The sequence below is a fragment of the Hemiscyllium ocellatum genome, chromosome 35 (assembly GCF_020745735.1).
Source record: "Hemiscyllium ocellatum isolate sHemOce1 chromosome 35, sHemOce1.pat.X.cur, whole genome shotgun sequence".
NCBI lineage: Eukaryota > Metazoa > Chordata > Chondrichthyes > Orectolobiformes > Hemiscylliidae > Hemiscyllium > Hemiscyllium ocellatum.
The window spans coordinates 40209478-40281126 of NC_083435.1; the positions used below are offsets into that span (position 1 = coordinate 40209478).

Sequence of the window (71649 nt, forward strand, 5' to 3'; positions counted from 1 at the left end):
CCCAACAACAAGGATGAAAATGTTCTTTCCTCAAATCTCCTTTAAACCTGCTGCCTTTTACTTTAGGCCCCTTGTAATTGTCCCTTTGACGAGGGGGAACAGCTGCTTTCCATTCACTCTTTGATAATCTTAAACATCTTGATCACTCCCCTCGACCTTCTTTGCTCCAAACAAAGAAAAACCCAGCGTATCCAGCTTCCTTCTGTGGCTGAAATGCTCCATCCCAAGCAACATTCTGGTGGATCTCTGCTGTGTCCTCCCTTGCAAACACGGTATTTATTACAACCAGAGACTAGAATTATACAACAATATTCAAGCTGTGGCCAACCAATGTTCTATATAGCTCTAACATAAACTCCCTGCTCCTAATAAAAACAAGTGTCCCATGTGCCTTCTTAACTACCCTATTGACCTGTCCTGCCTCCTTCCAAAATGCATCACCTCACATTTATCACCGTTATGATAAATGATACAAACAATAAATTTATATGAGCTGTCCTAATTGTTTGCTGTACCTACATTCAAATCTTTTGCAGTTCATGGACTAAAGCAGCTAGATTCCTCTGCATCTCAGCATTCTGCAATCTCTCACCATTTAAATAATATGCCTGTTTATTCTTCTTGGCCAAAGTTGACCATTTCACATTTTTCCCGTGTTAATATTCCATATACCACATCTCTACGCTAATTCAGATTTGGCAACTGTATCTTCTGTCCCTTCAAGTCATTTGTACATATTGTAAACAGCAAGGTGAATTATTAGTGTACATCTGATTTTGCTAGGAATGCTCAAAATGATTTATCACCAGTACGGCCAACGTTTCAGTGATGATGCAGAATCTAATGTGGAGAGGAGGAAAGAATTTATCTATGCACATTGCAGTTGTTTCATTATCTATGTTTCATTACAGTAGAATGTTTCACAGCCAATTAAGTGCAATCATTTTGAAATGTAATAGTTGCTAAATTTCACACGGCGAGATCCTAATGAGATAACAACTGGACAATCTGTTTTGACATTGTCGATTAAAGGATAAGTGGTCTTCCAGACACCAGGAATACTCCCTGTTCTTATTTTTCAAAGATGCCAAGTGATCTTTTTTATCTACCTGAGAAGGCACAACGGTTTTAATTTAAAGTCTTGAAAGATAGCGCTTTCATTAATGCAACATTCACTCATCATAGCAGTGAAGCATTGGCCTAAATTATGTGCTAAGTCTCTGCAGCATGATTTCAAGCCAGTTTTCTGAAGCCGAAGTAGTATGTTAATGTCCAGGACAAGATTTTACTGAGAGCTTCGGGAACCTAAAACCAGGGGCAATATGACTGGGTTGGCAATTATCTGAGGGGCTGATTGGATCCTAATTGGCTGCCTCCAGCCTTGCTGTTTCATCCAGGAGATTGGATAGACTTTCATTGCTATCTGCCCCACAACAGGTTTAGAAGCTCTGAAACCTCACAGCACAACTAGGACAGCTGGGCATTGCTGAAGCACCTCAGAGAGCAAGAAGCCTCAAAAGAATTAACTAAGAATTAGCAAATCAGAGGGCAAGTTGTTAGGGTCCTTGGCAACAACATGGGGCTGAACGGATGACCTTACTTGCTGATAGCTCCCTCTTTGAGCCATGATTCCTAGTTTTCCTTAGTTCAGCCACAAGCCTTCAGTTTCCCACGTAGCAATAGTGCTGTATTCACCATCAGCAAGATTCAAGGAGAGCTTGCTCATTGCGTGCAAAATTGTCTTGATGGTAGGAGACAGAGGGTGGTAGTAAACGGTTGTGGTTCAGACTGGAGGGCTGCAAGGATTGGTGTTGGGTCCACTCTTGTTCATCATTTATATCGGCAATTTGGATGAGAATATAGGAGGCATGGTTCATAAGTTTGTGGATGACACCAACATTAGTCATGTAGTAGACATTGAAGGAAGTTATCTAAGAGTAAAACAGGAACTTGAGCATCCAGACATTCCTAGAGCAGAACTCTGCATTGAGGCAGCTGATCTGGCAATGGAGCATGGTAGCAGCTCGGCCCAACATGAGCCCAGATGGTGGCAGTGGCGGCTGGCGGTGAGGAATCCTAGTGTGCCCACGGAGGTCAGAGGTGGCAGAGGTGGCTGGCAAGCACTGGACGATCTTAGCCCAGCATGGGTGAAAGCATGCCCAATGGAGGGGAAAGCTAGCCATCTTGGGGAAAGCCCAGTTTGCAGGCTCATGACATAAGAAAGGACTGTAATATTTGACGTTTTAACTTTATTTCTTTATTTTTCCACTTTTACACTGTTTTCGCCCCTCTCCTCAAAGTACCAAAACTTGGCCCTCAGTTTGTGCAAACGATGACATCTCCAATGTCATTTTCATATCCAAAGACCTTCAGTGTCATGTCACCTCCATGTTGTGGAAAGGGACATGTGTCAGGTTGGAGGTGAGGGGCTGAGCGAAATGTCTTCCAGAGTTTGTCACCAGACAAGGTCAAAAGGATAGCGGAGACGTCAGCTTCGGCGTGAGGGGTCATTCCCAAAGTCCATCTCCTGACACAGAGTCAGTCACTGAGCGACTGTCTCCCACCAGGTACAGATGTGCCCTTGAGCATGTGCACTCTAAGTGCACCCTCCCCTAACCCTCCTTTCTGTGTCCATCTCTGCCATGTCACTCTTTGCAGCTCCCGCTCTCTGTATACATGTGATCCTAGCACTGCACATCATCACTGCCTTGGCTGCTGTGGGTCTTCACTCTGATCTGCCGTCACACACATCCGAGGCTACACATCCCACACTGATGTTATCAATTTGAAACTCTCTGAGGATGAAGGATGCTATTCCCACACTAGAAATCTCTGACAAACATTTCCCAGGGGAACTGAGACAGCAGCTGCAATAAGTGAGGTTTTATTCAGATGGGACAGTGACAAGTTTAAATCCCCACCTGATCTGCTGCTCAAAGTCACCTCCATTTCCCCGGTCAGTTTCCCAAGTTTCAGGAAACTCATGTTGCTCCAGAAATATTTGGATTGACTGTGAGAGACGTCAATCAGAGAGCCCACCCACTCTGCTCATTGTCTCCTCTTCCTCTTCCAGAGCTGGTTCACTTCCTATAGGGACTGAAAACCAAATGAGGAGATGGTGAGTGAAGGAGCAGCTTTTATACAAATTGTATCCCATAATATCCACACCAATCTTCAGGCAGTCTGACTATCCTGTGGGTAATCAGGGGTGGAAATGTCCCTTATGCTGTGTGAGAAGATCCAGCTGAGAGAGCTGTTTACTCGGTGCTTTGTGCTGAACTGTGTGACTGGAGCTGTGTGTTGGATATTGAGTGTGTTTATTGGAAGCATTTCCCTCTGATTTCCAGGCTGAGTTTTGTTGTCTCATTCCTGAAGAAGGTGAGTGTGACTATTTGGGAGGTGAAAAGTGTCTGAGGAGTTTTACCTATTTTCTATTATTTAGTCCTCTTTATCTGTTGGAAGCTGGTTATTCTCCTGTGGACTGTTAATTGTTGAATTATCTTCACTCTATGTAACCAATGCAGCTCAACCACCTAGAAGGATAAGAGCAGTAGACATGTGGAATATCATTCCCTGTCAACCCCTCTTTGAAGTCACACACCATTCTGACTTAAAACTGTCTTGGTATTTCTGCCTTGTAGTTGGCATGAAATCTCACGAACTTGCATTTTGAAATATCTGTGGATTGATTTACACCCTGTCCATACTGTGGATTCTGATAATTCAAGAAGGGATTTCACTTTCTGAAGAGCCAATGATACATGGACAACAAATGCTAGACTGGACAATGATATTTACATACATAACTAAGGAGTCAACCCCTTCAGCACAGGAGAAGAGGGAGTTGGAGGTAATCATGTTTCCTTTCCTATTTTACAGAAGAATTGCACCCAGAGAATTACGAGAAGGTAGTCACTGGAGACAGATCCCGACCACCACCCCAGGAACAGCTCCATGACATGGGAAAACATCCTGTCCCTTCACAGCTTAACACAGAGAATGTTGGGCGGTGAAACCATCTTCTGGAAATCAGTCAGATCAGGAGAGCTTTGACATATCATCAGATCTGAAACTGGTCAATAGTGTGGAAACTTCCATCTCAGCCACCCTTTCTGAATGTTCGTATGTGGGCGATTTATCAATGTGAACTAGCAAGCAAGTGTGAGCAGCTTCAAATGTGGTGGGAGCTTCAATCATTCATTGAGCTTCATGAAGTACTGACCCATTCTCACAGCTCTGTTAAAGTGTGAGCAGGTTCCACAGGCTCGTTCCAAGGTGCATCTGTTCCCCAAGCAGTTAACACAAATTTATCTTCATGGAAGAGAAGCCATTCAAGTGTGCAGTGTGTGACCAAGCTTTCACAAAATCAACAACACTTGTGAATCATCAACGTATTCACACTGGAGAACAGCCATTCAAATGTAAGGTGTGTGAGAAATCATTCTCATGGTCATCAACTCTCCGAGCTCACAAATCGGTCCACACAGGTGAGAAACCATTCACTTGTGAGGTGTGTGGCAAGTCATTCTTGTATTCATCAACCCTTCATAGACACCGACACATTCATACAGGGAAGAAACGTTTCATTTGCAAGATGTGCAACAAATCATTCTTGCAGTCATGGGCTCTCCTTGAACACGGGCGCACTCACACAGGGGAGAAACCATTCACATGCAAGGTGTGCATCAAATCCTTCTCTGATTCATCAGCCCTCCATGTTCACCAACGTATTCACAGTGGGGAGAAACCATTCAAATGTGAGGTGTGTGACAAATCATTCTCTGATTCCTCAACCCTTCGGAAACACCGACGCATTCACACAGGAGAGAAATTATTCATATGTGACATGTGTGACAAATCATTCACATATTCATCGACTCTCCAAACACACCGACGTATACACACAGGAGAAAGACCATTTGTATGTGAAGTGTGTGGGAAATCATTCTCTGATTCATCAACCCTTCGCAAACACCGCCATATTCATGCAGGGGAGAAACCATTCACATGTGACGTGTGTTTCAAATCATTCTCTGATGCATCAGCTGTCCACAAACACCGACTGATTCACACAGGAGAGAAATTATTCACGTGCGAAGACTGTGACAAATCGTTCTCACGGTTATCAATCCTCCTGTTGCATCAGAAGATTCACGCTGGACAGAAACCATTCACATGCAAGATGTGTGACAAATCATTCTTGTATTCATCAACCTTTCATAGACACCAACGAATTCACACAGGGGAGAAACCCTTTACTTGCAGGACTTGCAACAAATCATTTTTGCAGTCATGGGCCCTCCTTGAACATCAACGCATTCATACACAGGAGAAACCATTCACGTGTGAGGTGTGTATGAAATCATTCTCTGATTCATCAAACCTCCGAACACACCAACGCATTCACACAGGGGAGAAACCGTTCACGTGTGAAGTGTGTGACAAATCATTCTCTGATTCATCGACCCTTCGGAAACATCGACGCATTCATACAGGAGAAAAACCATTCACGTGTGAGATGTGTAACAAATCGTTCACGTACTCATCGAGCCTCCGCATACACCAACGTATTCATACTGGGGAGAAACCATTCACATGCGAGAAGTGTGGCAAGTCATTCTCTGATTCGTCGGCCCTCTGCAAACACCGTCGCATTCACACAGGTGAGAAACCATTCACGTGTGAAGTTTGCGGCAAATCCTTCTCCAGGTCATCAACCCTCCTGTTCCATCAGAGGATTCACACAAGGGAGTAACTCTTCAACTGTGAGGTGTGTGGTAAACCTTCATTGAGCTCATCAAATTTCTGCACTAACTGACACATTCATATAGAAGAAACCACTCCAACATAAGATGGCCACATATCACCCTCTGTGCACACCAAAGCTTTCAGACGGGACAATCCATTCATGTGTGAGCTGTGTCAGAAAACTTTCTCCTTATCATCGGAAGTCTGCAACTACCAACACAATCACACCAGAAAGAACCTGGTCAAGTGCTTGAGGAGTGATAAGTCATTCTCAAATTCATCAACTCTCCACAGACATCAATGCATACATACCAGGGACAAACCATTCATATGTGTTGTGCATCAAAAGCATTCTTGTTATCGTTGTATCACTGCACACATCAACACAACACTGGCAAGAAACCATTCAAGTGTGAGGTGAGTGCAAAATTGTACTCTCAGCCTTTGATTCTCCCAATCTATCAAAGGATCTCCATGGCTAAGAAGCCATTTAAGTCTGATGTTTGTGATGAACCTTTCTTAAATTCTTTATTATTATCAAAGGATTCTTACAAGGGAATAAAACTTTGAACTAAGGTGAAACTTTCACCCAATCACCAACTCTCCTAAACCATTAGTGAATGCACACTGGAGTGAAAATGTTCTGTGTGGCATGTGACGAGGTTTTCACCTAGTCAGCGTATCTTATGCTCCTTCAACATTTGTAAAGCAGAGAAACCCAGTTGGTATCAGATGTACAATACAATCTTCGTACAGTTGGTGGACCTGCCAGAACATCAGAGAACCTACCCAGCCATGTTCTTGCTCAGTTGTTGTTGACTGTGTGAACCTGTGCACAATCTCACTGCAGGATGTTCAGCAGGACTGAGACACAAAGCAAGAAGCAGCTTTCACTGCCATCAAACAACTAGTGATGACAAAAGCTTGCTTCTCAAGATGCTTTTACCTGTTCCAAGATATTTCTAAAGGATGATATTTTATTTCTCCCAGGAGATGCCAGTGAATACGCTTGTCCCAGGATTTAACCTTTTTGAGAGCAATATTGTTCATTGTACACTAGGATGTTTGTAGCCTTTCTCTTTCTGGGGAATACAGCAGTCTACCCCTGGTGTAGCCAGAATCTGAAACATTTCTTCACATTCCACGTCTCTCAGTGAGCTCCCTGACCGAATCACAGCATCAGTAACCAATGCTTTCTCCTCAGTGTGTACTGAAATTGTGGCATCAACCATGGAAGGAAGTGATGGACCTAGTCCCTAAGCAGCTGACCATCAGGCTACTCACCTTCCCTCAATATGAATGTGACTTCCTAACTTCACTGAGTTCACATGGAGACCATAGGTTCTCAGATGGTCATTACACACAACTTGGAGGTGAATTGCTTTCTGTTCAAGAAGTTCTCAGAGTCTCCCCACGTAACCTTCAATATCATGTGAGTGCAATCAATTAATGCCAACATCTTGGGGAAGCAACTTTTTCATAAAACATCAGTGAACTTTGCTGATGCTGAGTGTTGTCTTAAATTTAATGCAATCATTTCTACTACAGGTGAATTTATTGTCCTCATGCCTCCAGTATTATAAAGGTAAAAAATGCAGCATTTTAAGACTTTTCATTAATGTAGAAACAAAGTAGAAACTCCTTGCAGTATTATTGAGGTAACACATTCAATTATTTTTACTATTTCTCCAGTTTATGTGACACAGCCTTCTAAACCCACAACTCTTCCAGCTCGAAGAACAAGGTGGCCGGTAAATGGAAACAATGTCACCTGCAATTTCTCCTCCAAGTTACAGGGTTCTCGCTTGGAACTATATCAACATCCCTTTGGTGTCGACTCTCTAACACTGGCAATCAAGAAACCTGACATCCTCCAGGACAAAGTAACATGCTTGAGCGTGCCCTAGCCACTACTTTCAGCACTCCCTTCACCAATGACGCAAAGTGGCAGCAGTAAGTACCAACTACAAGATGCAGCTCAGTAACTCTCCAAGGCTCCTTTAACAGCACCTTCTAAACACAAAATTTCTCCAGTTAGGAGAACAAGGTCGCAGGTAAATGGGAGAAATATCACCTGCAATTTCTCCTCCAAGTTATAGAGTTCTGTCTTGGAACTAAATCACTGTCTTTTCAATGACACTGATTGAAACCCCCGGTATTTCCTCCCGAACAACATTTTGGATGTACCTACAACCCTGGGACTTTTTTTTTAATATGGGGAGGCAATAACCTAGTAGCATTATCGTTAGACTATAATTCCAGAGGTGCAAATGTGTTGCTGGTCAAAGCACAGCAGGTTAGGCAGCATCTCAGGAATAGAGAATTCGACGTTTCGAGCATAAGCCCTTCATCAGGCCAAGGTAATGGCCTGAGGATCCAGGTTCAAATCCTGCCATGGGAGATTGTGGAATTTGAATTCAAAAAACAAATCTGCTCTCGAGAATCCAATGGTGATCATGAAACTGTTGTTGATTTTTGGGAAAACCCATCTAGTTCACTAACGCCGTTTATGGACAGAAACTGTCATCCTTACCAGGTCTGACCGACAAGTGACTCTAGACTCTCGGTGATGTGGTTGACCCTGAATTGCCCTCTGGACAATTAGGGGACAGCAATAAATACTAGCCGAGCCAACGACACCCACAATCCGTGAATGAATAAAAAACAATGAAATAAACTATTGCCTGTGGGCCTGTAGTTTGCTGAAATAATAGCTGTCCACAGCATGTAGACTGGAGTCATGAATATGAATGACCGTTAGAGTTCTGGTTGTTCAGACATTCAGTGTAATTTGGAGAGTCATCTCTAAGAGGCAAAATCAGTAGAAAATCACCACTCTCATTATTCCCATTTGAGGCTGTGGTCATGGTTGTTCCTGGTTGTTTCTCGCTGTTGTTTAATAAATCATTGTTAAATAACACAACAGTTCAATTTATAGTTGATGTAACTGCCATTTAAAATACTTGACATCATCATTCAATTGGTGATGAAATGACACAAATTCCATAAATTCTAGATCGCAATTGGCTTGCTTGTACTTGCTGCATATTTATTATGGAATTTTATTCATAAGACCATAGTCTCACAAAATCATTGAACAATGTGAAACAGTTTTATTTCAGAGTGGTACATAGTGATTTGATTGGCTTCATGATCCATGCAGTGTGTACACAGTTACTGGATAGTTCCCTTATTCATTTTGCAACATTTTTCTGTTTCAGTAAAGGGTGAAGCAGCTTGATGGGAGAGTGAAGAACTGTCTTGCTATTAAGAATTAGGTTATTAATTGTCTCAGGGTCATCATAGCACACCTTTGTTTTAAAGTTAGACTAAATTCAGATAAAAAACCCTATAATTTCATACTCAGCATGAATCCTTCTTTAGGGTTAGTCATCTGGGAATCATCTTTGCTTATCCTTTCCCTGTGTCACTGAGAGAGAAATCGCTTTGCACCTGGTGCTAATGACTTTCCAGGAAAGAGGAATCCATTCCCATGTGTGTGTGAGATCAACTTGAGGAGGCCAGAAACTACAATAACGAAGCAACACAATTTAGATTAGATTACTTAGTGTGGAAATAGGCCCTTCAGCCCAACAAGTCCCACCGACCCGCCGAAGTGCACCCACCCAGACTCATTCCCCTACATTTACCCCTCCACCTAACACTACGGGCAATTTAGCATGGCCAATTCACCTGACCTGCACATTTTTGGACTGTGGGAGGAAACCGGAGCACCCAGAGGAAACCCACGCAGACACGGGGAGAATGTGCAAACTCCACACATCAGTTGCCTGATGCAGGAATTGAACCCGGGTCTCTGGTGCTGTGAGGCAGCAGTGCTAACCATTGTGCTACCGTGCTGCCCTTATATTGAGACATGTATTCTGTGAACCTTGGGTGAGAGGCATATGCAGTGGCAGAGTTCGATTGACTGGTGATCCTACGAGTGTGAAGTGTTGAGAGAAGATGGAGGCACTTAACCTTAAGGAGCTGAGAAGAATAATGATGTTTCTCCTGCAGTACTGGATATTCCATTGGATACCAGGATGCCTCATCAACCTCTACTACAAATTTGTGTCCAGGGGGCTTGGGCTGGTGCTGTGGCTCCTATGGTAGACCCCAGGTAAAAGGACTGTCATCCTCTCTGCCAACCCAACCACCAAGACCCCCAGGTACCTGTCTGTCATGCAGGAACAAGATTCCTCTTCTCTGGTGATAACGGTCAAACTCCAGAGAGTAAGGGCCAGCTTCTGGTTTGCAGTGACTGAGGTGGTATGAAACGGAGCTTTTGATAGGGCACCAGCAGTATAAACACTAAAGGTCATGGTACTCGTGAGCACTTTCGAATCTCTGTCATGTGACTCATTGAGCCAGGCATCCAAGAATTCAGTTTGACTATTACTGAGCAGATGAGAAGCTGATTGTGAGAGAAAAGGCTCTCTGAAGTCAGATCAGGAGCCATGATTCTCACTTGACAAAACCCTTCCATTGACAATGTAGCAAAAGTACCCTCACTTTCAATTGATGTAACTTGTATATTTATTGATACATCTGGAGATAGTATTGAGAATGAGGAATGAATTTCTGTTTTCAGTTAACTAGTCACGTGACCTGAGGAATTTCCTTTTAGCCAGCTGAATGGGTTATTACAACTCATATCCAAATATAGCATAGGGATACTCTGAATTACTGATAAATATAGAAATTTCAAAATCTGGGACAGTCATCACCATCACTCCTGCAATTCGACCTTCCGAACCTGTGGCGCCAACCATAAAGAAGGACAGGAGCAACAGATGCACTACATGAGAACACTGTCAACTGCATGTTGTCCTCCAAGCCACACACCACCCTGACATGAAATGGAAACACCATTCCTTCACTGTCGCTGAGTGAGAAACCTGGGACTTTCAGAATACTAAAGGCTTAAACAGAGTGGCCATGGAGAAGATGTTTCCACGGAGAGACTAGGACCCGAGGGCACAGCCTCAGAGTGAAGGGATAACCATTTAGAACTGAGATGAGAAATTTCTTCAGTCAGAGCGTGGTTAATCTGTTTCTGCCAAAGGCTGTGGAGGCTAAGTCAATGTGTGGACTTAAGACCGAGTTAGATCGATTCTTGATTGGTATGGGGATTGAGGATTACAGGGAGAAGGCAGAAGAATGAAGTGAAGAAACATATCAGCCATGATCAAATCACAGAGCAGACGCGAATGGCCAATTGGCCGAATTCTGTTCTTGTTATCTTGTGGTGACCTGAGCCATGTGGGTGGGTCAAATCTGGCAACTTAATTTTAATCAGCTGAATGAACTCTTACAACTATCCAAATATGACACAGACACACTCTGAAGGAATGTTAAATGTAGGAATTCCAAAATGGGGACTGTCATCGCCATCAAATCCGTGATCTCTAACATTGAGGAAGACAAGGGTAACAGATGTATGGAAAGACCACCACTTGCACGTTCCCCTCCAAACCACATATCACCCTGACATGGAACGAAACTATCACTGGGTGAAAATCCTGCAGCATCCTTCCTAAAAGCACTGTCAGTGTCCCTACAACCCAAGGACTGCAACCATTCAAGAAGTCAGCTCACCAATGCCTCAACCAGAGATATGCTGGCCTATCCACTGAAATCCACATGCCATTAATGAATAAAAAGACAATGCCAAGACTTGGTTCAAATCAGAATAAAACCACAAAGACTTCAGCTGTGCTGTCAGCAATAGGGGAAGTGTGGCTTCTGTTGGTTGTCCTTTTCTTCCTCTCTAGTGACTCGGATTCCTGTGAGTGTGGCATTGATGATCCAGTGTGTGTTCTCTATTTCTGTGTTTTTAATGATTACAAAGGTGTCATCTACATATCTGACCCAGAGTTTGGGTTGAATTTGTGGTAAGACTGTTCGTTCTAATCTTTGCATTACCTCTTCTGCTATGAGTCCAGAGATGGGTGAGCCCATGGGTGTGCCGTTGATTTGTTCATATATTTGGTTGTTGAATGTGAAATATGTTGTGAGGCACAGGTCCAGTAGTTTGAGTATGCCGTCTTTGTTGATAGGTTCACCGTCCTGTTATCTGTTCTATATGTCCAGCAGGTTGGCTATTGTTTCTCTGGCTAGGGTTTTGTCGATAGAGGTGAACAGAGCCGTTATATCGAATGAGACCATGGTTTCTTCCTTGTATATGGAACCAACTCCCACTCCTAGACGTGATGGTACAGAGAACACCGAATGAAGAATTCACCACAAAGGTATACAGGAAAGCCACATACACAGACCAAGTCCTGAACTACGAAAGCAACCACCCAACACACACATCAAGACACTATTTGAAAGGGCCACAACACACTGCAGCACACCAGAATGGCAAAAAGAGGAAGAAGAACACCTCTACAATGTATTCGCCAAAAATGGATACCCCCGCAATTTCATCAACAGATGCCTAAGGGAAAGACAACGGAACGAGGACATGCCACAACCCAAAGGACTAGCCACACTACCATACATCAAGAGCATTTCTGAACTGACAGACAGACCACTGCGACCACTAGGACTCATAACAGCACACAAACCAACAGCCACTCTCAGACAACAACTCACCAGGACGAAGGACCCGATACCCAGCATGAGCAAAACCAATGTAGTGTACAAAATCCCATGCAAGGACTGCACAAAACATTACATAGGACAAACAGGAAGACAGCTAATGATCCGTATCCATGAACACCAACTCGCCTTGAAACGACACGACCAGCTATCCTTAATAGCCACATACACAGATGACAAGCAACATGAGTTCGACTGGGACAACACTACTATTATAGGACCAACCAAACAGAGAACAGCCAGGGAATTCCTAGAGGCATGGCACTCATCCATAGATTCTATCAACAAACACATCAACCTGGACCCAATATACCGGCCACTGCAGCGGACAGCTGGAACTGACAACTGGAAGCGGCAGAGACAAACCACTATAAACACTGGAGGAAACATCACAGAAGCGCTTCACAGGAGGCTCCCAAGCACTGAGGATGTCACCTAGACAGGGGACGAAACGTCTGCAACACAAATTCCCAGCTCGGCGAACAGAACCACGACAACGAGCATCCGAGCTACAAATCTTCTCCCAAACTTTGAGTAGGTGATCTGTTTGGAGTGGCCCATGGGTGAAAATGATTGTTAGCTGAGACTGCAGTTTCCACAGTCAGAAATGCAGCCTTTGTATTCATGGCAACCAGATAATGAAGTACCTCATAGAAATCTTAGTGGGAAAAAGAAAACTTGTTATTTTGTGAAATGTAAGAGGGAAAGTCTGATTCCATGATAATCAAAGGTTTTTTAAGTAATTGCCATTTCACAAATATAGATAGGTATACTGGATCTGGGCGCAGCCAATACCCTTTAGACAAATAGCTGTAGATAGTAGTCAGAAGCTCTCACCCCATCAGCAGGGTTGGACTGAAGGACGAATAGCATAAACACTAAATGGCATACAACAAAGAGTATAAATAGATAACCTCATGAACAGACACTGGAAAACAAGTAGCATTGTAAGGGAACATTTGTAAAACATTACTTTGTCATTATGACCCCGGGAAAATAAACAATTACAAGGTACCAAACCCACCCACTGAGACGGGAGGTGGCAAGCACTGACGTCAATGTTGCATGTAACTGGTGTAACAGACAATGTATAAATATCCTGTTCTTTACTGGGATTGGGGGAGTATCTTGGAATCTGTCTCCAGAGACCTCTCCCAGGCTGGATGGTTAGGAACTTTGAATAAAGATCAATTTGTGCTGCAAACGTGGGACTCAGCCACCTTTTAAAAATCTTTTGACAACAGTTACATTGAATGTGTGATCCATATCGTCCAGGGCATCAGCATTAACTTGCCTGAAGCTCTATGAAGCAGTGTTATGGGATTTTTTCATTTGCCTGTGAGAGGTTAAAAGGTTGTAATTTATCTCATCTGAAAGATGGTATCTCTGAAAGTGCAAATTCCCTCATCAATGTGTAAGAATTTGGAGCATATGATCAATTTTATTTTGTCTTCACAATCTTTACACTTCTCACCGAGCTGACTGAGCACATACAATGAAGTGATGGAGCCAGTCAGGGAGAGTGAAGCTGAGTAGAATTTATTAATGAAGAATAGTAAATATACAGAACAAAAGATAGCACAACAGAAGCTCACCTACTTTCTGTTGGACATGCTGTGCCCAAATTGGCTGCCATGTTTCCTGTATTACATCACTGAGTACACTTGAAATTGTACAATACTGGGTTTAAAGTGTTTTCCAACTCTGCAAGCTTATAGAAATTGAGATGTAAGTACAACTCTTTCTCAATTGAGTTTTTCCATGAACTGGAAATCATAAACACCGGGCCCACAATAGGAACACATCAGGTTGATTCCTGCACCAGACTCAGGATATTCCCCATGGTATTCGTCAAACACCCATCACCTGAAGATGATCTGCCTAAAATTCACATCACTAACCAAAGCAGGGTCTGATTCTACCCGATGCCTAATCCTGAGAATTGGTTCACTTTACTAACATGCACACAGACTCTCACATCAGGACAAACTCTCTCAGAGTACTACAGACAGAACTTTCTTAAAAATCCCTGTGCTTTAGTTCCAATTCTGATAGACTGAAATGACACCAAACATTAGGGACGCAGCATGACACCAGGACTGGCTCAGTGAACATGTCTCTCAAATATATGAACTGCTGGAACAAATTGGGTGGCACAGTGGCTCAGTGGTTAGCACTGCTGCCTCACAGCGCCAGGGACCTGGGCTCAATTTCAGCCTCAGGCGACTGTGTGGACGTTGCATATTCTCCCTGTGTCTGCCTGGGTATCCTCCCACAATCCAAAGATGTGCAGGTTAGGGTGAACTGGCCATGCCAAATTGGCCCGTGGTGTTCAGGGATGTGTAGATTAGGGGTAAATGTAGAGTAATAGTCAGGGGTAAATGTAGAGTAATAGGGGATTGGGTCTGGGTGGGATACTCTGGATGGCCTGTTTCCACACTGTATGGATTCTGTGATTCTATGAAAAGCAATCAGCCTTCATTGCTGGGCAGACCAACCAAGATCACAGCTCAAAGAGGCTGACACCCAAAGACAAACAGAGAAAATAAAAGATATGTGATGGAAGAGAAAGCCCAAGAGATCCAACAATACCTTGACCTTCATGATAGATGAAGGCTTTTTAATTCAACAGGGCCATCTATAGACCAAAAATCAAATAGTCAAAATCCCCTTCATTCATAGGATTGTATTTCTCTTCTTAAAGGTGACAATGACATTCATTAACGCTGGAGAGAACATTTTTAACAACTCATCAACTATGAATCCACAGGGGCAGCTGATACCCTCCTGTGTATCCCCCAGTATTCTGTGGTAGAATCCATGGGTGAATCACCATCGATGGGAAAGCTGCAACGAACAATAAAACTGATGAGAAACCACAAATCCCGAGACCCTAATGGTATTCCAGCTGAGGCCTATAAAGCTCAAAGCAAGGCTCCATGAATTAATTTTACATATTTGGGAAAACAAAAGGAATTTCCACAACCCCCCCCCAAGAATGGGACAGTTGTAATCACCTTCAAGAACGAGGTAAATCGTGCTGCAGAATCTACTGAGGTGTTTCCCCCTTAACCGAAAAGCCTAACACACATTCTCCTCAACCACCTATTTCATGTGGCTGAGGAAGGCCTCCCAAGGATAAAGTGAAAACCCTCCCAATCTCTCCTCCTCATCTCAATGTGAAATGCTTGTCTTGTTACAAATCTGTGAAATACTTTGGGATGTCTTACCTGGTCACGGTGTTCTATAATTATAATATCTTCCTCTCTCACACCTCAGTCCCCAAGGTATTGGGGAGGACAGACTGTGGATGACAGACTAGTGCTGTGTTTGAGTGGCTGTTCAGCATATGGAGAGCCACACAGTGAAAGTTGTGCGACAGTGGAGACTGTCATGCCCAAGACATATCCCACCCTCCCCCTGACTTTCCAGTTGGGCTCACCAATGAGGAATGGGATTCCTGGATGCTTCTCCCTCTCTTTGTACCAGAGACACTGAGGCTAATTGGAGTAAACGAAAAAAAACAGAAATTTCAGAATAAACTCAACAAGTCTGGTATCATCTGTAAAGAAAAATCAGAGTTAATGTGACCCTTCTTCAGAACTAATAGCAGCTAGGAAAAGGTAGTATTTATGCTGATGACGGAGGAGTGCAAGGGAATGAGAGAGAGTGATAGGTGGGGAACGTGCCCAGAGAGAGAGACAGACAGAAAAAAAAGCATGCACTGACAAAGGGATTGTTGATGGTAAGCCAGGGAAGAAGACACAACAGATAACTGACAATGGGGTCCATGAGTGGGTGAAAATGGGTTGGCTTTGCTGAAGGCAACCCATCTCAAGACAGAACCTGGAGCGTGCGGATTGGTTACAGACATGAAAGAAGGTATTCCTGGTCTAAAATTGTGAAACTCAGTGTTGAGTCTGAAGTTCGTAATTGAAATACCTCCACTACTTTCCCTTGTTACTTGTGCTGGCCAATCAGCAGCTAAAACCTTTCTAACCATTGAGTATCTGATTGTCTTCTTGATCAGAATGAGAGTCAGTGAGTGACTTGGACCTGACTCTGCAATGAAAGGATGCTGATTTTTTACAGGAGCATCTACACACACTGATATCTCCTTTTGGTGATGTTTGAAGATCAGTTTAAAGACTAAATGGAGTTTTCTGAAACAGTTAGATGGTGGGAGAGGTTTGAGACAGACACTGTTGAGACAGACTGTGCTTTAGAATGACAGCCCCGCTGTGTGCACATTGGAGGTAAACAACACAGACAGCTCTCAGTGTAACAAAAGCAAGTGACCTGTCTCTGAGCCCATCTGGAGATATCAGTGTATAGTGAGAGAGAGGCGGATGTGGTGAAACAATCGTGATTCATGTCACACTCGAAGGTTTGTCTCCTTGTGGGTTCACTGATGTTCCTGGAAATCCAACAACAGTGCGAAAGCTTTATTACAGAAGTTACACCAAGAAGGGTTCTGTTCTGTGAGAATATGATGAAGTACCAGGAGTTAGACTGTTTGAAAGCATTATCACATTTCTGAAACCTAAATCATTGATCTGCCTTCTGAATCTTCTGATGCATCAGAGGGTTTTAGACAAAAATTTAATCCCTGAACTCACACGTGAATGTTTTCTATCTGAAATGTATTTGTTGGTGTTTGCAGCAGTTCAACAAATGATTTATCACAAACTTCACACTTCCTCCCCGGAGTGGATTCTCTTGTGCACTAAGGGAGTTTAAGACATCACAGAAGCTTTACTGCAAAAGTCACATTTGAAGGGTTTTTCCCATGTGAAACCTCTGATGGAGCAGGAGGCTTGTTTGCTTCAAAGAGGCTTTGTCACAAACCTCACTGGAATCGTTTCTCCACTATATGAATCTGGCTGTGACCAAGCTTGATGCCCATGCAAAGCCCTTGTTACAAACTTTGCATTTGAATGGCTTCTCTGCAATGTGAAGATGCTGGTGTGCACAGAGGGACGTGAGATGTGAAAGCGATTTGCCACACACCTCACACATGAAGGGTTTCTTTTTTGTGTGAATACTTCAGTGCATAAAAAGGGTTGAAGACATCACAAACATTTTATCACAGAATTTACATCAAGTCATAGGATGTACAGCACAGAAACAGACCCTTCAGTCCAACTTGTCCATGCTGACCAGCTATCCTAACTTAATCTAGTCCCATTTGCCAGCACTTGGCCCATATCCATCTAAACCCTTCCTATTCATATACCCAACCAGATGCCTTTTAAATGCTATAATTGTAACAGCCTCCACCATTTCCTCTGGAAGCTAATTCCAAACGTGCACCACCCTCTGCATGAAAAGATTGCCCCTTAGGTTATTTTTATCTCATTCCCCTCTCACCCTGAACCTATGCCCTCTAATCTTCAGACTCTTTGCACCTCACAGATAACGACACCTCACCTTCTCGTATTCAGGAATGAACGATCATACTCAGGTTGGAAATCAAAGGGAAATGCTTCCAATAAACACACTCAATATCCAACACACAGCTCCAGTCACACAGTTCAGCACAAAGCACCGAGTAAACAGCTCTCTCAGCTGGATCTTCTCACACAGCGTAAGGGACATTTCCACCCCTGATTACCCACAGGATAGTCAGACTGCCTGAAGATTGGTGTGGATATTATGGGATACAATTTGTATAAAAGTTGCTCCTTCACTCACCATCTCCTCACTTGGTTTTCAGTCCCTATAGGAAGTGAACCAGCTCTGGAAGACATGATATGGAGATACTGATGTTGGATTGGGGTGTACAAAGTTAAAAATCACACAACAGCAGGTTATAGTCCAACAGGTTAAGTTGGAAGCACACTAGCTTTCGGAGCATCGCTCCTTCATCAGGTGGTTGTCCTGATGAAGGAGCACTTAATGAACCACCCAATGAAAGAGAGTCGCTCTGAAAGCTAGTGTGCTTCCAATTAAACCTGTTGGACTATAACCTGGTGTTGTGTGATTTTTAACTTTGGAAGAGGAAGAGGAGACAATGGGCAAAGTGGGTGGACTCTCTGATTGACGTCTTTCACAGTCAATTCAAATATTTCTGGAGCATCATGAATTGGGAAATTGGGGAAATGGAGGTGGAGATGAGTACTGCACAACAGGTCAGGCAGCATCCAAGGAGCAGGAAAATTGGCGTTTCGGGCAAAAGCTCTTCATCAGGAAAGTTGATCAGGAAATTAGGAGGTGACTGAGCAGCAGATCGGGTGGAGACTGTAAACTTGTCATTGTCCTATCTGAATTAAACCTTACTCTAATAAAATCTGTGAAATCTATTCTCATGATCATTAAACCTTTGTGCTCAACAATGGATCAACAATGGGAGAGAAATTATTCTGATATGAGGTGTGCAATAATTCATTCTCAGTTATCAACCTTCCTCATAAACCAATGCATTCACACAGGGGACAAGCTATTCACATGTGAGGTGTGTAACAATCATCAGAACTTCATGAACAACAATGCATTCACACAGGGTGAGAACAGTTCATATGGAAGCATATGACAAATCATTCTCATCGAACTTCCAATCACAGCAATGCATTCACAGAGGAAATAAATTGTTTGACTTGTGAAGTGTGTAACAAAGCATTTTCATATTCATCAAGACTCCTGCTCCACAGGGGATTCACACTGGAGAGAAACAATTCCGATGTAATGCAGCAAATCATTCTCACAGGTAGGGAACCTCTGCATTCACCAACATGCACGTAGCTCTCCTATAATGCTATAGTTGTGTTTCAGCAAAACCTCGCTTAATATAAAATTACTGAATACAAATAACAGGGCCGATGAGAAAAGTGGGGTTGGGGCAGATTAGCAAAACATAATACTCACGATCACTCAAAAATCACCTAAAAGCCTCACATAAAATATAGCACAGCCTGAATGAAGGTTTAAATCGTATTTATCAACAAAACAAAAGTAAGCTTAACACATTACATTGCAAAAATATTGTTAATGCAGGGACAGAGAGTCATTACAGCACAGAACAGGTCCTTCAGTCCTCAATGTTGTGCCACCCTGTGAAACCAATCTGAAGCCCATCTAACTACACCATTTAATTCTTGTTCATATGGCAATCCAATGACCGTTTAAATGCCCATAAAGTTGGCAAGTCTACAACTGTTGCAGGCAGTCATTCCATGCCCCCTATTACTCTCTGAATAAACAAAGTACCTCTGACATCTGTCCCATATCTCTCACCCTTCAATTCGAAGCTCTGCCCCCTCATGTTATCCATCACCATCCTCGGAAAAAAGCTCTCACTGTCCACCCGATCTAACCCTCTGGTTATCTTACATGTCTCAATAAAATCACCCCTCAACCTCCTTCTCTCTAAGGAAAACAAGTCTCAAGTCCCTCAACCTTTCTTCATAAGACCTTCTCTCCATACCAGGCAGCATCCTGGTATATCTCCTCTGAACCCTTTCCAAAGCTTCCACATCCTTCCTATAATGCACTGACCAGAACCACATGCAATACGCCAAGTGCGGCCGCACCAGAGTTTTGTACAGCTGCAGCATAACCTCATGGTTCCAAAACTCAATCCCTCTACTAACAAAGCTAACACACCATATGCCATCTTAACAGCTCTATCAACCTGGATGGCAACTTTGAGGGATCTATGTACACAGACACTGAGATCTCTCTGCTCATCTACGCAACTAAGAATCTTACCATTGGCCCATTACTCTGCATTCCTATTACTCCTTCCAAAGTGAATTACCTCACACTTTTCTGCATTAAATTCCATTTGCTACTTCTCAGCCCAACTCCGCAGCTTATCTATGTCCTTCTGTAACCTACAACATCCTTCGACAGTATCCACAACTGTACTGACCTTAGAGTCATTCACAAATTTACTAACCCATCCTTCTATGCCTTCATCCAGGTCATTTATAAAAATTAAGGACAGCGGTGGTCCTAATGTAGATCCTTGTGGTACATCACTAATAACTGAACATTTCCCATCAACCACCACCCTCTGTCTTCTTTCAGTTTGCCAGCTTCTAATCCAAACCACTAAATCACCCTCAATCCCATGCCTCTGTATTTTATGTAGTAGCCTACCACGGGGAACCTTATCAAATGCCTTACTGAAATCCATATACACCACACCAACGGCTTTACCCTCATCCACCTGTTTGGTCACCTTCTCAAAGAACTCAGGAAGGTTTGTGAGGCACGACCTACCCTTCATGAAACCGTGTTGACTATCCCTAATCAACCTATTCCTTTCTAGAGGATTATAACCTTTTGCAACATTTTACCCACAAGTGAAGTACGGCTCACTGGTCTAGAACTACCAGGGTTGTCTCTACTTCCCTTCTTGAACAAGGGAACAACATTTGCTATCCTCCAGTCTTCTAGTACTATTCCTGTAGACATAAAAATCAAAGCTCGACAATCTCCTCCTTGGCTTCCCAGAGAATCCTAGGATATATCCCATCCAGTCTAGGGGATTTATCTATTTTCACACATTTCAGAATTTCTAACACACCTCTTTGTGAACCTCAATTCCATCTAGTTCAGTAGCCTGTTTCTCAGTATTCTCCTTGACAATGTTGTCTTTTTCTAGTGTGAGTATTGGTGAAAAATATTTGTTTAGCACGTCCCCCATCTCCTCTGACTCCACTCACAACTTCCCACCACTGTCCTTGATTGGCCCTAATCTTACTCTGGATCAGTGGTGCTGGAAGAGCACAGCAGTTCAGGCAGCATCCAACCAGCAGCGAAATTGACGTTTCGTGCAAAAGCCTAGAGGATTATAACCTTTTGCAACATTTTACCCACAACTGAAGTAAGGCTCACTGGTCTATAACTACAGGGTCGTCTCTACTTCCCTTCTTGAACAAGGGAACAACATTTGCTATCCTCCAGTCTTCTAGTACTATTCCTGTAGACATAAAAATCAAAGCTCGACAATCTCCTCCCTGGCTTCTTACTCTAGTCATTCTTTTATCCCTATATACATGTAGAGAGCTTTAAGGTTTTTGCTGATCCTATCTGCCAAAAACTTCTCATGTCCCCTCCTTGCTCATCTTAGCTCACTCTATAGGTCTTTCTGGCTACCTTATAACTCTCAATCGCCCTAACTGAGCCTTCACATCTCATCATAACATGAGCCTTCTTCTTCCTCTTGACAGGAGATTCAACTTCTTTAATAAACCATGGTTCCTGCACTTGACAACATCCTCCTGTCTGACAGGTACATACTTATCAAGGACACACAGTAGAAACTCCACATTTCTATTGTGCCCATTCCCTGAAGTTTCCTTCACCATCCTATGCATCCTAAATTTTGTCTCATCGCACCATAATTGCCTTTCCCCCAGCTGTATCTTTGGTCTCCGGTATATACCTATCTGTTTCCATTGCTAAAGTAAACATAACTGAATTGTGCTCACTATCATCAAAATGCTCACCTACCACCAAATCTGACACCTGGCCGGGTTCATCATCCAGTACCAAATCTAATGTAACCTCACCCCTTGTTTGGCCTATCTACATACTGTGTCAGGAAACCCTCCTGCACACATTGGCCAAAAACTGACCCATCTAAAGTACTTGAACTATAGTATTCCCAGTCAATATTTGGGAAGTTGAAGTCCCCCATAACAACTACCCTGTCACTCTCATTCTAATTGAGAATCATCTTTGCTATCCTTTCCTCTACATCTCCGGAACTATTTGGAGACCTATAGGAAATTCCCAACAGGGTGACCTCTCCTTTCCTGTTTCTAATCTCAGCTCATACTACCTCAGTTGACAAGTCCTCAAACATGCTTTCTGCAGCCGTAATTCTGTCCTTGACTACCAATGCCACACACCCACCTCTTTTACCATCCTCTTTGTTCTTACTGAAACATCTAAATCCTGGAACCTGCAACAACCATTCCTATCCCTGCTCTACCCGTGTTTCCTAAATGGCCACAACATCAAAATCCCTGGTACCGACCATGTTGCAAGTTCACCCACCTTATTCTGGATGCTCCTGGTGTTGAAATAAGCACACTTCAAACCAACTTCTTGTTTGTCAGTGTCCTCTTGAGAGCCTGAAACCTTATTTCAAACCTCCCTACTCTCAACCGCCTCTATACCTGAACTACAATTCAGGTTCCCATCCACCTGCTGCATTAGTTGAAAAATCCTTGAAGAGCATTAGCAAATATCCCCCCTCCCCCAGGATATTGGTCCCCCTCTTGTTCAGGTGAAGACCATTCTGTTTGTAGAGGTTCCACCTCCCAGAAAAAGCCTCAATTATCCAGGTTCCAAAACCCTCCCTCCTGCACTATCCCTGTAGCCATGTGTTCAACTCCTCTCTCTCTCCCTATTCCTCGCTAACACATGGCATGAGTAACAAACCAGATGTAAAAACTCTGTTTGTCGTGGCTCTTAGTTTTCACCCTAGCTCCCTGAATTTCTGCCTTAAATCCCCAACTCTCTTCCTACCTATGTTGTTGGTGTCTATGTGGACCATACTGCTCCCCCTCCCCGTCAAGGATCCTGAAAACATGATCAGAGACAAATGAACCCTCGGCACTTGGGAGGCAACATACCAACCGTGAGTCTCTCTTCTTGTTCCCACAGAACCTTTTGTCTGTCCCTCTAACTATGAAGTGCCCAATGATTAATGCTCTGCTCCTTTTCCCCCTTACCTTCTGAGCAACAGGGACAGACTGTGTGCTAGAGACTTGTGCCCCATTGCTTACCCCTGGTAAGTCATCCCCTGAAATAGTATCCAAAACAGTATACTTATTGTTGAGGGGAATGGCCACAGGGATCCCTGCGCTGCCTGCCAGTTCCCTTTCCATTCCCTGATGGTAACCCATTTACCTTCTTCTTTTACCCAAGGTGTGACTACCTCCCTGTAACTCCTCTCCACATCCTGAATGATCTGAAGTTCATCCAGCTCCAGCTCCAGCTCCAGTTCCTTACTGCGGTTTTTGAGAAGCTGAAGTTGGGTGAACTTCCTGCAGGTGCAGTCAGCAGGGATGCTAGTGGTGACCCTTACCTCCCACATTCTGCAGGAGGAACATTAGCTGTCCTAGCCTACACTCCCACTGTACTAAATTCCCAATGAGCCTCCTGAAAACTAAAAGACTAGTCACCTTATCAATCCCGGCGCACATAACCTTTTTTTAAATATCACCACCTTCAGATGCAGTTGTGGTTGATTGTCTTCTGACTGTTTCTTGGAGTTAGTTTAGATTGTGTGATATGCAAATTAGGAAGGCAAATGGTATGTCTGAGATGAATGCAGTCCTGTAGGAATTATACAGGAATTATACAAGAATACTCTTGTCTGAGAGAGACAGCAATGAACGTTCATCAGTTTAATTTTTGAGATGAAGCTGCTCAATGTATAGTGCTGTACCTCTCACATGCTGTGATGGCAGCTAACATCAGCACATGCACAGAACAGTGCAGAGACTTCAGCACATGTGTAGCCCGAAGCATATGAAATATCACTGCTGGTATCGCTCGATTGCAAACAGAAGTAAGCATTCACGAAAATACCGTTCCCTAATTCTTCAGTGACATTATAGCCAAATCACACAGCCAAAACAAGCTTTAGACAAGAACTATCTGTACTACACAGGAGAAAAAGTGTTTTAAGCATGAGGTATGTGACAAATCATTCCCCACTTCATCATGACTCCTGCTCCATCAGAGGATTGACACAGGAGAAATCATGAGTGTGTGTGTGTGTGTATCAAGTCAAGTTCAAGGATTGGAATTTAATACAACCCTGTTAACTGCAAAAATGAGCATGTACAGTATTTTGATGGCACCAGATGTCTCATGTCCCTTGACAGACAGTGAGCTACTTTAGAAGTGCAGTCATTGTTGAGGTGAACATACACATAACCAGCTTCCCAAATATCATTGCAACAGTGACCAGACAATCAATCTTCAGTCAGTGATGCTGACTGAGGGACAAGGGCACCAGAGACAACTCTCTCCTTCTGCTTGAAAAAGTGACAAGGGATCATGTCCATCCATCTAAGAGAGCAGGCAGGATCTTGGTTTAAAGTGTCAGCCGCTCTGACAGGGCAGCACTCCCTCACTGTGCCTGAATCTCACATGCAATAACACAGTCACAAACATCTGTTCCAGCTTAATGTGTACATTCTATGTGTGTGTTTTAGGGAAGAGAAAAGATATCAATGTTGATGAGTTCCCAAGTTTCCAGGAGGAAGTGAGAATCCAAAGGGTTTTTACAAATATATTAAGGACAAAAGGGTAACTAGGGAGAGAATAGGGCCCCTTGAAGATCAGCAAGGTGGCCTTTGTGTGTAGCCACAGAAAATGGGGGAGATACTAAATGAATATTTTGCATCAGTATTTACTGTGGAAAAGGATATGGAAGATATAGACTGTAGAGAAATATATGATGACACCTTGCAAAATGTCCGGGTTACAGAGGAGGAGGTGCTGGATGTCTTGAAATGGTTAAAGGTGGATAAGTCCCCAGGACCTGATCAGGTGTACCCGAGAACTCTGTGGGAAGCTAGAGAAGTGATTGCTGGGCCTCTTGCTGAGATATTTGTATCACCGATAGTCACAGGTGAGGTGCCAGAAGACTGGAGGTTGGCTAACATGGTGCCACTGTTTAAGAAGGGCAGTAAAGACAAGCCAGGGAACTATAGACGGGTGAGCCTGACCTTGGTGGTGGGCAAGTTGTTGGAGGGAATCCTGAGGGACAGGATGTATATGTATTTGGAAAGGCAAGGACTGATTCGGGATAGTCAACATGGCTTTGTGCGTGGGAAATCATGTCTCACAAACTTGATTGAGTTTTTTGAAGAAGTAACAAAGAAGATTGATGGGGGAAGAGCAGTAGATGTAATCTATATGGACTTCAGTAAGGCGTTCGACAAGGTTCCCCATGGGAGACTGATTAGCAAGGTAAGATCTCATGGAATACAGGGAGAACTAGCCATTTGGATACAGAACTGGCTCAAAGGTAGAAGACAGAGGGTGGTGGTAGAGGGTTGTTTTTCAGACTGGAGCCTGTGACCAGTGGAGTACCACATGGATCGGTGCTGGTACCTCTATATTTTGTCATTTACATAAATTATTTGGATGTGAGCATAAGAGGTTCAGTTAGTAAGTTTGCAGATGACACCAAAATTAGAGGTGTAGTGGACAGAGAAGATGGTTACCTCAGATTACAACAGGATCTGGACCAGATGGGCCAATGGGCTGAGAAGTGGCAGATGGAGTTTAATTCAGATAAATGCAAGGTGCTGCATTTTGGGAAAGCAAATCTTAGCAGGACTTATACACTTAATGATAAGGTCCTAGGGAGTGTTGCTGAACAAAGGTACCTTGGAGTGCAGGTTCATAGCTCATTGAAATTGGAGTCGCAGGTAGATAGGATAGTGAAGAAGGCGTTCGGTATGCTTTCCTTTATTGGTCAGAGTATTGAGTACAGGAGTTGGGAGGTCATGTTGCGGCTGTACAGGACATTGGTTAGGCCACTGTTGGAATACTGCGTGCAATTCTGGTCTCCTTCCTATCGGAAAGATGTTGTGAAACTTGAAAGGGTTCAGAAAAGATTTACAAGGGTGTTGCCAGGGTTGGAGGATCTGAGCTACAGGGAGAGGTTGAACAGGCTGGGGCTGTTTTCCCTGGAGCATCGAAGGCTGAGGGGTGACCTTATAGAGGTTTACAAACTTATGAGGGCACGGATAGGATAAATAGACAAAATGTTTTCCCTGGGATTGGAGAGTCCAGAACTAGAGGGCATAGGTTTAGGGTGAGAGGGGAAAGATATAAAAGAGACCTAAGTGGCAAGTTTTTCACACAGAGGGTGGTACATGTATGGAATGAGCTGCCAGAGGATGTGGTGGAGGCTGGTACAAATGCAACATTTAAGAGGCATTTGGATGGGTATATGAATAGGAAGGGTTTGGAGGGATATGGGCCAGGTGCTGGCAGGTAGGACTAGATTGGGTTGGGATATCTGGTTGGCATGGACGGGTTGGACCGAAGGGTCTGTTTCATCTCTACGAAACATCTCTATGACTCTACAAGTATGAATCTTTACTGAGCTCTCTCTATTCCTGGGACAGTAACTTAGTTAAAATCAGCCGGAAATGTACCAGCCTGAGGAATTCTCATTTATTATTTCCTGGTTGACGTTCTACTGGGTATAAAATGCTTCCAGATTCAAGAGCAAGTTGGTGACAAAATGCATGTGAATTCTATCATCAGTAACCATTCAGTGACTATGAACAATGAGCTTTCAGTTTAGTCATCTGCCCATGAGGTGAAAAATGCAAGGTCTAAGTGTTTGTACCATCTTTAGCTGGAAGTACAGAGTCAATGATCCATCTCAACCTCTTACAATTCCAACTTCACTGATATCGATCTTCAGACATCCTGAAGAGATGAATAGTTTCAACTGAGGCAAATAACACCACTTGATGGCATCCAATCAGATTTAGACAGATAAACCAGTTACATTCTAATCTTCACCTCTCGAACTTGAGAATGAGGGAGATCTACCAGGAAGGGGGTTAATTTTCAGAACATGAGAGAGTTGCTGTAGTATATTGAAAGTTACAGAAGCATTGTGGTGAATGGAGGGTCGAAGGACAGAGAGTTGGGAATTAGAATGCACAGTCTTAGTCCCCTGGGGAAAGAGAGTCTTACAAGAGTGGAGACTGATTGGTCCATTGATCCATGAGATCACTAGATCTCTGCAACCATTGGTGGATTTGTATGATGGAAACCAGTTCTGACTGTATCACTAAAGTTGTGTTATTTCAGATCATTGGAATTGGGAGCCAGACTAAAGCATGTGGATTTTAAAGAAATTTTGGCTGTAGTATTCTGAGAGAGTTTCCTTTGACGTCAGTGTGTGTGTGTGTGTGTGTATGTGTGTGTGTGTTAGTAAAGTAAGCCAGCTCTCAGGAGTGGGTATGGGATAGAATCAGACCCTGCTTTAGTTAGTGATGTGAATTATAAATGGATCCTCTTCAGATGATGGGTATTTGACTAATACTATGGGGAATGTTTGTACTCTCCTGTCTGGGAGGACTACTATCCTCAGTATGGGGAGGGAGTGGGGGAGAGTCCCTAAAGACCTGAGTTCCCCCAATCCATTGTACCTCAATGTAATAATGGTGTGATATGTTTATGTGACACTCTTTCAAGATTCATTTTGTGATCCGGGAAAGATCTTCAGTTATTTTCAGATGATTTGTTAAGTTGGTTGATTCAGAGTTTGTTGTAAGCTGGTATTGTTTGTTGACTGTTATGTCAATCTTCTGTATAGATTTATAATTCACAATAAATTCATTTTTGAGCTAAATAGAAAGAGCCTGTATTGGGTCAGCATTGTGTGCTTCTATTCACCCGAAAACAATCAGGATCCTACAGTAAGAGTCCTGTACACTATATATTGTTCGATGTCACTGCAAGCTCGAATACTTTCTCCACCAATAGGTTCAAAATTTACAGTGTATAGGAAACATAACATTTTCCTAGGGAAAAAAAAACCTGTATTAATATGTTCACTTTTCACAAATTATTGACAATGGACAGTACAGCAAATGAAATGATTTTTGAGACGTTGTGATGCAAACATGTGGCAGGCAAGTATGCACAGCAAGGTCCCACAAACAGCAATGCACCAATGACCAGAGGATTTGTTTCTGTGCCATTGTTCGTTGTATCCATGTTGGCCAGGCTATCAGATATAATTCCCCTGATCTTCTACAATGTTGTATCATGAGATCTTTTATATTCACCCAAAAGGCAGTCTGGACCTTAGTTTAACTCATTTAAAAGATGTCCCATGTGACTGTGCAGCACTCCTTCAGTTGGGCGGCACGGTGGCACAGTGGTTAGCACTGCTGCCTCACAGCGCCTGAGACCCAGGTTCAATTCCCGCCTCAGGCGACTGACTGTGTGGAGTTTGCACATTCTCCCCGTGTCTGCGTGGGTTTCCTCCGGGTGCTCCGGTTTCCTCCCACAGTCCAAAAGATGTGCGGGTTAGGTGAATTGACCATGCTAAATTGTCCGTAGTGTTAGGTCAGGGGTAAATGTGGGGTCTGGGTAGGTTGCGCTTTGGCGGGTCGGTGTGGACTTGTTGGGCTGAAGGGCCTGTTTCCACACTGTAAGTAATCTAATCTACTGCCCAGGGGTATCAGCCTCAGAGTTCAGACCTGTGGGTTAAGATGTAAACCTTTTTGACTCAGAGACAATGACATTCTTATGTATTAGATTTAGTTTGTAAGGGACTCAATCCTAAGGCTGAATACAGAATGTTTTTCCCTGTAAATAGATAGCTTTAACATTCAAATGGATTTAAAGTGGTAACTAGTGTTTGTGTCTGTGTTTCTGAAGCTGTGAAAGGTGGTAAAGTCCCTTGTGTCAACTGGAATGGACATTTTAAGAGATTGTCTTCAACCAATACTGTATTGGGCCATTTTGTTTTTTGTTTAGATTCAGTTTTGTTTTCCTTTATTCTTTCACGGTTTGTGTCTGTCACTGGCAAGCCCAGCATTTTTGCCCTAATTGCTCTTCAGCTGAGTGGCTTGTTAGACCATTTTAGTGAAGAGTCAACCACTTCGCTGTGAACCTGGAGTCATGTGTACTCCAGACAAAGACAGCAGGAAAGAGGGGCTGAGTGCAGTCACATCAGCCATGATCCCATTGAAATGCTTATTGCTGTGTCCTATGATCTTATGGACTTGCCTCCCAAAAGATCATAACCACAATCATTAATAATTTCATGGTCACATAACTTAAATGAGCTTCACATTTGAGATGTATTAACCAAGTTTAAACTTGACAACCTGCCATGGTGAGGCTTGTCCCCAAATCATGAGCCTGAGCTAATGGATTGTGAATCAATAATTACAATTCCATTGCCTTCACAATTTGTCACATGCAAAGAATACTCCATTCTTCCTCGGAGAGTCATATTTATTTTTGTGAAGGTTTTGATTTTAATTTCTCCAAGTTTTCGTTCCTCCCTATCTATGTTAAGATGAATTAGGAATCAGCTCCTTCCCAAAGCAGGAGAGTGAGTTGGAGGAAATTATGTTTCCTTTTCTTGATTTACCAAAGAATTGCACCATACGACACCAGAGAGATAGACCCTGACCATCCTTTCATAAATTCATAAGTCCTTAAAATATAGTGGCAGAATTAGGCCATTTGGCCCATCGAGACTGTTCCACCATTCAATCATGGCTAATATGCTCCTCACCCCTATTTTTGCTCCCTTTTCCCCATTACCCTTCAATCCATTACCAATTAAAAATCTGTCTAACTCATCCTTAAATTTACTCAATGTCTCACTTGGGATAGCAAATTCCATAGATTCACAATCCTTGATGGGAAGTAATTTCTCCTCAACTCTGTTTTAAATTTGTTACCCCTTACCCTAAGACTATGTCCTCTCATCCTAGAACGCCCCACAAGAGGAAGCATCTGCTCCACATCTATTTTACCTATACCTTTTATCATCTTCAATATCTCAATTTGATCTCCACTCATTCTTCTACATTCCAGAGAGTATAGGCCTAAACTGTTCAGTCTTTCTTCATACAACAAACCCCTCATCTCTGGGATTAATCCAGTGAACCTCCTCTGAACTACCTCCAATGCCACTGCATCTTTCCTCAAATAAGGGGAGCAAAATTGTGCACAGTACTCCAGGTGCAGTCTGACCAATGCCTTGTATAGTTGCAACAACACTTCCTTACTTTTATGTTCTATTACTTCAGCTATAAAACCAACATTCCATTTGCTTTCTTTATTATCTGATATACCTGCACACTAGTTTTCTGTGACTTACAAATGAAGACACCCAGATCGCTCTGCACTGGAGCACCCCAAAGTCTCTCCCGATTTAGATAATAGGTTGCTTTCCCATTTTTCCAACTAAAATGCATGATCTCACACTTAACCATGTTAAACCCCGTTTTCCACATTTGGCCCACTCTCCTAACCCATATATATATACATCTGTAAGGTTCTTATTTCCTTATTGCAATTTACAATCATGTCTATTTTTCTGTTGCCTGCAGATTTGGCTATACAGCCTTCTATCCCTGTATCCAAGTCATTAATATAGGTTGTAAATAACTGAGGGTCCAAGGACCAAATCCTGTGGCACCCCATAGTTACTTCTTGCCATCCAGAAAAAAATCTATTTATCCTAACTCTGTCTTCTGTTCATCAGTCATGATTTGGAAGTGCCAGTGTTGGACTGGGGTGGACAAAGTTAAAAATCACACAACACCAGCTTATAGTCCAACTGGTTTATTTGGAAGCACGAGCTTTCGAGGCTCAAGGCAGCGCAGGGAGATATTTTAGTTGTGAGGAGCTGAGTAGCTCCTTAAACAACAGCGATTGCTCATTTACTGTCTGACCTTTTAGCCTTCCTGCGCAATCTGCCTGAGCCAAATCTATCCTCATGCTTATGTAATTTCCTTTGTTTAATTCCAGAACAATATTGGGACTCCAGTTTCTCACCCCAAACTGAATTTTGAATTCAGTCATACTGTGGTCACTACTCCCTTGAGGATCCTTAAGTATGATGTCATCAATTAATCTCTCCTCTTTACACAATATCAAATCCAGAGACGCCAGCTCCGTGGTTGGTTTCACAACATATTGCTCCAAGAAATAATCTCTAATACATTCAATGAACTCTGTCTTCCAATCTATTTGCATATTAAAATTACCCATGATTATTGCCTTTCTTTCAAGACTAATTTAAACTTTGCCCCCTGTGGGACTACTGTTCAGGGACTATAGATTACTCCTACCAAGTACTTCTTCCCTGCACTATTCCTTATTTCTACCCAGACTGATTCTACACCTTGATCTCCCGTGATTATGTCATCTTTCATTACAGCTCCGATCCCCCTTATCACCAACAAAGCTACACCACCTCTTTTCTCTTTCAGTCTACCTTTATAAAATGCTAAGTACCCTTGGATATTCAATTTCCAGACCTGGTCTCCTTGCAACCATGTCTCAGTAATGGCTACCAAATTGTACCCTTTTGTTTCTATTTGGATCATTAACTCACTAATTTTGTTTTGAATGCCTTCTGCATTTAAATATAAAGCTTTTAAATTTGTTCTCCTGATAAATTTCCCTAATCTTTTAAAATATCTTCATGCGTAAAGACATTCACCTGTTCCGTCCCTGACCTTTATTATCTGGTAACCATCCGCCACATCTAACCTGTAGGATTACCTCCTCCTTTAATTTGGGTCAAATTCTCGCCCCCCACCGCCACCCCATCATGCACTTATTTTAAAGCCCTGTCTATAGCCCAATTATGTGATTTGCTAGAACACTGGTCCTATCAAATCCCAGCATAGTTCAGATGAAGACTGTCCCATTGGAACAAGTTCCTTCTTCCCCAGCACTGGTGCTGATACACCATGAATTCAAATCCATTTCTCCCACACCAATCTTTAAAGCCATGCATCTACCTGCTTAATCATATTAACCCTGTACCAATCAGCTCATGGCTCAGGTAGTTAGATCGACCTTATTACCTTTTTGGTTCTGCTTTCTAATTTAGCTCCTAGCTGTTCATACTTGCTTAGCAGAACTTCTACCCTATGACATTGGTACTTACATGGACCATGATACTTCAAACCTTACCCTCCTACTCCAAGTTCCTCTGCAACCCAGATGAGATAGCATGAACGTGAGCACCAGGTAGGCAACACAACCTTCATGACTCTCAATCCTGGTCACAGAAAACAGTGACTATGCCTCTAACTATACTATCTCCAATTACGACTACATTTCTCTTCTCTCGTCCATCTTGAATGACTCCCTGCACCATGTTGCTGTGGTCAGTCAGCTCATTCTCCTTGCGGTCCCCATTCCCATCCACACAGGAAGCAAGGCTGTCGAGCCTGTTAGACAAGGACAGGATCTGAGACTCCTGCAAGTCTACCTCCTGGATCCCTCTACCTGCCTCACTCACAGCCACACCTGACCACTGGCTGAATTCAAGTTAGTTAGTCTAAGGGGTGTGACTGTTTCCTGAAACACAGCATCCAGGTAACTCTCTCCCTCCCTGATGTGTCACAATGTCCAAAGATCATCAAATCTGAGCCGGAGTTTCTCAAGCAATCAACATTTATCAAGGACATGGTCACTGGGAACTACAATGGGGTCCACCAGCTACCACATCATGCAGAAACAACACATCACCAAACCCTCCATCCTTATTTTACTTAACTGGTTTTGCATTTGTTTTTGTTTTTTTAATTTTTCACTTTGTTTTTATATCTCAGCTTATTATCTCAATCTGAAGTCAAGTTGTAACCAATAATTTAACACAGATTCAAACTTAGCAGATTTCCTATTAGCCAATCAAAGACAGCCAACCTGTGACATCACTTTTAAGGTCCCCCTCAGTTGAAACACTCAGAATCAGAATCTCTTACCTTCCCAGACTGTCCTCTGGCTCGCTCCTGCTCAGCTGCACTCCTCAAGTGAAGGATGCAAATAATCATGATAAGTTTTTATATCACTTACCTTCCCAGGCTACCCTCCAGCTTGCTCCCACTCAGCTCCACTCAACACAGAGAAGTTTGGGCAGTGAAATCATCATCTGGAAATCAGTCAGGCCAGTGAGCTTTGACACAACGTCAGATCTGAAGTATCATTAATGGTGCATGGCCTTCCATTAGAACCAACCTTTCTGAAGGTTTGGCTGTGGGTGATCGGTCAGGGTGGGGCTGGGAAGAAGTATGAGTGGCTCCAAGTGTGATGAGAGCTTCAGTCATTCATCAAGCCTCATGAACCACTGACTCATTCCTAGAGCCAGACACACTTTTCTACTGTAAGATATATAAGGAGGACTCAACAGAATTACATGGTGTCTTTAACACACAAGGTGTGTGCGCCGTCTAACTGTTAACACAAAGGCAGCTATGTGGAAGAGAACTCCCTCAAATGTGAAACCCTTCAAGTGAAAAGCTTCAAACCTTGTGTGAAATTATTCTCAGTAGTGTCAACACGTCGTAAGCACCATCGCATTCACACAGGGGAGAAACCATTCAGGTGTGAGAAGTGTGACAAATTATTTTCAGTTAGGGAACCTCCGCAGACACCAATATATCCACACAACTGTACAAGTTCAAAGTTTGTGACAAATCATTCTTTGATGTAGGAATGAATCTCAGATTTGTAAATCACCTCCAAGGCACAATCGGCAGTGTGATGGAATATTCCCCACTTGTCTGGATGGATGCAGCTTCAGTAACACTCAATAAGCTTGACACCATCCAGTACAAAGCAGCCTGCTTGATTGGCACCACACCACATATATCCATCCCTGGCAACATCCTTGTAAAATCTTTTCTGAACCTTTTCAAATTTACACTGAGATGGGCAGGTGTTGGTGTTGAGTACTGAAGCTTGCTACGATGCTGGTCATTGTGGGGAATGCTGGTGTAGAGTGCGGAAACATCCATTGTGTCGAGGAATGTTCCTGGTTTGACTGGTCTGTGGGTGTTGAGTTTCCGTAAGAAATCTGTAGTGTCACAACAGGGTGGCATGGTGGCTCAGTGGTTAACACTGCTGCCTCGCAGCGCCAAGGACCCAGGTTCAATTCCAGCCTCAGGCGACTGTCTGTGTGGAGTTTGCACATTCTCTCTGTGTCTGTGTGGGTTTCCTGCCACAGTCCAAAAATATGCGTTTAGGTGAATTGGTCATGCTAAATTGCCCGTAGAGTTAGGTGCATTAGTCTGAGTGGATTGCCCTTCGGAGGGTTGGCTGAAGAGCCTGTTTCCACACTGGAGGGAATCTAATCGAAAGAAGCTGGCGGGGGGGGGGTCCCCTGTACAATGGGTTTCAAGATGCCTTTCACACAGGATCCCAATGCCTGATACAATGGGACTACTGGTGTGTTGGCTTTGTGTATCTTTGGAAGGCAGTAGAAGTCACCAAGCGATAAGTACATGAGGTGAGGGTGCATAGGGAACTCTGAAGAACTGGATCCAAAGTCCTGATCAATGTGTTTAGTTCACAGGTATGCTGTTTGGTCCGATCTGCCGGTAGTTGCCTGTGGTGTTCCTGGTTGTTCAGTTGTCGGTATACTTACTTACAGTAAGCTGTCCTATTCTGAATGACGATGGTTCCTCCTTTATTTGCTGATTTGATGACATTATTGTGATTGGTTTTGAGAGCATGGATGGAATTGCATTGTGAACGCTCACACTCACACATACACTCACACGCACACACGCACCCTCTCACAGACTTATACTCCTTTACACTCACTCTCACACACATACACACATTCTCTCACAGAGACTCATACCCCCCCCCCCCCCCCCACACACACACACACACCCACATGCACATACACTCATATAAGTTTGTGGGGTGAATTTGTACTTGCAGAATTACATTTTATTTTGCTCAAAAACTGTATGAATCCATGTAAGATTCTGCAAATCCCTTTTTTAGATCAGATTCAGTCTGAACATTGGGGCACAGACAGCCTCACACAGGGCACCTCACACCTTCAATGCATTATCTGGGCCAACATGGCACCTATTATTAAAGTTCACTTGGGATTTTCTATGAAAGAACTGAAATCAACATGGTCATTCTAAAAGATGAGAGACTTAACAAATAATCCAGGTTTTTTCCAATATATTATTTCAGCTACATCACACGGTAAACATTTGCTATAAATTCTGTGTCCTATGATTTTATGTTGTCCACAACCATCTAATGAAGGAACAGTGCTCTGAAAGCTCATGTTTCCAAATAAACCTGTTAGACTATAACCTGGTGTTGTGTGACTTTTAACTTTGTGAGTGTGCTTGTTCAGGGTCATGCTTTACTCTCAACGCCACTGAAATAACTCCACAGAGGCCAGTATCCCATCACCAAATCACCATTTATTTATATATCAACAGTCCTTTACTGTAGCTTAAAAATGTGTTGCTGGAAAAGCGCAGCAGGTCAGGCAGCATCAAAGGAGCAGGAGAATCGACGTTTTGGGCATAAGCCCTTCTTCAGGAATGAGCTCCTGTTCCTTTGATGCTGCCTGACCTGCTGCGCTTTTCCAGCAACACATTTTTAAGCTCTGATCTCCAGTCCTCACTTTCTCCTAGTTCTTTACTATAGTCTACTTACACGGATTCAGACACCAGAGTCCCTATCTCTGACATTCACCCTCTTTATACACCAGCCAGCATTTCATTAAAATCAGGACAGCCTCCTTCTGTGCTGTTTTGATGCAGTGAGAAACAAGGGGATGAATGTAGTGATTTTATTGAATCCCTATAGTGTGGAAACAGGCCCTTCAGCCCAACAAGCCCCCACCGACCCTCCAAAGAGTAGCCCACCCCATTCCCTTACACTTAACCCTGACGAATGCACCTAACATTGACATCCTGAACACTATGGGCAATTTAGCATGGCCAGTTCACCTAACCTGCACACCTTCGAATAGTGACAGAAAACCAAAGCACCCGGGGGAAACCTACGCGGACACGGGGAGAATGTGCAAACTCCGCACAGACAATCGCCCGAGGCTGGGATCGAACCCGCGTCCCTGGCAAGTGAGGCCGCAGTGCGAACCACCGAACACGGTGGTACACATGGAGAGGAAGGAATTGAGCGATGAGAGGGGTGCGGGAGAGCGACTGGAATCCCGCGGCCAGGCACCAGAGGGCGCGATTTACAAGGGGCGCAGCTCAAATCCGAGCACCGACCACGTGACAGACGATCGAGCTCGCGCGCTCAGATTTAAACTCCCGACCGTTAAGCGCCAACTGCCGCTGCGCGCGTGAGAACGGGAACGTTCGGCAGTTACCGGCGTCCTGCAACTTTCAGCAGCAAGGTGAGGGCTGTGGGCTTGGAGCTGAATCCCGGGTTGGTTTGGTCTCCAGGTACAGAGCATGGCAGGAAGGAGTGCAACATAATCCTGGAGTTTACATCTCAGACTTGTGGAGGTGCACATACATACACACACTTTTTCTCAGAGAACTATTGTGTACTATTCAGAGTCTGTTATTGTCAATGTGGGTAACTATCTTTTGTCCCCTGTTTTTAGGTCAGATTCGAAAAAAAATATTGTCACATTAGGAGTTCCTGAAGTGGTGAGTCTGTCCTGAACCAATTCTGAAATGTTTACTAACCCGAGGGTAAAGTTTATTCATCTTTGCAACTTTAAAGAGGGCAGTTCATCACCCCTTCCTCAACGGTAACTAGGGTTGGGTATATATGCTGCATCAGCCTGCAGCACCCAAATTACCATCAGTGAATAAAATATCCACAATTTGTGAAGACATGCATTTGAGACCATGATGGAGATCTGTTTTAATCCTGTAGATCACCCCTGAATATGAGAAGGTGAGGTGCAATTGTCTGGGAGGTGCAAAGTATCTGGGGATTTTTACTGATTTCCTGTTCAGTTGTATGTGTTTGGAGCTGATCATTATCCTCTGGACAGTGAATGGTCAGTTCTCTGTGTGCGGGGATCTAGATGTTGCCTGTCTTTTCACCAGAAGATCCACATACGGAGAAACCCTTCAACTGTGAGATTTGTCGTAAAGCTTCTGTGATGTGTTTGGGCCTCCTGATGTATTAGATAATTCATACCGGAGAAAAACCCTTCCAATGTGGGGTTTGTGAAATGTCTTTCATCCAAATGGATGAGTTAGACTGAAGTGTCTCTTTCTGTGCTGTACATCTCTCAGACTCGATGACAATTGTCTGATCTCCTGTGGCATCAGAGGATTCTCACAAGAAAGAATGTGACGTCCATGATCGAGCCTTCACACAGTCATTGACCCCTTGTGGATCACTGAAGTATTCACAAGGTGGGAGAAGCAGTTCTTGTGTAAGTCTCACTTCAGTCCATCTTCAGATCATCCAGCTGACTTTTCCATTAGAAGATTGAGGCAGGGAGTGACAATTCAAATGCAATGTTTGTGACAAAGCCTTCACCCACTCTTCCAATTGACTGAACCACCAGCAGATCCACTTGGGTGAGAACCCATTCACCTATATATCAGGGATTTGACATATGTATCTCCAGGTCTACCAACATGCACATACATGAAAAGGTCAATTTAACCTTTGATCTGATAACCAAAGAACATCAGATGAAGACATCAATGTGCATAGAAGCTCCTGCATAAACTCAGCATTTGTCAGGTACAAATCACTCACTGACTTTCACTCTGACCAAGAAGACAATCAGATACTCAGTGATTAGAAATGCTTCAGCTTCTCATCAACCAGCACAAGTATCCAGGGGAGGAGCTATCCTTGGGTAGTAATGGGGGTACCTCAATTACCCTCAGTCTGTCTGGTCAATGGGAAGGGAAGAATCAGGCAGGAATCCCGTCATTGAGCCCAGCTGGGAAGTCTGAAGGGGGGGTGGGGCAGCAGGAGGTATCTTGGCTGTGACAGTCTCCATTGTCTCTCAACATTCACTGTCTGGCTGTCCACGTGTTAAAAGGGACACTTGACCAGAGCACTAGAGGCCAGTAAGTATCCACTGTCTGTCTTACAGTTCAGTACCTTGGGGTTTGGAGGGATTGTGAGAGGACAACAGCTTGCATTTACATAGCACCTTAAAATAGAAAAATATCCCGAATGTTTCACATAGGCATTACCAGACAAAAACTAGCACTGAGATATGTTAGTGTGTTTTGAGAAGATTTGTAGCTCAGGCTGAGATTCTGGGTGTAGGCTTGCTCGATGAGCTGGAAGGTTCATTTTCAAATGTTTTGTCACCATACTAGGTAACATATTCAGTGAGCCTCCAGACGAAGCACTGCTGGTGTTTCCTGCTTTCTATTTATATGTTTAGCCTTCCTAAATAGAAAGCAGGAAACACCAGCAGTGCTTTGTCCGGAGGCTCACTGAAGATGTTACCTAGTATGGTGATGAAACATCTGAAAATGAACCTTCCAGCTCAGCGAACAAACCTACGTCCAGAACAGAGATATGTAATAAGAGATAGTTATAAACGTCACTGAGTCTCTGGGAAGATTTCCTTGGATACATGAAGTGGGTGATTAAGGAGAATGTGTGTCAGGATTTTCCTTGTTGTGGACAAGAGAGAAAACCTCAGTAGTTTCTGCAGCATGATTTATCTCCTTGAAGATAGTTACAACTGTCCCCATTCCTGAGATAGGAGAATTCCTCTTTTTGCCCAAATCAGTGGGATGTGTTCATGCAGTCATGATGTGAGAAAACGTCCTCAGGGCTGTAGTCCTCAGCTGGAATACCATTGAGGCAAGTTTTATTGTTCCTCGTCTGTTTAATTGCTTGTGGAGACACTCCTATCAATACTGACTCACTCCTGGATTCTACCACATGGGCGGCACGGTGGCACAGTGGTTAGCACTGCTGCCTCACAGCGCCTGAGACCCGGGTTCAATTCCCGACTCAGGCGACTGACTGTGTGGAGTTTGCACGTTCTCCCCGTGTCTGCGTGGGTTTCCTCCGGGTGCTCCGGTTTCCTCCCACAGTCCAAAAGATGTGCGGGTCAGGTGAATTGGCCATGCTAAATTGCCCGTAGTGTTAGGTAAGGGGTAAATGTAGGGGTATGGGTGGGTTGCGCTTCGGTGGGTCGGTGTGGACTTGTTGGGCCGAAGGGCCTGTTTCCACACTGTAAGTAATCTAATCTAATCTAAACCTGGAGAACAGACTGGTGGATATCAGCTACCCTATAGATTCATGGTTGATAAGTTGTTCAAAATGTTCTTTCCAGTGCTAATGGATGGAATTGTCATCCTGGAGAAGAAAATCATAATCTTGTGAAACATTGTGATTTTGTCCATTTGATCTTGGTCTACAGATATTCCTGGAGATTTCGAAACTATTCACATTATAGGATTACAAAACATGTTGTTTGATTTCTCAAGCTTTTTCTTTCCACCGCCTGTCCTTTGTCTTGAAGATTTGTGTTTGGAATTCAGCCTTGAGGAGTTGAAGTGTTGCCTCCTTGGGCTGTACTGCCAAACAATAAGTGCTGATGGGTTTTGTTGCAGGAGGTCACATTTTTTCAGGATCATGTTCACTGAGCCAGTCCTGGTATCATCCTATGAGACTGAATTTGGGTTTCATTTCTGACCATCAGTGTTGGCAGCAACTGTGGAGTTGTGTGTGTATAAAATATATTTAAGTTCACAAGCTTACAGAGTCTGAAAGCACCTTAAACTCCATGTAAGTTTTCAAGTGTTGCCACTACTATAATACAGGGAACATGGCAGCCAATTTGTTCACAGCAAGCTCTCTCAAACAACAAATGGTAAACCATCAAAAAATCTGCTTTTGTAAAATTAAGTGTAGAATCCATATGGTTCAGGACATCAGGAATAAACTTGCCTGCTGTTGTATGAAGTAGTGTATGGGATCTTTTATATTTATCTGGGAGAAGAAAGGACTCGGTTTATCTCATCTGAAAGATGGTATCTCTTAACACTCCCTTAACTTGGTACAAGAATTTGGAGCTGATAGTCAATTTTACTATGAACTCTCAATCTTTGGGCTGACCGACCACAAAAAATGAAGTGATGGAAACAGAAAGGAGTTTATGAATGAAGGATAGTTAATATACTGAGCCAAGGCAGTGTAGACGGCGTGGATTAACCCTCAAAGGCCACGGGTTTCCTATTGTTGACAGCGTGGCTGAAATCCTTGGCTTCACCCTGATTGGAACTATATCTCAGTACAACTTGTTTAATCATTCAAGGGTTGTGGGCATCAGTCACAGGGCTAACATTAATTCTTCATCCCTAATTTCCCTGGATGAGGTAGTGGTGTGTTGCCTTCTTGAACTGCTGGAGTTCTTAGGTTGTAAGGATATGTACTTTCCTTTTTGGGAGAGGGTTCAAATGTTTTTACCCAGCAACAGTGAAGGAGCGGTGTTTTTGTTCCATGTCAGGGAGGTGTGTGGATTTTGAGGGGAACATGCAGGCGGTAGTATTCCTGTGTAACTGTTGCCCTGGTCCTTCTTGATGAATGACCATTACACGCTCAGAAGGTTGTAGTGATGCTGTGGCTTTCAAGAGGTTATTTTGTCCCAGTTTTTTTTGAGAGGTTATAAGGCAGGGATTATTAGCCATCTACTGAAGACCACTTGAGTAAACAGCTTGTGAGGCGTTGGTTTTTTTTAAAAGTTCGAATGACTGTGCGGCTAGTTCTCACAGACTAGGCTTTCTCGTCTTTTTTAGTTTTAAGGTTTAGTTTTAAACAGCTCTTAGGATTTGGTAGCTTCAATAAACGTCACCTAGCTGCTGTTACTCTCTGAATCTTTTCTTGTGTTTCTCTCCCGGATTGGAGTACTCCATGTGAGAATCTGTGTCTGTCTTTTTCTTTTAGTCAAGAGGATTGTTTATGGGATGTTAATATACTTAAATTGTTAATTCTGAATAGTTACTGTATTTTTTATTCTGTTCAGTTTTCCAATAGAGTTTAGTAATTCTAAATGCCTCTTTATTTGGATGTATTTTAACTGCAGTGCTGAAATAAATTGTGGTTTGCTTATCGTCAAGTAATTTTGACTAATCAATTGCATCGGGAACAGACACTTTACGTTTGCATTTAAAATAAGAAAATGTTGGCGTCTAGGCTGCCTTCTTAAAATAATTTGTGGGGGTCAGATTTGATCCATAACGAGGTGTAACTGCAGGAGTGATGGCGATGACTGTCCCTTCGATCTTGAAATTTCTATACTGATCAGTAGTTCAGTGTCTTTGTGCCATATTTGGTTATAAAAACTCATATCCATTCAGCTGGATAAAAGTAAATTGCCATGTGTCAAAGTTCACATGATTATTAACTGAAATCAGAAGTTCATTCCTTGTTCTCAATATTTATCTCCAGATGTATAAGTGTACAAGTGACATTCCCATAAACAATGTTACTTCTTTATCACAATATCGTCCATTTGGCCTCCTCAAGTTGTTTTCACACACACATTGGAATGGGTCACTCATGTCTGGAACAATCTGAGTACCAGGTGGGAAGTGGTGTCTCTCTCTCTCTCTCTCTCTCTCTCTCTCTCTCTCTCTGACACAGGAAGGATGAGTAGATTCTCAAATAATTGACTCTTACAGAGCTAAATGATCAATATATTTGAACACTATCCTAATGGAATAATATGCCTGTTAACCTTGTTCTTATCACTGTAAAAAGGAATTCATGCTGAGTGTGAACAGGTTGGGTCTTTACCTGGATTTAGTCTAACTTTAAAACAAAGGTTGCTGTGAATTTCCTGAGACAATTAATAATCAAATTCTTATCACCAAGGTAGTCTTCACACTCCCACCAAGCTGCAGCACTGTTTATTGAAACACAAAGATGCTGCAAAATGAATGAGGAAATTACCCTGTAGTTGTTCACACATCGTGAAGCCAGTTCAATCAAAACATACAACCCTTAAATAAAACTGCTTCAGTTCATCTCTCAATTTTTAAAAAATTGCAACAAAAATCCCTGATAAATATGCAGCTATCACAAGCAATTGGCCTGTGACCTGGAGCTTATATTATATCAATTTTATAAGTGCAATCCAGCCAAATGACCTGAATGCATTCGGAATTTAAAATGTTAGTTGCATTGCCTGTAAATTGAACATGTGATCTTTAACATTTGGTTTATTAAACATCAGCCAGGGAGCTGGTACCAACCACAGAAATGACCACAGCCCCAGATGGGAATAATGAGACTAGTGAGTTTCTGCTAATTGCACCTGTATGAGGCAATTCATTATATTACACTCAGGTATTTTTAGGTAATCAGGCACCACCAGTTCAAGTCAAATTTATGACTCCAGTCTACATGCTGCAGCCAACAATTATTTTCAGAAAATTACAAGCTCACTGATAATAGCTGATTTCTGATGTGTCACAGTGGTAAGGAAAGATCAGGAATTGCGTGCCTCCCATCAGTGGGCAGGTTATTCGACAAGATCCTGAGGAACAGGATTTACATGTATTTGGAAAGGCAAGACTGATTGGAGTCACAGAGATATACAGCATGGAAACAGACCCTTTGGTCTAACTTGCCCATGCCGACCAGATATCTGAGCCTAACCCAGGCCCATTTGCCAGCACTTGGCCCATATCTCCCAAACCCTTCCTATTCATATATCCATCCAGATGCCTTTTAATTGCTGTAATTGTACCACCTTCAACCACTTCCTCTGGCGTTTTATTCCATACAGGGACAGTCAACATGGCATTGTGCTTGGGAAATCGGGTCACACTAACTTAATTGAGTTTTTTGAAGAAGAAACAAAGAGGATTGATGAAGGCAGAGTGGTGGGTATGACCTATATGGACTTCTGCAAGGCATTTGTCGAGGTTCCGCATGGCAGACTGGTAAGCAAGGTTAGATCTCATGGAATACAGGAAGAACTAGTCATGGATGCAAAATTGGCTTGAAGGTAGGAGATAGAAGCTGGTGGTGGAGGCTTGCTTTTCAGACTGGAAGCCTGTGACCAGTGTTTGCACAAGGATTGGTGCTGGGTCCACTTCTTTTCATTGTTTATGTAGTAAGTTTGCAGGTGACATCAAAATTGGCCGTGTAATGGACAGCCAAGAAGGTTACATCAGAGTACATCTGGATCTTGATCAGATGGGCCAATGGGCTGAGAGTGGCAGATGAAGTTTAATTTAGATAAATGTGAGGTGCTGCATTTCGGAAAGGCAAATCAGGGCAGGGATTATACACCTCATGGTAAGGTCCTGGGGAGGGCGGCACAGTGGTTAGCACTGCTACCTCACAGCGCCAGAAACACGGGTTCAATTCCCGACTCAGGCGACTGACTGTGTGGAGTTTGCACATTCTCCCCGTGTCTGCGTGGGTTTCCTCCGGATGCTCCGGTTTCCTCCCACAGTCCAAAGATGTGCAGGTCAGATGAATTGGCCATGCTAAAATTGCACCGTAGTGTTAGGTTAGGGGTATGGGTGGGTTTCGCTTCAGCGGGGCGGTGTGGACTTGTTGGGCCGACGGGCCTGTTTCCACACTGTAAGTAATCTAATCTAAATCTAAATATGTAAGAGTGTTGCTGAACAAAGAGACCTTGGAATGCAGATTCATAATTCCTTGAAAGTGGAGTCACAGGTAGACAGGATAGTGAAGAAGGTGTTTGGTATGTTTTCCTTTATTGGTCAGTGCATTGAGAATAAGAGTTTGGAGGTCATGTTGTGGCTGTACAGGACATTGGTTTGGCCATTTTAGGAATATTGTGTTCAGTTCTGTTCTCCCTGCTATTGAAAGGATGTTGTAAATCTCTGAACCCTTTCAAATTTTACAAAGAGATCACCAGAGTTGAAGGGTTTGAGCTATAGGGACAGGCTGAATAGAGTCATAGAGATGTACAGCACAGAAACAGACCTTTCGGTCCAACCCGTCCATGCCAACCAGATATCCAACCCAGTCTAGTCCCACCTGCCAGCACCTGGCCCATATCCCTCCAAACCCTTCCTATTCATATACCCATCCAAATGCCTGTTAAATGTTGCAATTGTACCAACCTCCACCACTTCCTCTGGCAGTTCATTCCATACACGTACCACCCTCTGTGTGAAAAGGTTGCCCCTCTCACCCTAAACCTATGCCCTCTAGTTCTAGACTCCCCCACCCCAGGGAAAAGACTTTGTCTATTTACCCTATCCATGCTCCTCATAATTTTGTAAACCTCTATAAGGTCACCCCTCAGCCTCCGACGCTCCAGGGAAAACAGCCCCAGCCTGTTCAGGCTCTCCCTATAGCTCAAATCCTCCAACCAAGGCAACATCCTTGTAAATCTTTTCTGAACCCTTTCAAGTTTCACAACATCTTTCCGATAGGAAGGAGACCAGAACTGCACTCAATATTCCAACAGTGGCCTAACCAATGTCCTGTACAGCCGAAATATGACCTCCCAACTCCTGTACTCAATACTCTGACCAATAAAGGAAAGCATACCAAACGCCTCCTTCACTATCCTATCTACATGCGACTCTACTTTCAAGGAGCTATGAATATGCATTCCATGGTCTCTTTGTTCAGCAACACTCCCTCGGACCTTACCGCTAAGTGTATAAGTCCTGCTAAGTTTTGCTTTCCCAAAATGCAGCACCTTGCATTTATCTGAATTAAACTCCACCTGCCACTTCTCAGCCCATTGGCCCATCTGGTCAAGTTCCTGCTGTAATCTGAAGTAACCTTCATCGCTGTCCACTACACCTCCAATTTTGATGTCATCTGCAAACCTATTAACTCGCATCCACATAATTTATGTAAATGACAAAAAGTAGAGGACCCAGTACTGATCCTTGTGGCCTCCAGTCTGAAAAACAACCCTCCACCACCACTGTCTGTCTTCGACCTTTTGAGCGAGTTCTACATCCAAATGACTAGTTCTCCCTATATTCCATGAGATCTAACCTTGCTCACCAGTCTCCCATGGTGAACCTTGTCGAACGCCTTACTGAAGTCCATGTAGATTGCATCTACTGCTCTGCCCTCATCAATCCCCTTGTTACTTCCTCAAAACTCAATCAAGTTTGTGAGACATGATTTCCCATGCACAAAGCCATGTTGACTATCCCTAATCAGTTCTTGCCTTTCCAAATACACATACATCCTGTCCCTCAGGATTCCCTCCAACAACATGCCAGGCTGTGGCTATTTTCCCTAGAGCATCCCTGGAGGGAGGGGCCTTATAGAAATCTATAAAATCATGAGGGGCATAGACAGGGTGAATATTCAAGGTCTTTTCCCCAGGGTAACAGAGTCTGAAACTGGTTTAGGGTGAGAGGGGAAAGATTTAAAAGGGACGTAAGCAGCAATGTTTTCACAGGGTTGTGCATGTATGGAATAAACTGCCAGAGGAAGTAATGGAGGCTTGTACAATTACAACGTTTAAAAGATGTCTGGAAGAGTATATGGAAGTGTTTAGAGGGATGTGGGCTAAATGCTGGCAAATGGGACGAGATTAATTTAGGATATCTGGTCGGCATGGATAGGTTGGATTGAAGGGTTCATTTCCATGCTGTACAGCTCTGTGACTCTTAAAAAAAGAAATAGTTAAAATAAATTTATAGAGTAATAATTACGTTATTACCTTAATTTTGCAAGGAGTTTCTGATTTGACTTCATTATTTATGATAATTTAAAATAGTGTAGTTTCTATTCTTGTGATACTGAAATCAAGAGGAGTGGAAATTGCTCTTCGCCCTAATGCCTTGATTAAAATTTAACACAACACTTACTGGTGTTTTATAGAATAGCTGTTTTCCCAAGGTCCTGGCATTACAGTCACATTGCACTAAAGGTCACATGAGGAGACTTTAAAGAGCTCCTTGAATAGAAAGCATTTCCCCTCCTTCATGTCGTCTGAGAATACTCCATATGAACCCACTCACACTAGATCATCCATAATGTTTTCATTGTCAGGAACTCCGACATCACATCCATATTTTGGGAAGGTAAGTGAACTGATGGCCAGCTGGTTAGTGACAAGATTGATCACTTTCTTCCCTGGCTAATGACTCAATTTTCTCCAGCACAGAAAATGAGGTATTGTTTATTCATACCATGTCTCTCTGTAGCAGCTTACTGAGAAAAGTGAGTGGGATGTTGAAGAACTGATCAAAGTATTGGCCATATCTTGGGGTTGCTGTATTTCAGATTGAGAGAGAGAAAATGACCATTATCATTGCACTGTACTGCACTCTGAACAATATCACTCAAACAAGGTTCCTGGGAGGTGTGAATGGACTGGAACATTCTGGTCGAGGAAATAGATGAGATGAACACTTAGCCTCAGAAATTGGTGTTGAAGGGAGCTGAATCTACAAGAGGCTCTTCTGGCATTGAACAGGGCAGAGATGTCAGATATCAACTCAAAGTAAAACCCATAAAATGTCCCAAAACATTCTTTCTGTCGCAGATGACACCCCCATCTCCAGATCATACTCCAAACATGCCTCTGTTCCTCCTGTATCTCTCTCTCCTGCACATAAGCTGATTTCATCAGTGCTTTGTATGCTGTGGGTAAAATACATCTAAGCATACATGCGTGAAGATATATGTCTGTACAGCTGAAGCATGCTATTTCCACACTAGTCAAACTGAGACAGCAGCTGCAATAAGTGAGGTTTTATTCAGATGGGACAATGACCAGTTTAAATCCCCACCTGATTTGCTGTTCAATGTCCATTTCACAGATCAATTTCCAAGTTTCAAGGAACTCATGTAGTTCCAGAAATATTTGGATTGACTGTGAGAGACGTCAATCAGAGAGCCCACCCACTCTGCCCATTGGCTCCTCTTCCTCTTCCAGAGCTGGTTCACTTCTTATAGGGACTGAAAACCAAGTGAGGAGATGGTGAGTGAAGGAGCAGCTTTTGTATCCCATAATATCCACACCAATCTTCAAGCAGTCTGACTATCCTGTGGGTAATCAGGGGTGGAAATGTCCCTTATGCTGTGTGAGAAGATCCAGCTGAGAGAGCTGTTTACTCGGTGCTTTGTGCTGAACTGTGTGACTGGAGCTGTATGTTGGATATTGGGTGTATTTATTGGAAACATTTCCCTCAGATTTCCAGGTGGAGTTTTGTAGATGGCTGATTCCTAAATTGTGAAGGTGAGGGGTTATGATCCGGGAGGTGCTGAGTGTCTGCAGACTCTTCATATTTGTGTGTGTTGTGTTTGTTTTGGAGCCGGGTATTATCCTGTGGACAGTGAAAGGCCAGTTCTGTGAGTTGGGATTTGGATACTGCCTGTTTTTTTTTCAGATCCATGCAAGCTCACTCAATATCTATACACTTCTCAGGACAGATGTAAAAGGAAGACTTGCATTTATATAGAGCTTTCCAGAAAAACCTGATGTCCTGAAGGTTTTTTTTAAGGAAAACTGGCAGCCAAATGTGCACATAGGAAAATCTCACAAACAGCAATGCACGTTTCATTAATATCTTTATTTTAGCTTAGCTGGGAAGAGATCTGGAGTCAACACCAGTGTAACAGTCAGGCTCTCACTTGATGGACTCTCGTTGGATCTCTGTATATAGCATAAAAACAATACAGTTTATAGCCTTCATATCTATAAACCAATATTTTTCATGAGTTATAAGCAGGTAAGCAATGCGGTTATCAATGCTCCATTGAGTAAAGGAGGTTGCGCAAGCCATGGTTGGAGGGGTGGTTAAGCAAAAGCAGCTGCAAATCTTCGGCTAGTTGCAGACACAGACACACATAGTTTCAAAATTTATGGTACTTTTTTTTCAGCAAAACTTTTAACTATTGCTTCTGCAATACTGTCATTTCCTCCTTTTGATCACTTCATGATAACACAGAATATTGCTAAAGCCTTTAACTATAGCAATTGGCTATCAGTGGCCATCTTAAGACAAGAATGCAGGCAATGACAATAAGTATTATCCTGAAATGTAACAACATGGCCCAAAATTCCCAACCATGCTTTATGGTGATATATAACTGGAATGGTCAGTCGTAAAAGGATTGACTCAATGCCAGAGCTTGCAGAAAGCTGTTTTTCAATTCCGTAAATGCAGTCAACTGTTCAGTTGTTAATGTAAAGTTGGTGGGGGGGGCATTGGAGGACGCCAGTGGTTTGAGTAGGTGGGTGTGGATGGCAATGTTCAGTATCCATTGTCTACAGAAATTCAGTAGCCCAAAAAAAGGTACACATTTGCTTAGGAGTTGTAGGCAGCAGAGTATTGGCAATGGGTCATATTCAATCCTTTGTTAACTTCCATTCTTCCACTAAGAGTACAATTCCCAGAAACTGAACCTCATCCTGGGAGCGTTTTACCTTGTGGGGTGGGACGTCATATCCTAGGGAGTGCAAGAAGGTCAGTAATACAGAGGTATCAGTTTTGCAGGTGGTTGCGCTGTTGCTGACGACCAGCAAATCATCCACATGGAGCGGCACGGTGGCTCAGTGGTTAGCACAGCTGTCTCACAATGCCAGGGACCTGAGTTCGATTCCACCCTCGGGCGACCGTCTGTGTGGAGTTTGCACATTCTCCCTGTGTCTGCATGGGTTTCCTCCGGGTGCTCCGGTTTCCTCCCACAGTCACAAAGATATGTAGGTTAGGTGAATTGGCTATGTTAAATTGCCCATAGTGTTAGGTGCATTCGGCAGGGTAAATACAGGGTAGGGAACTGGGTCTGGGTGGGTTACTCTTCAGAGGGTCAGTATGGACTTGTTGGGCCGAAGGGCCTTTTTCCATACAATAGATAATCTAATCTAATTTAATTCACACACTGTGCTATTGTCAATCCCTGTGGGAGTTCCAAGGTCTGTAGTTGTTTTTGCAGACTATCCAGAAACAATGGGGGTGTGGACAAAACCCTGGGGCAGCCAGGTCCAAGTATAATGCTGGCCTTGGTATGTAAAGGCAAACAGGTGTTGAGAGTTCAAGTGTAACAGTACGGTGAAGATCAAACAACAGACCGAATCCCAATGATTGCATCCCGACCCCCCAGATTTGTGTCTTACCTCCAGTACTTTACTAATATTTACAGGTTGTTGTAAGGCTCATTCTAATGACTGAATCAAAAGGTTTGTTTGGGCATTAGCATTGGAAAATCTCTCTTCTAACACACCATGACTTCGAACTGGTCCCCGTTGATCACAGTCACCCATTTGTTCCTGCCATTCAGTCACTTCCTCAGGTTATAAAATCATACAGCACAGTGCAAACAGATCTTGGGAGGGTGGCATTACACATTTGAACCATCCTTTGGACATAGTGGGCGCATTGGGCTGGTTTTTCCTTATGATCTGGAGCTTGGTTCATTATCATTTCTTGGGACTTCCAAGGGACATAAACTCCAATTGTTGGATCCTTACTATCATCAGTGACTCTGGGATTTGGTAACTGTCACATTGGACACTGCAGTTTGGAGTCCACTAACCCAGGTACACTGATGGTATCTGTCTTCTGGGATTCATTTTTGCCCATTCAGCCACACTGGATCTCTTGGGAGCCTGGTACGGTGGTGGGGATAGTACAGTGGTAGTAGATGGGTCTACAGGAGGTACTGGTAATCTAAGATAACATCCCCATTCCTCATCTCTGTCAGTATCATTCCCCCTCTTCAAATAGGGTCAGTATGCCAGACAGAGGTTCGGGATCCCTGGTAGAACTTAGATTCTCTTGACAGAGCTGCTGCTTTAATCCTTCCTGTTTTTTTCTATATCATCCTTGGTCTCTCGACTTTTTTTTTCTGTTCCCTTTTTCACCTTCTGTCTACGCATTTGCACTCAGCTTTTAATGTCTTCCAACTTTTGGGAGTTCTATCTGCTGTACATACCCCTATCCCTTTATACTGACCAATAAAGTATCTTTCCATTTTCTATCAGCTTTATCCTTCCATTCCTTAATTAATGATGATTTGGAGATGCCGGTGTTGGACTGGAGTGAACAAAGTTAAAAATCACACAACACCAGGTTATAGTCCAACAGATTTAATTGGAAGCACACTAGCTTTCGAAGCGTCGCTCCTTCAGCAGGTGGTAGTCGAACCTGATGAAGGAGCGACGCTCCGAAAGCTAGTGTGCCTCCAATTAAACCTGTTGGACTATAACCTGGTGTTGTGTGATTTTTAACTTAGTTAATGATATCCACTTATTTCCACAATTTTTCTTCCAAACTAGATTTACCGCCAACTCATAAGAGGGCACACCCCAGGTCCTGTCCAGGGGCCAAATTGTGTTCCCTAATCGTTTGTTAAGTGCAGCACTTCATTTCCATAAATCATTTTCCTGATCAGGTATTCTGTTTCATACTCAGAAGAGGAGTCCTCTTTCCAGCTACATCGAGGGATTGTCCAATTATACTACTTTGCTGTACTAGAAACATATTTCAATATCACAGAAGTGAGGAATTTACTGGGTCTGCCCTCCTCCTTCCATTATATCATAATTTCAACCAGCCACATTTAAAGGAGGCAGCTCTCTAAACCAAATCCATCAGGTAGTGGCAATCATATCCTTGAGCGTGGTCCCCCGTCCTGACTTTTTCTCTCAAGCACAATTCAGAATAGCCAATGTCACCCTACAGCAATCTAGACGGTCCAAAGATGTGCGGGTCAGGTGAATTGGCCATGCTAAATTGCCCGTAGTGTTAGGTAAGGGGTATATGTAGGGGTATGGGTGGGTTGCGCTTCGGCGGGTTGGTGTGGACTTGTTGGGCCGAAGGTCCAGTTTCCACACTGTAAGTAATCTAATCTAATCTAGACAACGTCTTTTTTTTAAAAAAACTTTCTTATCTTATAATCCTGGTCCAGGTGGCTCGTTGGATCCCTTTAAGGTACCAGTCTCACTGGACAAAGGGTAGATCATCTATCTGAACGTAATAAGTGGTCTGAGGTAAAATACCTCAGGGAGCCCTAGCCCTCACACTATATTATGCTTGATTCAAACTCTCGGTCACTTATTCAGCCCAGAGAAATGGTTCCTATGTTGGGTTCAGAGTCATGGCACCAAAATGTTGACTCACAAAGTTCCGGACCACAAAAAAGTTTCATTAACCTCTTTATTTTAGCTTTGGTCCGGAGTCAACGCCAGAGGAACTGTCAAGCTCTCACTTGATGGACTCTCGTCAGACCTCTATGTATGGCATAAAAGCAGTACAGTTTATGACCCTGATATATCTCAACCCATACTTTTCACATGAGTCATTAGCAAATAACTAATGTGATTAACAATGCTCCATTGTATAGAGGAGGCAGCCCAAGTCATGGGTGGAGAGTTGGTTAAGCAAGAACAGCTGCAAGCCTTCAGCTAGTCAGACATAACATTGTTTCCAAATTTATAGTTCATTGTTGTTTCAGGAAAACTTTTAACTATTGCTTTCCCTCAATACTCTATCAGGTAGGTGCGGAGTATTCTATAAATAGTAGGCAATCAAGGGGACTTGGGGATCTGTATATCATGAAATTGTCATAAGTAGGTACAGAAATCAATCAAGAAAGACTAATGAAATACTGGCCTTTATATCAAAAAGGAGAAAGTGAGGTCTGCAAATGCTGGAGATCAGAGCTGAAAATGTGTTGCTGGAAAAGCGCAGCAGGTCAGGCAGCACCCAAGGAACAGGAGATTCGACGTTTCGGGCATAAGCCCTTCCTGAAGAAGGGCTTATGCCTGAAATGTCGAATCTCCTGTTCCTTGGATGCTGCCTGACATTCTGCGCTTTTCCAGCAACACATTTTCAGCTTTATATCAAAAAGAAAAGAATACAAGGAGATAGAATTATGTTACAGTGATACAAAGCTCTGGTTTGGCCACACCTGCAATGTTGAGAGCAGTCCTCAGCAACTCACCAGAGGAAGGAGATAGTGGCCTTGATGGGAATGCAGGGTAAATTTACTAGAAAGATAACTGGATTGCAAGAATTAAATTATAAGGAGAGATTAAACAAGATAGGGTTGTATACACAGACGTTTGTAAGCTGAGGGACAATCTGATGCATGTTTTTAAATTTACTGAACACAGGAACTGAGGCAGCGATTGCAATGACAAGTTTAAATCCCCACCTGATCTGCTGCTCAAAAGTCACCTCCATTTCCCCGGTCAGTTTCCCAAGTTTAAAGGAAACTCATGTTGCTCCTGAATTATTTGGATTGACTGTGAGAGACCTGAATTAGCGAGCACACCACTCTATTGTCTCCTCGTCCTCTTCCAGAGCTGGTTCACTTCCTATAGGGACTGAAAACCAAGTGAGGAGATGGTGAGTGAAGGAGCAGCTTTTATACAAATTGTATCCCATAATATCCACACCAATCTTCAGGCAGTCTGACTATCCTGTGGGTAATGAAGGGTGGAAATGTCCCTTATGCTGTGTGAGAAGATCCAGCTGAGAGCTGTTTACTCAGTGTTTTGTGCTGCTTGGAGCTGTGTTGGATATTGAATGTGTTTATTGGAAGTATTTCCCATCTGATTTACATGTAGAGTTTTGCTGGTGGTTGATTCCTGAATTTGAGAAGATAAGGTGCCGTTATCTGGTAGGTGTTGAGTGTCTGAGGATTCTTTCTGATTGTGTGTGTGTGTGTGTGTGTGTGTGTTTTGGGAGCTGTTTATTATCCTGTGGACAGTGAACGGTGAAAGGCCAGTTCCGTGTGTTGGGATTGGGATACTGCCTGTCTTTTCAGATCCATGCAAGCTCACTCAATATTGATAGCCTCCTCAGGGGAGAAGTAAACAGAAGACATACATTTATATAGAGCTTTTCAGAACAACCTGATGTCCTGAAGGGTTTTTTTTAGGAAAACTGGCAGCCAGGTCTGCACATAGCAAACTCCCACAAACAGTCATGTGATAATATCCAGACAGTGTGTTTTTTAAATGGTATTGATTCATGATTAATGGATAACTCCAGTACACCAGGGATAACTCCCCTGTTATTCAAAATCATGCTGTGGTTTCTTTTACCCTTTTCTCGGAAAGAAGAGAGAGGCCTAATTTGAGATCTCACCTGAAAGACAGCTCCACTATCAATGCAGCTCTACCACATTCCTTTTGTATTGGACTATGCTGGGACTGTGTCTGATTCGATTAAGCATTCTCTGTCGTTTCCCAATGTTGGTCAGGAATACCACAAAGAGAAAAATGTGTGAGATTCACTTTCAGGAGAGGCCAGTGTTGCTCTACCTTAGCTTATTTGTGGTTTGAACCCTTGTGGGTTCCAGACTCAAGTAGTCCAATGCTCTCCTCATTGCTCCTACTCTAGCTGTTTTGCTCCTTGTACTTGCAGGAGTCCCACCTGCTCCAGAGGTATGTAATGACAAAATAGGTGAAACAAAAAGATCATTGGCTTAGGGCACAAGGAGGGGTGGTACTGCCAGTTGCACTTGGTCAATTCCACTCATTCAACTTCTCTGTGGCCTGCACAATATTTTTCTTCAAATCAGTCTACAGTTTTCTTTTGAAGCTTCAAGTGAATCAATCTTCACCTTCTATCAGACTGTGCATTCCAGATCATGACCACTCACCAGATAAAAACGTTTTCACTTGCATCTTTTGTTAATCATTTCTGTTCTCTGCCTCCTATGACAATGCAAAATATAAGCTCAGGGTATAACAGCTCACTTCCAGTTAAGGTAAATTATACTCTCCACAATTCAGTGTTGAGTACTATAACTTCAAAGCATGACATGGGGTCTCCATTTTTCTGACATCCTCACTTTTACTTTGAACTCATTGACTTCAGCACTGACTTACAAACTGCTACCCTCTGTAAGGTAGTTGTCTTAAAGTAGAGACTTTTAATGCTCAGTTACAGGTTGTTGGTTCTCTGTGGCCTGTATTTTGTTTTAATGCAGAAGATGAGGTAGGCAGTTTGTCATGGTGCCCAGTTTACTCAAGTCAAATCTGCAGTATGTTCCAAGCAAAAACAGAAATTGCTTCCAATTGCAATGCATCTTTGGAGAGAAAACAGTTACTGTTTCAAGTCAAGTGATCCTTCAGAACTGTCACTGAACTTGAAACATTGACCCTGTGTTTTTCTCTCTGCAGATTTTGCCAGACCTGCTGAGTTCATGGAATTCCTACAATGAGTAAAGAGGCCATTTGGCTTATTGAGACTGCACTCATCTTCCAAAGAGCATCCCATCCAGACCTAACTGCTTGCTTCCCTCATCGTGATCCAGTCTTCATCAATGAAATAAAGGGAAGAATTGAGTATGATTGAAATCGATGGTAAAGCCGTTTGTGGTGATGTATGAATTGAAGAGGTAGTGAAATATCACCTGTGAGGTAGTAGTAAAATGCAGAGAGCCAGAAGGGTTAGCATTATGGGACGATGGGATTGGTGAGAATGGGCATAACAGATCAGATTACTTAGTGTGGAAACAGGCCCTTCGGCCCAACAAGTCCACACCGGCTTTCTGAAGAGCAACCCACCTAGACCCATTTCCCTACATTTACTCCTCCACCTAATGCTACGGAAAATTCAGCATGGCCAATTCACCTAACCTGCAAGCTTTTGGAATGTGGGAGGTAACCGGAGCACCTGGAGGAAACCCACGCAGACACGGGGAGATTATGCAAACTCACAGAGACAGTTGCCTGAGGCGGGAATTGAACCCGGGTCTCTGGCGCTGTGAGGCAGCAGTGCTAACCAGTATGCCACCGTGCTGCCCTTATATTGAGACATGTATTCTGTGAACCTTGGGTGAGAGGCATATGCAGGGGCAGAGTTAAATTCACTGGTGATCCTGCGAGTGTGAAGTGTTGAGAGAAGTTGGAGGCACTTAACCTTAGGGAGCTGAGAAGAACAATGACGTTTCTCCTGCAGTACTGGATATTCCGTTGGATACCAGGATGCCTCATCAACCTCTACTACAATTTGTGTCCAGACGGGCTTGGGCTGGTGCTGTGGCTCCTATGGTAGACCCCAGGTAAAAGGACTGTCATCCTCTCTGCCAACCCAACCACCAAGACCCCCAGGTACCTGTCTGTCATGCAGGAACAAGATTCCTCTTCTCTGGTGATAACGGTCAAACTCCAGAGAGTAAGGGACAGCTTCTGGTTTGCAGTGACTGAGGTGGTATGAAACTGAGCTTTTGATAGGGCACCAGCGGTATAAACACTAAAGGTCATGGTACTCGTGAGCACTTTCGAATCTCTGTCATGTGACTCATTGAGCCAGGCACCCAAGAATTCAGTTCGACTATTACTGAGCAGATGAGAAGCTGATTGTGAGAGAAAAGGCTCTCTGAAGTCAGATCAGGAGCCATGATTCTCACTTGACAAATCCCTTCCATTGACAATGTAGCAAAAGCACCCTCACTTTCATTTTTCTGTTTTACAGAACAATTGCACAGTACTTCAACGGAGAATACAGGGAGGATAGACATTGCAGATAGATCCTGACTATTCCCCAAATAACAACTGCACAAGTATTGGAAGACATCCAGTCTCTTCACAGCATTGCTCAACACTGAAGGTTGGGCACTGTGATCATCATTTGGAAGTTGAGCAGGTCAGGAGAATGTTGGCATATCATGAAATCTGAAACTGGTCAGTGATGTGGAGCTTCCATCAGAACCAATTTTTCCAATGGTTCAGCTTGATGATGGTGAGGCTGGGAAGAAGTGAGTGGCTCCAAGTGTGTTGACAGCTTCAATGATTCCTGGAGCCTTATGAACCACTGACTCATTTCCACAGGTCAGAGGCTTTTTAAGGGTAAGGAATGTGAGGTGGCCTCCAAGACTGTCAAGATCTCCAAAACATGTGCATTTGTTGAACACTCATATGGAAGAGAAACAATTTAAGTGTGAGGTCTGTGACCAAGACTTCAGACAATCATCGATGCTTATGAAACACCAAAGTATCCAACACAGGAAGAAACCTTTCATGTGTGAGGTGTGTATCAAATCATATTCCAAGCCATCGCACCTCTACATACACCAATACATTCACACAGGGGAGAACCCGTTCAAATGTGAAGTTTGTGGTAAAGCTTTTGCAACATTCACAACCTTTCTATCCCACCAACATATTCACACAGGAGAAAAGCTGTTCACTTGTGGCGTGTGTGAAAAATGCAGAGCTGGGCTGAGGAGTGGCAGATGGAATTCAACCCTGCCAAGTGTGAGGTTGTCCATTTTGGAAGAACAAATAAGAATGCGGAATACAGGGTTAACGGTAGAGTTCTTAGTCAGGTGGAGGAACAGAGGGATCTTGGGGTCTATGTACATAGATCTTTGAAAGGTGGATAGATCTTGTAAGAAGGCCTATGGTGTATTAGCGTTCATTAGCAGAGGGATTGAATTCAAGAGTCGTGAAGTGATGTTGCAGCTGTACAGGACTTTGGTTAGGCCACATTTGGAGTACTGTGTGCAGTTCTGGTCACCTCACTTTAGGAAAGATGTGGAAGCTTTGGAGAGGGTGCAGAGAAGATTTACCAGGATGTTGCCTGGAATGGAGAATAGGTCGTACGAGGACAGGTTGAGAGTTCTCGGCCTTTTCTCGTTGGAACGGTGAAGGATGAGGGTGACTTGATAGAGGTTTATAAGATGATCAGAGGAATAGATAGAGTAGACAGTCAGAAACTTTTTCTCCGGGTACAACAGAGTATTACAAGGGGACATAAATTTAAGGTGAAGGGTGGAAGGTATAGGGGAGATGTCAGGGGTGGGTTCTTTACCCAGAGAGTGGTGGGGGCATGGAATGCGCTGCCCGTGGCAGTGGTAGAGTCAGAATCATTGACGACCTTTAAGCGGCAATTGGATAGGTACATGGATGGGTGTTTAATCTAGGATAGATGTTCGGCACAACATCGTGGGCAGAAGGGCCTGTTCTGTGCTGTATTGTTCTATGTTCTAAATCATTCATGCAGACAGCACATCTCCGACTGCATCAACGCATTTACACTGGGGAGAACCCATTCACATGTGAGATCTGTGACAAATCATTCTCAGATTCATCTCACCTTCCCTTACACCAACGCATTCATATTGGGGAAAAACCATTTGTGACAAATCATTCTCAGCATCATCGTCCCTTCACAAACCTCGACACGTTCACACGGAAAAAACCATATATGTGTGAGCAATGTAATAAATCATACATACGGTCATCTGGTCTCCGTGCACACGAACGTTTACACACTTGGAAAAAAGCCATTCATTTGTGAGGTCTGTGACAAATCAATGCCACAGTCATCGGGTCTTCATAGACATGAACGTTTGCACGCTGGGGAGAAACTATTGAAATGTGAGATCTGTGACAAATTATTCTTGTATTCTTCTCAGCTTCGCATTCACCAATGCATTCATCCTGGGAGAAACCTTTCACATGTGAAGTGTGTGACAAATCTTTCTCAGACTCTTCGAGCCTCCGCAAACATCAACGCTTTCACATAGGGCACAAACGATTCACATGTGATCAGTGTAATAAATCATTTTCGCGGTCATCTGGTTTTCGAGCACACAAACGTTTGCACACTGGGGGGCAATCATTCCAATGTGAGATTTGTGAGGAGGCTGCTGCCATATTTAGCAGTTTCCTGAGACATCAGAAGGTTCATGATAATTAGAAAGCATTAAAAGGAGAGATGTGTGTTAAAACTTTCACAAGATAATGCAACCTGGCAGTACATCAGAAGCTGCACACAAGAAAATAAATCTTGTGGCTTAAATTTCAACAAAGGTTTTGTGACATCTTGGGGCGTTCTCAAACCAGAAGATTCACATGGGGGAAATCTTCCACTGTAGGGTGTGTGAGACCAGTCATTCTGGTGGTCATAGAACCTCTTGAACCGCCAAATCATTGCTATGAATCAGAGAATCCACACAAGAAAGGAACCCTCCACATGTGAGTTTTGTGATAATCTTATATTATCATCAATGTCTTGAAGTACCATGCGATTGTCAGAAACTCTTCAAGTATGATGTTTGTGAAAAGCGATATCCTGTCAAAGATCCAGACTTTTACAATAAAATGTGTTAACTTCTTTCCAAGCTTCTTGTCAACAAGATTGAATTGCTGATGTCTGTCGAATGATAGACTATCTTTCAGACAGACTTAGTTCAAATGTGAAGTTAGTCAGACGTTTTTTTGAATGGAGATAACACTCTCAGAATCCGAAATCTGAATTGGTAAAGATGTTGTTTTCTGAAACTTCGTGAGATTTCTGCAAAAATGTAGACCAGCTCCAGAATAGTGGTTGATTGTCTAGATGCAGTCTCTCCTCCATGCGATCTTCAAACTCTCGAGTGGTCCCTGGATGACTTTTGAAGGGTTTGGTAAAAAGCGACCCATATGAAGGAGAAAGAATAAGTCAGGTGGTCCTTGGTCCTCAAGTCCGTGAAACAAAATCGTCATGGGTTGATATTGTTAGCGCGATGTGACCAGTACCAGGAGCCAACTGGAAGCAGTTTGTGAAGAATTGGTAACACAATTAACAGTCAATGGGAAATGCACTGGATTTTAGCCAGGGTGGCCCTGCTTAACTCAGCTAGGAAGTGAACAGTGAAAAGCAAAATGCGCAGAGACATGAAGCGGGTTTAGAAACAGATTCAGATTCCTCTAGTCATTCCAGAGAAGAAGGTGGCCCAAGGCTCGCCCCGTTGAAAACAAGCCAAGCTAAAGTTAAATCTGAAGAAACAAAGAATAACAATAGGGTGGTCACGGTCACACATGGATATTCCAAACTTCTTCAATCATAAGCCAATAACTCCTGAGAAAATTTATAAATGGTCCAAAGAATAGGGCAGCATGTTGGCACAGTGGTTAGCACTGCTGCCTCACAGCACCAGAGACGCAGGTTCAATTCCCACCTCAGGCAACTGTCTGTGTGGACTTTACACATCCTCCCCTTGTCTGCGTGGGTTTCCTCTGGGTGTTCCGGTTTCCTCCCACAGTCCAAAGATGTGCAGGTTAGGTGAATTGGCCATGCTAAAATTGCCCGTAGTGTTAGGTTTAGGAGAATGGGTCTGGGTCGGTTGCTCTTTGGAAGGTCGGTGTGGACTTGTTGGGCTGAAGGGCCTATTTCCACACTGTAAGTAATCTAAATCTAAACTACCACTTCTGAAAAGGGAGAGTTGAAAATGTGGGAACATTTGAAAGACAGTACATCCCCCCATTTGGTGGGGTTCAGACTCTGACTATATTATTACCTAGCTGAGAAGAGAGGATATTGGGTGGGAGGGTACAAGAGGTCCTGTGGAATGATGAGCAACAGATAGAGGCCAGATGGGAAAAGATAAAACATTGGTTATAGGAATTCGGACTGTAAAGTCAGCGTGAGGGAAATTTGCAACTTGAAGAAGTATTGGATTTTGACGTGCATTTTCAAAGTGTTTAGTTAGAGCACCCAGGGATCAGAAAGGGAGGACTTGAGGAAATGGATACGAGTAGCATTGGTCCCCTGAGAGCCGTTTCTGTAGTGGGCCAACATAATGAAGATATCTCTACCAGACTGAGAAGGCAGAGGAATAACGTATGTGAACGTGGTGGACTGATGTAACAGATTGGATAGGGACATGGGAGCTAAAGTTAGGACCTTGCAGATTGCTGGAGGGAATTCCAGAGAACCAGGCAAACAATTATCCAGAAGAACTCCTGGGAAGTGTCTGTTTGCCATACATGTCTTGGCCCAATGTCCCTCTTTTTTCGTAACAAAGAAGCTGAGATGTCAACGTCTGGAGGGCAACCCCTAAAAAAAAGGCACCTCATCCCTTGGAGAGATTTAAACAGCTCGCCAAGGCACAACAAAAATTGACAAAAAATTGTGTATTTTGAATTTTTGCTTACGAAGGAAAAGGGAATTACACGTAAATACCTTTTCCTGTATCTCCTATACCTTTTTACAAACAAGCTAATGTTTCCAGTTATTGGGTGTGCTCCCATATATTCATTCACTTGAAAAGGAATGTTCTCTTAAGACTTATCACTTTGAATACCAGAATTGATAATTTGCCAGAAAGTCTCCTTAGAGGTTTTGGCTTGACTGACATGGCAGTCCTCAGCAGAGACAAGGGCATATAGGGTGCGCATGACTGACCTCCTGAGAGCAGTGGGAATCGACGGGTAACAACCTGACTTCCTTTCAGAGGTGGTATCTGCCTAATTACAACACCTCACAATGATCTCCTTTTTTGACCCTTACTAACACCTCCGGTAATGGGAGACGATTAGGAGGGATATGTTTATGTAAAACCCAGACTGGAGCACAGGAGATGGGATACAGCATGTTTTCCCAATATTGGAATGTAACCTAAGATGTTGACTCTACCTTCCTGACATTCCAAAACCTCACCAGCAAAGATACTTTCCAGCAAAGATGGGGTATCCTGAGATAATAATGAGGTTTACTCCTGTTAATGGCACTTAATTTGTTTGCGACTGTAAGGCTGATGCCTGGTTACCCTCATCATGGATGGGACTGAGTTATTTGAGTTATCTTGTTCCCTTTGTTTGTCACTCATTCTATTTAGGATACCCTGACGGCAACGATTCACAAGGATCATTACAGAAACAGATTCTTTGGCATCTTGTTCCCTTGGAATGGGACTGCAAAACTGATGAGGGAATCTATCAACATGGTAGCTGCTCTGGGACAGATGGCCAATGACATTACAAAGAATAAAATAAGCACTGAAATGGTAGCCATCCATGAAACCTTGCTGTAGAACAGACTAGCCATTGATTCGATACTGGCTGAAAGGGGAGGCACATGTGCCCTAATTGGGGCTGCATGGTGTATTTATATCCCAGACAATTCTGATGGGATCACTGATTTAGCAGCACATATCCGAAAAGAGATGGACGAACTCAGTCATGCCCCATCTCCTGCCTTATCTGGCTGGGTTCACTGAGGTCATCACTGGTGCAGGACATAGTGTTACTCAAGTAATTCTCATTTTGTATTATTTGTTTTTGTTAGTTAAATGTTGCTGGCAACAGGCAGCTGCAGCTGCTCCTCTGTAGGTGAGATGCTTTGACAGTTCCAGTGGACCTTTTCTGCACCGTGCATACAATGTGTAAGCCAGGAAGAAATGAATCATAGATACAGGAACTACCTGATAGAGAATATGTAAGCTATTGTACATAGAGAGTTTGGCACCCTCAGTAATTTCAGTTGGGTTAAGTAAATTAAAGTTATGATCAATAGATAAACGTTTTGTGAACCAGAACACACCAATCAGGAGATGACAGCAAGTAAATTATGGAGGCAAATTGCTGATATAAATTGCTGTACCAAGGATCCAATCATAGTTGGACAACTCTGCTCTGCTGACCAGTAGTATGGGGGATGGGGCGGGGGTGAGTGGTGGGGGGCAGTGATTGTGTGCTATGAGCTCCAGCTGTGTACTACTTGGAAACTTTGTGCACCTTTTCACCATGAAGATGTGAAGCTGTAACAAAGTTGTGTCACAGTAAAGATTGCCTGAACCTACCACTGGACTCCAGGCTCTCACTGAAGACTGTGATCTAACAGAATATATTCAGACAAATCAGTTTAAACGTGAAGCCAGTCAGATATAGTTTTTTTGTGTGAAGATAACAGTTCAGGTTTCAGACTTTGAGGGAATTAAAGATGCTGTTTCCTGAAACTCTGAGGTAACTTGCAAAAATATAAACCAACTCCACATGAGTGAGTGGAGTGCTGGCTTTGTGGTTAGCACTGATGTCTCACAACACCACGAACTTGGTTCAATTCCAGCCTTGTATGACTGTACAGTGTTTGGATGTTCTCTGTGTGTCTTTGTGTATTTACTCCAGGTGCTCCTGTTTCCTTCCACAGACCAAAGATTTGCAGGCTAGGTGAGTTCGCCTTGATAAATATGGGATTATGTGATAGATGAGGTGTCTGAAATGGAACGGTCTTCATCAGGTGGGAACAGAAACAATTGGCCGAATAGCCTCTCCCTACACATGGATTCTAAAATTGTGTTGCTCGGTGAACACACAGGGTTCTAGGTCTCTCAAGATTAGTTACTAAGCTATAGATCTTTTTCCAATTACTTTAGGCAGAGAGCTTTTTTTTTACTTTAATTTCCTCCAATGCTTTTCCAAAGTCACCTGATTTTAAGAAAACTCGTGGGTGACCCAAGCACATTAAACGTTTGACCTCAGTAATTATTGCTGAACACAACTCCAAGAAAATACATAACATTCCAAAATGTCCAAACAATTCCATATCCCAGTTCTCATCATCCTTAGTGATTAAATATGCAAACAGTATTCAGAAGAAGATTTAATGGCACTGGACTCAGCAAGATGGCGGCGATCCTGCATAACTGCTGTGGACAACACATACTGGTGTTTTTTGCCATCCCTGGCCAACTTATGTGGTGGAATTATTAGTTTAAAACCTTACAGAACACATATTTGTTAATATCTGGGAGTGGGAAGGATGTCAAAGGGAAAAGGAACAAGCAAGCAGCAGTAGGGAATATACTCCCCCCAGCACCTACCACACCAGAGATTGCAGCAGCCTCTCCTGACTCCCCCGGGGACGTGACAGACTCTCAGGAATTGGCTGCAGCAATGGAGAGACTTACCTTAAAGGCTAGGGCTGCGATTGAGGAAATCTGTGTCCAGGTTCAACCTATCGCATCATGCTGCTGAAGCATGACCAGGAGATCCAGGGCCTCGGGGAGAGGCTGGAGGAGGTGCAAGGTCAAACTAAGGCCTTGGAAGCTGCAGTGGAGCCCTCATCCAGTCAAATCCAGGTGCTGGTACGGGCCTTGAGAGACCATATCAATGACCTAGAAAATCGGGGTTGGAGGATAAATCTCCGAATTGTTGGATTCCCTGAAGGTGAGGAAAGTGAGCAGCCTGTCATTTTGTTCGAAAACTGGCTGCCGAAGTTTTTGGGCCTTCATATCGAGTCCAGCAGGCTTCAGATTGAAAGGGTGTATCAGGTTACAGTGCACAGGTCAGGGCCGGTGCAGCATCTCTCCTCCCCCCCCCCCTCAATGCACTTCCACTCATATAAGGACAAAGCAAATGTATAGAAGCCTCCAGATCCCTGGGAAAAGATCCACAGGCACTGCTGTACAAGGGGTCAAAATCATGTCTTTCCAGGATTTCTCTGCAGCTGTAATTCGAAAGAGGAAGTCCTTCAATGTCTTATTAAATGGTGCACCTGAACATTAAGGGAAGTCATTCGCCTGTTAAAAGGAAAAAAAAAGTGCTTTCTATCCTTAAGAGGGAAAGGGTTGATATCACTTTGTTGCAGGAAACCCATCTTGATGATGGGGAACACCTGAAATTACAGCAGGGAGGTTATGACCGGGTATTCTTTTCATCCTTTCCTACTAAAAGTAGGGGAGTGGCTGTACTTATCGAGAACAATCTTCCGTTCACATTATTAGAGCAGGTGAAAGATGAGCAGAGACGGTTTGTGAAACTTAAAGCCCTGATACGTGGGGAGGAATATGGCATTTTAAATGTCTACTGTCCTCCGGTGCATCCCCTCAAATCTTTGATTAGTGCTTTCTCTAAGTTGAGTGCTTTTGGAACACAGCACATTATTATAGGGGGATATTTTAATTGTCTTTTGGATCCGACAGTGGACAGGATGCCTTGTGGGCCCCCAACTATTTCTTCGCAGGCCAAGCAGGTGGTTGACTTCTGCGAGGAGTTGGGGCTGGTGGATATTTGGAGATGTCTTCACCCTACCGGCAGGGACTTCACCTTTTTTTCAAACCCATGTAAATGTCATACGAGGATTGGACTCTTTCTGGCTCCCTTGGCCCTTCTGGATTCGATTATGGGTTGTAAAATTGGGAATATAGCTATCTCTGATCATGCAGCAGTGTATTTGGAGGTTAAGGCCAAGAGTGAGGGGCTAGGTTTGCTGCAGTGTCGTTTGGACCCTTTTCTCCTTAAGGATTCCAAATTTGTGGAATACTTTTTGAAGGAGTTTCATGAATTCTTGACTATCAACTCAGGCACAGCTAGTAGTCCATCTATGTTATGGGAGACTGCTAAGGCCTTTGCTAGGGGACTAGTTATTTCCTATTCGCTAGCCGGAAATGACAGAAGAAGGAACAGCAGCATCTACTTGAGACACAGTTGAAAGTCACCAAGGCAGCAAATTTTGTACAGCCTTTGGTGACTAATCTACAGCGGATCATGGCCCTCTGGGCCGCCTTGAATTCAATATTAACACAAAACGCAAAGAAAGAACTTGCTTTTGCTAGACAAAGGCTGTTCGAATATGGGGATAGGCTAGGGAAGTATTTCGCGTACCTGACGAGGAAAAAGCATGCTCCCCAATGCATTACTGCAATCAGAGGCAGCGCCGGGGTCGTTACATACAATGCTAAAAAGATTAATGAGGCTTTTCAGAGCTTTTACTCTGAATTGTATCAGTCTGAAGGTAGTGAGGACAGGAGGGCTAAAATTGAAACCTTTTTTAAGAGCCTGGACCTCCCAGGGGTAACCTTGGAACAGGCCTCTCTCCTTAATGCCCCTTGACAGTTCAGGAAATACAGGAGGCAGCTAGGCAACTTCAGAGTGGGAATGCGCCTGACCCTGATGGTCTTCAGGGTGAGTTTTATAAGGAGTTTATAGGGATTCTGTCAGGACCGATGTTGGAGATATACAATCACTCCTATGTGCATGAATGCCTACCACCATCTTTGAGAGAAGCTAATATTTCCCTAATTCTTAAGAAGGAGAAGGTTCCTGAGGATTGTGTCTCATACAGGCCCATCTCTCTATTGAATTCAGATTTCAAGATTCTGTCCAAGATCCTGATGCTGAGATTGGAAAGGATGTTGCCCCATATTACTAAAGAGGACCAGACAGGCTTTATAAGGGGCCATAGGTCCTTTAATAATATTGGAAGGTTGCTGAATATGGTCCAAGCTTGTCAGCAACGATCGATTCAGGGGTTGGAGATTTCCTTAGATGCAATGAAAGCATTTGACAGGGTGGAATGGCCATATCTTTTTTATGTCTTAGAACAGTTTGGATTGGGTGGAGTCTTTGCTAGGTGGGTGGAGGTTTTATATCGCCACTCTCTGCCCGCGGTCATCACCAACAGGGTGAAGTCTGGGAATTTTAGGATTGGTAGGGGTAGTCGGCAATGCTGCCCCCTCTCACCGTTTTTGCTTACGTTGGTGATAGAGCCGCTGGCAGAGGCTATTCATCAGAACGTCCACATAACCACTCCTGAAGTGGGATCGAGAGCACACAAGATTACACTGTACGCGGATGATGTCCTTCTGTTTTTATCGAACCCAATGACCTCCGTACCCCATTTGATACAATGTATATATGTCAGAATATAAGATTAACTTTGCAAAATCAGAGGCTATGCCTTTGGGGAACCTTAAGGATGTACCAGAAATTGAAGGTGGCCCTAAGTTCCCTTTTAAGTGGTCACAGGCAGGGTTTATTACCCCCAAGTTTGATCTGTTATTTCGGACTAACTTTGCTCACTTGCTCGACAATATTAGGCGAGATCTCCAGAGATGGGAAGCTCTTCCAATTTCATGGCTGGGCTAAATATCTTTCATTAAGATGAATGTTCTTCCTCATTTGCTTTATCCCATGCGTATGCTCCGTATAATGTTTCCCAGGTCAACACTGTGGCAGCTTATGGGGTGGTTCGGTTCCTTTGTCTGGCATCATGGGTGACTCCTCATCAAACTTACTAAATTGCAGTTGCCTCAAGGATGGGGAGGAGTTGATTTCCCAGACATCAGAGGGTTTCAATTGAGTTCCCTGCTGTCCTTTGTCTGTGATTGGGTAGGTAACGATCCAAACTCAATATGGTTGGAAATTGAGGCCTCCCAGGCAAAGTGCCCTCTTATTAACCTGTTGTTCATGGATAAGATGAGGACAGGTATGGACCATTGCCGGAACCCCATTGTCATTAGTTCAGTCAAGGCATGGAGAGCGATGCGTCAGAGTGAGGGTTGTTTATCCAAGACTTCACCACTTACACCTATAGTTGGCATGCCAGGGTTCTGACCAGAAATGATGGACTCAGGGTTCAAACTATGGGCAGCAAGAGGAGTTTCTAATTTGGGAGACTTGTTCGAGGAGGAGGTTATGATTTCTTTTGAGCAACTGAGCCGCAAACACGGGTTGCCCAGCAGAGACCTTTTCCATTTTTTTCAGGTTAGGGATTTCATCCAGAAGAAGACTATGCTTTTCACTAAGCCCTATAAGTCTGATACAGAGAGGTTGTAGCTATGTTCCACAAGCACCCTTTCGGTTAGTGCCATCAATTGCCTACCGGGTGGCAGGGCCTGGCAGGATATTAACTGATTATGTGAGGTCTGGGAGCAAGAGCTGGGAGTGGAGATCTCTTCTGAAACATGGGAGAACATATGGGAGAATACTCAAAAGATCTCAATCTGTAACAGGACATGTGCTATGCAATTTAAAGTTCTGCACAGGGCTCATCTAGCACCAGGCCGTCTGGCAAAGTTTAAAAAAGGGGTATCTTCAGAGTGCCCCAAATATAAAATAATGTCAGTACTCTTACCCATTGCTTCTGGACATGCCACAGACTCCATGTTTATTGGAGCGCTGTGGTGGGAGAGATAGGGAGGGTATTGAGGACTGAAGTCAAAGTAGACCCAATATCTTAGGTCTACTGAATTTACCATCTTTAGACAGGCTTGGGAAGAAACTATTTAATATTCTTGCATAGTGTGCTCGAAAGAATATTCCGATGAACTGGGTGTTTGAGAACCCACCGGGCTTGCTGGGATGGCAGAAGTTAATTATGGAGCACATTCCCTTGGACTTTTTTACAAACATGGTGCACCACACAACAGACAATTTTTATAAGACATAGCAGCCCTACTTGAGTTATTTGGAAACAGATTTGTCAGTTATCTTAACTAGGGCGTTTGTTTAACCAAGATGGTTAGATTTGTCAAGCCCAGGGCCCTGTAGGGGGTCTCCTGAGTTAATATGGGTATATATACAATACTCCCTTTGTTTGGGAGCTTTGTGCCGAGCATAGCTGTTCTGTTTTTTGTGTATTTTTTTGCTTTTCTTTTCTTTCTTTTTTTTGCTGTTGCTTTGCACAGTGTTAGGGTTTGCTTTGTATTATAGGGTAGGTTAGTAGTTAGTAGATAGTAGTTGTATTGTAATTTGTGTTTTTTTATTATACTGATATTTGTTATTGTTTTTTTCAATAATTTTATATGTAAAGTTAAAAACAATTGCTCATAAATATATTTACAAAAAGATTTAATGGCAAAATAAATAGGACTAAGTTTGATAAGTCTGGAACCTGATATTCTACATCCTGGAAAACTTTGAAAATGGAGCTATGGAGTCATCTCCAAACTTTTACAGATTCTGGAACAGTTCCTGCAGGTTGGCAGGTTGAAAATGTGACCTCACTGTTTTAGATGGGAGGGAGAAAGGAAAGTAGGAACGACAGACCTTGTACGTCGATGTCAAGGAAAATGTTGGAATGTATTACAGGTATGGTAAGTGGACATTTGATAACAATGACCTGATTGGGCATTATCTGCATAGATTTGTGAATGGGAAATCAAGCTTGACTAATATATTTTTGATAAACCTGTTGGAGATTGGTGTTGTCACAGAATTGATCAAAATACTTTAGATGGAATATACTCTGGTTTTCAAATTTCCAGCTTTTGATAAAAGTTCCCTATAGGAGTTTGGTTGGCAACATTAAAGCACATGCTATGGGAGGTAATGTACTGACATGAATTAAGTATTGGGACTTTAGTTAATACTTGGTAGTAGAACACAGAATTGGGATATATTAAATTAATCACTTTGGTGAGAGGAACAGATATGCAGGGTATTTGTCAAGTGATAAAAGGTTAGAAATTGCTGATACAGCATTTGAAAATGCATCTGGATAGGTATATGATTGGCAGAGTTAGAGGGATATGGGCCAGGTGCTGGCAAATGGGACTATATTAAGTTAGGATAACTGGTTGGTATGGAGGCTTCGGACTGAAGAGTCTGTTTTCGTGCTGAACTTTCAATGACTTTTATGTGCAAAAGTACTTGGGTGTCCTCATAAATCAATTATTGAAGGCTAATGTGCAATTGCAGCAACCAAATATGAAGGCTAATAATAAATTATTAATCACCCTGTTAAGACAATGATGGTATAGCTCCAGGACAGGTGGGACTTGAACCCAGGACTTCTGACCCAGAGGTATTGATACTACCACTGCACTGCAAGAGCTGCTAAAGTATTTTTAATAAGCCCTATTTTGAACATTTTATGACAACCTGAGTAGCAGGTGGGACTTAAACCTGGACCTTCTGACCCAGAGGTAAGGACACTGCTGGAAACGCTAAATTATTTTCAAATAACAGTTCTGAGTGAGTTATGATTCAGTTCTAGGGTATATAGAATTTGAATGCAGACCTTCCGTTCCAGAGGTTGGAACATTACTTCCCAGCCATAACTCCCCCTTTTGATTCAGATTCCATGAGCTGCCATGTAAACCTGTATCCTCATGCTATTTATCTGGTCCACTTGCAATCCAGTGACATTGTTGCTGTGCCAAAGACCACATGGCAAGGCGAATGGGACCTTGCCTTTCGTCACAAAAGGATTTGAGTATAGGAGTAACACAGTTTTGCTTGAGTTATAAAGAACTTTGGTTATACTCTACCTTAGTATTGTGTGCGGATTTTGGTTCTTTTAACTTGAGGATTTTTCCAAAGCCGAAGGTTCATTTGATTTGTTCCCCAGATGGCAAGACTGTTCTATCAAGAGAGATTGGGGAACTTGCAGCTGTACATACACCAGTTTTGAAAAGCAAAAGGTGATTTCACCAAAACCTACCAAATATATAAAAGGATAGACAGGTTATCATTGTCGAAACGTGGGGCTCTGGAAAAGAACAGCAGGTCAGGCAGCATCCGAGGAGAAGGAGAGTTGATGTTTTGGGCATTAGCCTTTCATCTATAACTTGGGGATTGGGCTGGGGTGGGAGAGTGTGGATCTGAGCTGGGGCAGGGCTGACTACTGGGAGTGTAGGTGGCAGTGTGTGGCTGCAAGCATGGAGCAGAGGATCATAGGAAGAACTGTTTCTGGAGATTTAGGATTTGCTGCAGTTGCTGAGCATTTCAGGGAATATCTCTGGGACAGATGAACCAAACAACCCCATCACCCAATGGCCGGCCACTTCAACTCTCCACCCTCTTCTCCCCAAAGGACATGCAATTCCTGGGCCTCCTGTACCACCAAATCCAAGCCACCCAACAACTGGAGGAAGGAGGCCTCATCTTGCACTTTGGCCCCCTTCAACCACATAGTATCAACGTCTACTTCACTGGTTTCCAAATCTCTCCCCCACCACATCCCAGATCCAACCTTCCAACTCAGCATCACCCTCTTGACCTGTCCATCTTCCTTCCTACCTTACCGGCTCCACTGACCTATCACAATTACGCCCCACCTTCATCAACTAATCGCTTTCCCAGCTCCCTTCCTCCCCCAGCCCCACCCATACCCACGAATTTATCTCTCAGCCACCTTCACCACCCAAAATTCTTGATGAAGGGCTGTGCCCAAAATGTTGACTCTCCTGCTCCTTGGATGCTGCCTGACATGCTGCGCTTTTCCAGTGCAACACTTTTCGACTCTGACTCTCCAGCATCTGCAGTCCTCACTTTCTCCAGGTTAATTATTGGTAAGAAGTTCCTTTTGGTTGGAGGGTCGAGCATCTGAAGGCAGAATTTCAATCTCTCAAATAGGCATTTTGTACTGAGATGAAGATTTCTTTTTGCACTCAGGGTTGTGAATCTCAGGACTTCTCTATCCATGAGGACTGAGGAAACACAGTCATTCAATATGTTCACAGTACAGAGTGGCAGGCTGCCAAATACCAATTATGTTAAGGCATATGGAAATATAGGAAAATGGCATTGAAATGGATGATTAGATTGAATGGTGGAGCTGCTTGACATGCTGAATGGCCTTTTTCTGCTCCTATCTTCCTATCAATCTGTGCTCTCATGAATAAACCCTATTTGCGGGAGGTCGCTAATAAAGCTTATGCAGTGTTAAACCTCTTAGAAGATCAGCAAATCTACATGAGAGACCATCCCTTACACTGAGATGTGCCAGAATGGTTTCACCTGTACCTCTTCTCATATAACCATCTCCACACCGACTTGGAGCCATTTCATCTTCTCCCGTTGCGCTGACAGCTATCTTTGTTTACCCTCCACAAGAGAGCTATCATTCCAAAGCACTTTCTGTCTCAGCACGGTCTTTCTCAAAACCTCTCCCATCATCAGGCTAATCATTTCAAGACGGTCAACTTAACCTTTGACCTGATCATCAAACATCAATATGTACAAAAGCTCCTGATTATGCACAGATGCAGCTGTTTCCTTCAAAGGATTTTCTTAGTCATTGGGGGAAGGTGATTCAGGAGAATGTGTCAAGATGTTCCCTACTGTGAATAAGAGTGAAATATTTCAATAGAGTCTGCTGCATGATTATGTGGAAGTTGTGTTGAATTAGTGGAGAAACCAACAAATCATGATTGAGTTAGTTTACTTGTAATCAAACAATTCAAGTATATTCATTAACATTATATTTTACCTGAGTTTAGCAAATGCAGATTTTTTTTTCACCTGTGGGGAATGGGCATCATTGGCTGACCAGCATATATTGTCTACTCCGAGTTGCTCTTGAGTAGGTGACGGTGAGCTGCGTTCTTGAACCAGTATAGTCCACATGCTGTGGGTTGTTCTACAATGTCCTTAGGGAAGGAATTTCAGGATTTTGACCCAGACACAGGGAAGGAACAACACTATATTTCTGTTGAAGAAAGCTCTCAAGACACAGACCTTGCGAACTGATTAGTTTATTACACGATACATCATGGGGAATTCACCGTCCTAACTGTTTCTCGGTGTTATTCCACAGTGGGAATCAAAGCTGCTCATTTGGCAGCTTGGTCAGCCCACGCATTCCCTTGGGATATTGGATCGTCTGTAGCAGTATGGGTTGTACACTTAATCACAGCCACAGCAGAGGGAAGCATTATAGCCTGCGGAAGGTTGTTGATTAGCGGGACATGTTGCACGGGTCACCCAGAGGAAGTAATAAATCCTGTATGTTTCCATAGGGCTCCAAGCTCATGGACCACTCCAAAAGCATTTCTGGAATCAGTGTAAATATTAACACACTTTCTGTCAGCTAGAATACAGGCTCTGGAGAGGGCAAACAATTCAGCTGCTTGCGCAGAAGTCCCTTCCAGCAATGCAGCGGATTCGAGGGTATCGAAAGGGGTGCCAATTGCAACATTTGTTGGTCCAAGGGCCGAAAAGAGGAACCATCAGTAAAGAGAATCGTGTCTGGGTTGTCTAACGGGGTCTCAGAGAGATCAGGGCAGGAGGGGTGACAACCTCTTGGACTACATTCAAGCAGTCATGGTCCGCCTCAGGTGGGTCGTGGGAGGTTGGGAGAGGGGTGGCTGGGGTTCAGCGCGGGTGCGCCTTGCAATGTAAGATTGGTACGGGTTAGTATGATAACCTTGTAGCCAGTTTTCTCTGATGCTGTAAAATGTTGGGTTGCTGCTGAATTTAGCAGCAGTGAGACTGAATGAGGCACAAAAACAGTGCACGGATAATACATCACAATAGGGGTGGACTTTTCTACCATTAATGCGACAGCCGCCACAGCACGCAAACAGGCCGGCATTCCCCTTACACCAGGTGGTAACTGTACAGAGTAAAAGGGCGCCAGAGATCCCCACGCATCTGTGTCAAAATGCCAGACGCATAGCCCTCTTTTTCGCGTACAAAAAGCTGAA

At 43.3% G+C, this 71649-nt stretch overlaps 1 protein-coding gene and 1 long non-coding RNA gene across 3 annotated transcripts; both read left to right on the plus strand.

Moving 5' to 3' along the window:
* Positions 1 to 3091: 3091 nt before the first annotated feature.
* LOC132832465 (zinc finger protein 271-like) lies at positions 3092 to 8759 on the plus strand. Of its 2 annotated transcripts, XM_060850494.1 has the most exons (4): positions 4296 to 7180; positions 7297 to 7333; positions 7441 to 8012; positions 8103 to 8759. In XM_060850494.1, the coding sequence occupies exon 1, from the start codon at positions 4316 to 4318 to the stop codon at positions 5753 to 5755; it is 1440 nt and encodes a 479-aa protein (XP_060706477.1). In that variant the 5' UTR covers positions 4296 to 4315; the 3' UTR covers positions 5756 to 7180; positions 7297 to 7333; positions 7441 to 8012; positions 8103 to 8759. The 2 variants fall into 2 exon arrangements, 1 of the variants encoding a protein (XP_060706477.1); XR_009646944.1 differs by lacking the exons at positions 4296 to 7180; positions 7297 to 7333 and adding an exon at positions 3092 to 3118.
* A 27377-nt stretch (positions 8760 to 36136) lies between these two features.
* LOC132832676 (uncharacterized) lies at positions 36137 to 56373 on the plus strand. Its single transcript, XR_009646963.1, has 4 exons — positions 36137 to 36362; positions 36464 to 36509; positions 53909 to 54091; positions 55206 to 56373. It is a non-coding gene; the product is annotated as an uncharacterized LOC132832676 (long non-coding RNA).
* The last annotated feature ends 15276 nt before the right edge of the window (positions 56374 to 71649 follow it).

Bases quoted from the DNA above. Each gene is read 5' to 3' on its own strand.
- LOC132832465 (XM_060850494.1), top strand. From the start codon at position 4,316: ATGGAAGAGAAGCCATTCAAGTGTGCAGTGTGTGACCAAGCTTTCACA.